The sequence below is a fragment of the Salminus brasiliensis genome, chromosome 2 (assembly GCF_030463535.1).
Source record: "Salminus brasiliensis chromosome 2, fSalBra1.hap2, whole genome shotgun sequence".
Lineage (NCBI taxonomy): Eukaryota > Metazoa > Chordata > Actinopteri > Characiformes > Bryconidae > Salminus > Salminus brasiliensis.
Window position 1 is genome coordinate 5,336,241 of NC_132879.1, and position 72,089 is coordinate 5,408,329.

General features: G+C 42.0%; 2 protein-coding genes across 5 annotated transcripts in view; one reads left to right on the forward strand and one right to left on the reverse strand.

The window, feature by feature from the left end:
- The window catches only part of iqsec3a (IQ motif and Sec7 domain ArfGEF 3a), a 191,129-nt gene extending 176,737 nt beyond the window's left edge, over positions 1–14,392 (forward strand). For 3 of the 4 annotated variants that reach the window (XM_072674190.1, XM_072674191.1, XM_072674193.1), the window contains 3 exons: positions 407–499; positions 2,483–2,529; positions 13,827–14,392. In XM_072674190.1, coding sequence (XP_072530291.1) covers positions 407–499; positions 2,483–2,529; positions 13,827–14,366 — 680 coding nt within the window. In that variant the 3' untranslated portion in view covers positions 14,367–14,392. The remainder of the gene's footprint in view (positions 1–406; positions 500–2,482; positions 2,530–13,826) is intronic. The other variant, XM_072674192.1, reaches the window with a different exon arrangement.
- Positions 14,393–24,410: 10,018 nt separating this feature from the next.
- Positions 24,411–51,155, reverse strand: slc6a1l (solute carrier family 6 member 1, like). Its single transcript, XM_072674196.1, has 14 exons — positions 50,918–51,155; positions 42,834–42,965; positions 41,218–41,318; positions 38,289–38,398; positions 36,128–36,260; positions 34,029–34,163; positions 32,303–32,406; positions 32,042–32,166; positions 30,354–30,466; positions 28,462–28,593; positions 27,693–27,795; positions 26,886–26,986; positions 25,348–25,515; positions 24,411–24,578 (listed from the first exon to the last, which is right to left on the reverse strand). Exons 1-14 carry the CDS (start codon positions 51,153–51,155, stop codon positions 24,480–24,482), a joined length of 1,794 nt encoding a protein of 597 aa, XP_072530297.1. The 3' UTR covers positions 24,411–24,479.
- Positions 51,156–72,089: the final 20,934 nt, after the last annotated feature.

Below are 72,089 nucleotides of genomic sequence, written 5' to 3' on the forward strand. Positions count from 1 at the left end.
GGAAAGCGTGTGGTTTGAGGGTCTCTCTATAAAAAGGGTCTTTACTGCTTTCTCCTGCAGTGTCATTCCTTCACCTTCATGATCAGAGTGGGAAGAAGTATCAGTGTGTTCTGCACAGACTGTTCCTAAAGAGAACTGCTCTCTGTGTGTGTGTGTGTGTGTGTGTGTGTGTGTGTGTGTGAGTGTGTAAAGCAGTGATTTGGGAGAGTAATGCTGAGAGGCTGCAGACTTATAGTTAAGAAGACATGAGACATAACGTTTTGTATGACTGTGTGTGTATGTGTGTGTGTGTGTGTGTGTCTGTGTTTGAGAGGGAGGGGGGTAATTTCTATGTGGCACATTCACATAAACTCTCTCTCTCTCTCTCTCTCTCTCTCTCTCTCTCTCTGTGTGTGTGTGTGTGTAGGGGAGCTGGAGAAGCAGCAGGGGGCGAAGACTCACTCTTCCAAAAACAACGGCACCCAGCTGGAGCTCAGAGGGAGACAGAGCTCTCCATCGGGTACCACTCACACACACACACACACACACACTTACACACAAATGCATAAACACATAAACGCATAGTTAGTGGGTGTCAGTAGGAGGTACCAGCAAAAGAAAATAAGATAAGGAATAAGTGTGAACGCCAGTGGAAATGTGTGTCCCAGTGAGGGGAGCCTGGAACCTCTGAGAGAGGCCATCAGAAAAATACCAGCCATTAGAAAGTCTCTGTGCACAGTGACTAACGTCCGTGCGCTCAGGTCCCCCTTTTTATCGAGAGTCCCTAATAACTGTGTGTGTAATAACAACCACGTAATAACTATGTAACTACTATGCAGGTGGATTACAGCAGTAAGGCTTGTGTAATTACACATATATACACATACTATATGAGCTGCTGCTGCTTTTTCATGAGATTGCAAGACTTTCATGACACTATAACAGTTATTTCACCTGAGTAGTGGAGTGTTAACCATGCTGAACACATCAAAAACCAAGATGAATGATCAGGGAGGTGAGTCAGATTGTACTGTAATATTTTAAACACATTAAAAATTGACATTTTAATAATGTAGGCTAATACATCAGTTCATAATATCACATTAAATAAATTCAATTAAACTTACCTCAGTATTAAAGCAGCACTATGAAAAATTGGCATTTCTTGCTCCTGGCCCCCCCCTACAGTCAAGAAGTGTAATTCTATTTCATTTTTATTTATTTATTTATTTATTTATCTATCTATTGATGTTACTTTGTATGAATCTACCATAATTATTTTATTCTTGGGGAAAAAAAGCTCAATTATAATGACCATGATTCTGTTTATTAAAGCAATAAAAGGGTGAATTATAATCAGTTTATGAAAGCAATAATAATAAGGGTATCCAAGGGGTGAATAATTTTTTATAGGCACTGTAATTTCCAAACTATTGTTAAAAGCACAAATTGAAACTTTTTGTCCTAATGTGGCAATGATAGGCCTGAAAGGCTGGAGTGCTAATAATAAGCACCGACATCATAAACAAGGGGATAAAATAAGTGTACTTTGGCATTTTTCTCAAGGTAGGGATTTTCTCAGCTGTTTGCGTTCACACTCATCAGAAAGAAAAATATCCGCTTTGTTTGTTTTCTGGTAAGAAGAAGAAGCCAAACCTGGGGAAGTGAGCATGTGCTAGGTTAAAAGCTAACCTGGCTGAAATTTCTTTACCTAGCTAACCACAGCTCAACAGCTCAGAGAGGACAGCAACACTATCCAGTAAGACATGCTAGGCTTGGCTAGGTGAGCCATCACAGGGCTGTCCAGTGCTGGTTTTCCCACAAGCCATCCATAAAAGCAGCGCCAGCAGGTTTTATTCTGAGGCAGGATAACAGGGTGGTAAATAGGCTAGTTAAACTGCATCTGAGCATTTTTCACCTTTTTTCAAAGGCACGTAGCCTGATCAGCCATAACATTAGTACCACTGATAGGTAAAGTGAAAAACATTGATTATCTTCATCTACTGTGGCCTCTGTAAAGGGGTGGCCATATGAGGTAGTAAGTGAACAGTCAGTTCTTGAAGGTGATGAAGGTGTTAAAAGCAGTAGAAATGGGAAAGCATGAAAACTCGGAACTAAACTCAGATGTCTAGACAACTGGATCAGAACATCTCCAAAAACATCAGGCCTTGTGAGATCTTTGTGGGTTTTTTTTGGGATGCTATAGTCAGTACCTAACAAAAACGTCCAAGAAAGGACAACCAGTAAACCGGCGACAGGGTCATGGTGATCCATGGAGGCCCCACCAACCTCACAACTCTGGACTTAATGTCTTGGTGCGAGATACCACAGGACACCTTCAAAGATCTTGTGGAGTCCATTCCTCGATTGGTCAGACCTGTTGTGCCGGCACAAGGGGGGCTCCTTAATATCAGGCAGGTGGTACTAAGGTTATGGCTGTTCACAGTGCATACTATTTAGACTACAACTAAAATAAATGCTTTCTATTCTTTTTGCTGGTCAGGCAAGAAGGACATTGACACAGTGCCGAGTGGACACAACGCGGTAGAGGTAAGTGGCCATTGTCTCCGCAGGTAAGTCCCTGCACTGCCTTTTATCTAGCAGAAGGGTCAGCTTGTAGCAGACAGAACACTTTGGATTTAGTAGTTCATTTAATGTAATGGGCCACAATAGCCATAATAGACTTGGGTTGGCATTAAACGCTTGGTGCAGCGCCCCATCCACTGAGCCTACATCGCCCCTGAAGCTGTTTCACACAGACTTGCCCTGGAGCCAAAACCAACAGCGGTCCACTGGAGGTCAAACTCGTGCATACTCAAACTCGTCCCTGCTGCTCAAGCCGGCCTGCTAAGTGCAGTGAGAAGGGGAAGACTCGGGTCTTTTAGCAGTTATCACTCAGTCGTCTGGGGAAATCCAGTCTGTGAACAGGGCCTTTTACCAGCTTAGTGCTTGTGTTTGCAGAGTTGCTTAGGCTGAACATGCAGAGCAGAAGCTGATACAGTATATGTATCTGTTGTCTGTTGTTGTAGATGAGAAAGTGCGTCCTGTAGGTCAGTGCCTTCTAAAGTTGGTTCTGGACTAACATTGTCCTGAAGGTTTTCATGGTTTCCCAACCTGATCCAACTAATCAGTTAATCGACTCATTACCAAGCAGTAGTACAGTAGAATGTAGCCTCTGCGTTTAACCCCTCCACTGCAGTAAGCTCACAGGCTAGTGACTAAGAGCAGTGAGCACACACACACCTGAAACAGAGGGCAGTCCTCAGCACCCAGGGAGCCATTAGAAGTTAGGTGCCTTGCTATTAATTATTTAGTATCAGAATTATTTAGTAACTGATAGCTATTCAGTGTCTACCTATTATCCAATAACTACTAGATATTCAGTATGTACTTATTATTCAATAACTTATAGCTATTCAGTATCTACTTATTATTCAATAACTACTAATTATTCAGCATCTACTAATTATTCAATAACTTATAGTTATTCAGTATCTACTTATTATTCAATAACTACTAATTATTCAGCATCTACTTATTATTCAATAACTACTAGTTTTTCAGTACCTAGTTATTATCCAATAACTACTAATTATTCAGCATTTACTAATTATTCAATTACTACTAGCTATTCAGTATCTACTTATTATTCAATAAATACTAGTTATTCAGTGTCTACTTATTATCCAATAACTACTAGTTTTTTAGAACCTATTTATTATTCAATAAATACTAGTTACTCAGTGTCTACTTATTATCCAATAACTACTAATTATTTAACATTTACTAATTACTAAAAACTACAAATTATTCAGCATCTACTAAGTATTCAGTACCTGCTAGTTAACCAGTGTCTATATAACATTCAATAACTTCTAATTATTCAGTATCTACTAATTAGTCAATAATAATTATTCAGTAGCTACAAACTACTAATAATTTAATAAGTGTTTTATTTTATTATTCAATAATTATTCAGTATCTAGCAATCATTTTGCATCTCCTAATTATCCAGAATCTGCATTTTATTAATCTTTTTCAAGTACTGATTATTAAGTTTGTACTAATTAATTAAAATCTTTTAAATAACTTTAGATGAAAATGTACAGTATCCACATACAGGCCTTGATGTTCAGGGTTGAATGGGTTAATTAGTCTAGTCATTAGTATTAAATGTTTTTCAGTGCTGGTTATAGGCACACTTTTAACATAAATGAAGCTCTAACCAAACAACTCCTGGAATCTGAGAGCTGTATCTGAGAGCTGTATCTGAGAGCTTACACAGCAGCAAAACAAGCACTGCGTTTTATTTCCTGCCTGGAACCTCAGCAGAGTTTGTGTGAGCACTCTGAGGTGGAAGGTAGGGATATCTGGAGTTCCCAGTTGTCAGGAACGCTGCACCTAATCAGGGAAAGCAGCAAGCTGTGCAGCACGGGGGTGCTCCAGGACCAGAGGACTGGAGACTGCTGCTTCAGGCGATAGAAAGGATGAAGATGATGCAGGCTGTGTGTTGTGGGTGCTCTGTATGCGAGCTCGCTGCTCGCTGCGGAGACGCTTTCAAGAAGACAAAACATGCAAATGGGTTTATTGTTTATGAATTGTAGATTTTTAGGGCAGGGTTTGAAATTAAAAGGGGGAAAAGAGTGTGTGAGAGAGAGAGAGAGAGAGAGAGGGCGTCAGTTTGCGTGTGTGTGTGTGTGTGTGTGTGTGTGTGTGTGCGCCACACTCCCATCCTGGCATCCAGATTAGCACGCACATTAACACTAACATTAATGCAAGCAGTCACAATCTCCTCTGCAGCGTCTCTGTGGGAATATTAAACATTCAAACTACATTACCCAGGCGGCCGTGCAGTTAGCATCCTGATGGTGTCGTGTGACCTTAGCTTTGCCTCTTTGAGCCTGGGACTGTGTGTGAGCCTGAGCCTGAGACTGTGACTATGTGTGTGTGCGTACACGGGGTCTTATGCACTAAAATGAGGCTTTCAAGGGAGCCAACAGGTCATTTAGCATGAAGTACGAGTTCTGGGACGGTGGGATGAGGTTAGAGTCTCGAGTCTTGAGTCTTGGGAGGATCTGATCCCCTGTTCGTCCTAACAGAACACCAGATGAATGCCTAAACATTAAAGCCTTTCTTTGCTTTGATTAATGGCTTGTCATAGCTCAGCCCATCCTATCCTAGAAGTCCATTACCATGCTTACATCATTAACCCCTTCAGGGCTTCAGGTAAAAAACCCAACCGAATAATTCATAACAGGCACTGCATGATAAGTCATAATAAGCTGAACTAGAAAAGCGGGCGTGGTTGTACAGACTAATTGGTTCCCACTTCCAGACAGTTGCTAGGCTGTTGCTAAGTGACCAGTAGGGTAAACCTGTTTAAGTTAGGTTCTTGCTGTGGCATTTCAGGTGTTTTTCCTTATGTTCCTATCCGGTTTCTATGGTGTTGCTAAGTGCTCGCTAGGTGGTTACTTTGGTATTGCAGGTGTTTGCTATAGTTGCTGCCTTGTATCCCAGGGGGTTGCTATAATGTTACAGGTGGTATAGACTTACCAGGTAGTCACAATGGTTGCTGTAGTATCCCAGGTGGTTTCTTTGACTTTGCTAAGTGGTTGCTAGGGTGTTGCTAAGTGCTTGTCAGATGAGTAAATAGTACTGCAAGGTGAATGCTGTGGTATTTCAAGTGGTTGCTATGGTGTTGCTAAGTGCTTGCTAGCTGGTTAGGTTGGTATCCCAGGTGGTATAGACTTACCAGGTAGTCACGATTGTTGCTATGGTATCCCAAGTGGTTTCTTTGACTTTGTTAAGTGGTTGCTAGGGTGTTGCTAAGTGCTTGCCAGATGAGTAAAATTGTGCTGCAAGGTGAATGATGTGGTATTATAAATGGTTGCTATGGTGGTGTTAGGGGTTGCTATGGTGTTGCTAAGTGCTTGCTAGCTGGTTAGGTTGGTATCCCAGGTGGTATAGAATTACCAGGTAGTCACAGTGGTTGTTATGGTATCCCAGGGGGTTCCTTTGACTTTGCTAAGTGCTTGCTAGGGTGTTGCTAAGTGCTTGCCAGATGAGTAAAATAGTGCTGCAAGGTGAATGCTGTGGTATTTCAAGTGGTTGCTATGGTGGTGTTAGTGGTTGTTATGGTGTTGCTAAGTGCTTGCTAGCTGGTTAGGTTGGTATCCCAGGTGGTATAGACTTACCAGGTAGTCACAATGGTTGCTATGGTATCCCAGGTGGTTTCTTTGACTTTGTTAAGTGGTTGCTAGGGTGTTGCTAAGTGCTTGCCAGATGAGTAAAATTGTGCTGCAAGGTGAATGATGTGGTATTTCAAGTGGTTGCTATGATGGGGTTAGTGGTTGCTATAGTGGTTGCTATGTGGTTACTTTGGTATCCCAGGTGTTTACTATAGATAGATTTCATAGTATTTACTGAATCTTCTATATTGTGCACTAGGGGCAGCTCAGTGCCACTTTTTAATGCCTGAGACAAATACTGCAACCTTGAGTATCGTTTTCCTTCTCTTAACCCTTCGACCACTGGGCCAGTTTTGTGATTTTTTTACTTTATTTGCCTAAAAATATCCATAAACGAGTGTATAAGAGACAGCCACGCGTGATTATCAGGAGCTTATATGCTACTTATATATCTGAATTTAAAATGTACATATTAACAGAATTTAGATATTTGTTTAGATCATTTTTTTTTTCACTCCTGCAACTGTAGTTGTTGGTTGTAAAGATTATAAAACCATGGTTAGACAGAGAAAGGTTTGCTGCTTGTTTGGTGTATCTGTCTTTGTCACTGAGTTACGAGGCCAAGGAAACCAACATGTAGGTTTGAACCGTGCATTTGAGTGATAGTTTAGCGTGATGGATCAGATTATACTTTTTGTCTTCTGATGTACAATCCAGTGCGTTTGACAAGTATCAGACAGAGTATCGGATCAGTGCACCCCTTGTATATACTGCACAATTTTCTGTAGGTACTGAATCATTTATATTTGACACTGAATCATTTATAATAAATACTGATTCATTTATAGTAGATACTAAATGATTTATGGTAGATTCTGATTCATTTAGTTTAGATACTGAATAATTTATTGTAGGTACTAAATGATTTATAGTAGATTCTGAATCATTTATTGTAGGTACTAAATGATTTATAGTAGATACTGAATCATTTATTGTAGATACTAAATGCTTTATAGTAGATTCTGAATCATTTATTGTAGGTACTAAATGATTTATAGTAGATTCTGATTCATTTATTGTAGATACTAAATGCTTTATAGTAGATTCTGAATCATTTATTGTAGATACTAAATGCTTTATAGTAGATTCTGAATCATTTATTGTAGGTACTAAATGATTTATAGTAGATACTGATTAATTTATTGTAAATACTAAATCATATACAATAATAGTAGATTCTGAATCATTAAGTGTAGATACTGAATCATTTATTGTAAATGCTAAATTATTTATAGTAGATTCTGAATCATTAAGTGTAGACTCTGAATCATTTATTGTAAATGCTAAATTATTTATAGTAGATTCTGAATCATTTATTGTAGGTACTAAATGATTTATAGTAGATTCTGATTCATTTATTGTAAATAATAAATTATTTACAATAATAGTAGATTCTGAATCATTAAGTGTAGATACTGAATCATTTATTGTAAATGCTAAATTATTTATAGTAGATTCTGAACCATTAAGTGTAGATACTGAATCATTTATTGTAAATGCTAAATTATTTATAGTAGATTCTGAATCATTAAGTGTAGATACTGAATCATTTATTGTAGGTACTAAATTGTTTTAGCAGATTCTGAATCATTTATTGTAGATACTAAATTATTTCTAGTAGATTCTGAATCATTTGGTTTAGATACTGAATAATTTATTGTAGATACTAAATGATTTATAGTAGATACTGAAAACGTTATTGTAAAATTATGGTTGTTCTGAATTGTTTATAGTAGATACTAAGTTATTTTTTAGACACTGAACAATTCGTAGTTGTTTAAGATTTAACGGTGTAACGATTCAGTGCAGTAAATATACAATGCCAAACATGTTTTGGCTGATTGGGAATGTAAAACTGGGAAAACTGTTGAAATTACATTTTTTTGCACAGTTATCATTATAAGGTTGCTGTCACTGAGTTGGAGAATCGAAGGGTGGAGCAGGTTGCAGTGGACCAGGCTGGGGTCTCTGCCCCTGCCGGGCGCAGTGTGTTAGCGGCCTGCCGTGGCTGTGTGCTGAGTTGATCAGAGTGACAGCGTGGGCTCAGTGAGTGCTGCAGAACCCCCACCTCCGCCAACCGTGAAGCTGCACGTAAATGTCAAGCCTCCCCAGAGGGCTACGGTGCTGTCGGAACACATTGCAGCCAGGACAGGGGGGGTCAGAGGAAAAGCCAGCCGTCTCCTAGAGACCAGCGAGAGTGTCCGTGTCTCTGTCTGGGGAAATTTAGATGCTCTCCACAAGGAAAAATGTTGTTTGTTTAGTATTGGGCAGATGTGTGTATGCATGTGTGTGTGTGTGTGTGTGTGTGTGTGTGTGTGTGTGTGTGCATTTGAGATTAAGGTTATAGCTGGGTTACATGGAGCTCAGAAGCAGTGAGACACACTAACAGGCTTGGGCCATCACAGAATAAACCATATGTCCAAATGTTTGTGGACACCCCTTCTAACGAATGCATTCAGCTACTTTAAGATGCACCCATTGCTGACACAGATGTGCAAATGCACACTTACACAGCTTAAATAGTGCCTCTAGAGAAATGCTGCCAATGGAATAGGACTCTGGAGCAGATAAACATGAACTTTTTGCCAGGCGTGGGCTAGAGGGGTATAAAGCCCCTCAGCACTGAGCTGTGGAGCAGTGGAAGAACTGTGTTCTCTGGAATGATGGTACTCCATCCTATACATAGGTGGTTGGAGAGAAAGCAGGATAGACTCTTTTTTATCTTGATTTTGGAGGAAACAGTGACTAAGTAGGTGTCCCAATACTTTTGTCCATATAGTGCAAATGTAATGTAATTGGGATACATCTGATACAGTAACTGATTACAGAGGGTTATTTGAGTTATCTCACCTTAGTTTGGTTAAGTTCTCCTAACATTTTTTACTTCTGCACCTCAGTCTGGTCAACAATCCATATTGAGCTGAGCCTCAAAAACATTAGTAAATGAGCTGCAGCTGAAACTGATTAAATATTGATGTGTAAGATGTTTAGTCTGTGGCTCCGCCCCCTCAGTCGGTTTACTGTTTATCCCCATGTGTAGGTCAATACTCCCCCTATCACTTTCTCCTGTTCTCAGACTGCTGATCATGGAGGGCTGTGCTGTTGATGGGATTCAAACCTATGATCTCCTGTCGTTTGACAGACAGAGAGTTGTGCTACTAATAAAAGCTGTTGCTCATGGACATTTCCTTGCTGTCCATAAACAAACAGAAAGGTCAATTTACTCAGAGCTGTGAATTGTTTTGTAGATGTAGTGTAGTTTCATAGCTCTACACCGGCCCTACAGTCTAACTGCTGCTCTTTAAGTGTGAGGTGGTCATGAGTTCCAATCCTAGCAAGGGCTTAGAGCGTTATTGCTAAATAACTTGAGGATGTCCCTAGACGTGGTGTAGAGACTGAGACCAAGACTGCTCATCTTGAGACAGAGAATGGAAGACGAAATAAAGACAGAGAGGGAGCTTTTAAAGGAACCCTCCCCGCCACGAAAACTAGAGTATGTGTGTATTCAGTCCCGTTTCTACATTACACACACTTTTTTACAATGTGTGTTAAACTGCTGTGCTATGAGTGGATCAGATACAGCAGTGCTGCTGGAGTGTTTAAACACTATGTCTGTCCACTCACTGTCCACTCTCTATTAGACACTCCTACCTAGTCGGTCCAGCTTGTAGATGAACAGCTTGTAGATCAGTGCTCACAGGCCGCTGCTGCCCACAGGAAGGACGCTGTTGGCTGGATGTTTCTGGTTAGTGGACTATTCTGAGTCCAGCCGTGACCCTGAAGTGCTTAAACCTCTGATCCACTCGTACCACAGCAGCACCCACTACTTACACACCACCAGCACATCAGTCAGTGTCACTGCAGTGCTGAAAACAGGCTGAAAGGAGGCTAATAACTAATGCACTACAGAACTACACAGTGCTCCTATATGGTAAACTCACAGATCTGTTTATATATATATATATATATATATATATATATATATATATATATATATATATATACAGAAAGCATCGCATAACACTAAGCAAAGCCAGAGCTGTAATTAACCAAATGAATCAGAGATAAGCAGAGCCTATCTACACTTATCAGGCCACTCTGACTTATTAGAGCTGTAACACTTTTAACACATCCGTAATAAAACTCTCGCCGGATTCTCCCAGTTGCAGACTAAACATTTGCAAAACAGCAAATTAAACATGGTTTGCAAAGTGGCTTTTAAACCATTTTCTCATCATTGTCATTTTAATACCATGTTCCTCCCTCGAGATCTTATCAGCGCTGCTTGTGGCACTTTCTTAATGTTATTTTAATTCTGGTGTTGCCATGTTAAGTGCGCTGCCACTGCCTTAATGACGATAATGTATTCTACCTCAGCACACGCCTGTAAGCCTATAAAGGCTGGAGAGTCACCCCAAGTGGAATAAACACTGCGGTTTACATAATGTGTGTGTGAATGTGTGAGAAAGTGTGTGTGTGTGTGTGTGTGTGTGTGTAAAGAAGTTTGATTAGGGTTATCCTGCTCGTTTTGGAGAAGCACTTTCTCCGTAATAAAGTCACGCTTATTCAGGACATGCAGCAATCTGTGGAACTTCTGCAAATGAACTCATCAGGGTTACGTTCCTCAAGCTTCCTGAAGTTTGCCATCAAATAATTGCAGTACAGTTTCCACATAGCAACGCATGAATGCATTTGTGCACCCTTCTCACAACACGAGGATACAAATACACTAGTAACACCCAACCAACCACATGGGGTACCGTATCAACCAACTGGCAACACCTGAGCAATCACATGAGACACCATAGCAACTACTAAGCAACTCCATATTGACCACCTTGCAACATAACATCCATCTAGCATCCATTTAGCAACATCATGGCAACCACCTGGGATACCAGTGCAACCACCTATCCACCACTCATCAACGGTACAACAACCACCTAGGGTCCTACTGCAGGCATATGTGCTACCACTAACTAGTAGCCACTAAACAACTTCATAGCAGCCACCTAACAACACCATAATAGCTAACTGCAATACCAGAGCAATCACCTAGCAACAACAGTTTCATTCTAGTGACCACATTGTAACACCCAAGAAACCACTAAGCAACATCATAGCTGCCACCTGGGATATTAAAACAACCACCTAACAACAGCATAGCAACCACCTAGCAACAGCAGTTGTATCTTAGTGACCACATTGTAACACCCTAGAAACCACTAAGCAACATCATAGCAGCCACCTGGGATATTATAGCAACCACCTAACAACAGCATAGCAACCACCTAGCAACAACAGTTTTATCTTAGTGACCACATTGTAACACCCAAGCAACATCATAGCAACCAACCTCTCAACACTTAAGCAACCACTTAGCAGCAACATGGTAATAACCTGGGATATCACAGCAACCACCTAACAACAGCATAGCAACCACCTAGCATTAACAGTTGCATCCTAGTGACACCCAAGCAACCACTAAGCAACATCATAGCAACCACCTCTCAACACTTGAGCACCCATCTAGCAACCACTTAGCAACACCATGGCAATAACCTGGGATATCATAGCAACCACCTAACAACAGCATAGCAACCACCTAGCAACACCATATCAACCAACTAGCAATCACTAAACATCTCTAAACATCAACCACCAAGCAACATCTGTGCTAACATAGCGACCACCTTTTTCACCCTAGTGACCACGTAGCTAAAGCCTAGCAACCTTCAGGAAACTGTCCCTAACCCTAGTCTAGGCAAACAGACCCTAAGCAATCCTCTGATCACTAAGACACACTAGCTGGCAAAAGCGCTCCCCTCATGAATATTTAATCGCGGCTGGAAATAATTGGAAACGGACGAGGGATGCTCTCTCGGAGAGCGCTAGTGAGAGTGTTTGCCTTTTTAGAGAGTCTGCAAAAGAGAGTGTTCACCCCGCGCAGCCTCTGTCCATCAGTCAGCCCGAGATGGAGAATTCAGGCCAGGTCCCTGAGGAGCTCTACCCTGGCAGCCCGGCACGCAGAGCACAGATAATCACCGGAACGCTCCGTACTTTCTTTTCTCGCGCCTCAAATTGCCTCATCCCCTCTTGCCCGCGGATAGGCCGACGCCCTGTCACTCAATCAGCCCGTGGGATGTCTCCACCAATCAAAGTGATGGATCCTCAGGACAGGGGTGCAGTGGGTCTTTAGGAGGTTGGAGTTAGCCTTTGAGAACCTACACCTGTGCTGTTATGAAGTCAGGGCGATCTGAAGTGGGTATTTAAAGGGGTCATATCACGGAAACCTACGTTTTGCTTGTGTTTGGAACTAATATAATTTGTACTACATAAATTATAGTTATAGTTATAGTTATAGTTAGTCCATTCGGTCCATGTTTTAATCCGTCATGGCTGTGATGTCATAACCATGAACACGTTTACATTATGAAACACTACTGTCAGACCATAGTAGTTCATTTGACGGTGGAGTGGTAGTTTGTAGAGTTATTGGAATTCTTGAGGATTTTAGTCTAACGTGAACTGTGTATTCCTCACTTCAGCCAGGGCAGCCAATCAGAATAGAGTTCAGCTTACATACATCAGTCCTAAAATAATGCTTCCAGTCAAAATCCACTTCCACTTTCCCCAGATGAAGTCGACCAGCCCAGCTTTGTTGGTGTCCGAATTCTGCTTCTCTAGGTTTGCGCTTGAGTTGGAGGCTAATTTCGCTAACAAACACTAGAAGTCAATAGTCACCCAGATTTATTTCTATGAATACACGACCACACATTTCTCAACCCGCTTAAAACCACAGTGCAACTCACTAAGGTGTTAGCCTCGTAGCTCCAGTGCTACGGTAGAGCACCAACAAAGCTTGGCTGGTCATCTTTATCTGGGAAAAGTTTCAGTACGTCCAGGTTAAGTAACCCCTCAAGCAAACCCTTGATATAAAGGCAGCATAAAAACAACAGCTTGCTTAAGCTCCGGCAGTTTAGCCAAGTCCCGTAGCCCAGAGGCGCCTGAGTGACCGAACTGACCGCTTGTGAGACATCGCCTCCTAATGAGCCGTCAGGTGTGGAAGAGCAGGCTTACTGAACTGAACTGTGAAATGAAGGCATGCTTCCGGACGTGTGTCTCCTGTGACGTCTGTAGATGTCCACCCCTTCCTCACCTGCCCCCATGTTTGACCTCCTATTCTAACCCCCCTATCCCCCCTACCCTCACCCCACCACTCTGTCCCTCACACCCTTCGTGCAGATGAATGTTCCACATGCCCTCTGACCCCGTGATGCTGGAGTGGTTTCCAAGGGAGACACAGGGGCCCTCAGTGTCCCCTTAACAACCACCACTGATTTCGTTTAGCCCCGTAGAACAAGCAGAGCTGCACAGACACTCCCACCACCCCCAACTACCTCTAAATGACCTCAATTCCAACTTTCCGTCCCACTCTGAGGAGACGTCCCACCACCCCCTGTACCAAACCCTTCCCCACCCTCACGCCAAGCCCCCACGCATGCCTGTTGTGATGTGTTTTCACCAGAGGGCTAATGGCCATAGAAGGAGGAGAGTCTTATAACATGTGATGCTGTCTCTGGCTGTTTTCTAAACTAGGTGTCAATTCACAACAGGCTTCAGACGTACCAGCTCAGCGCGGCAGCGGCAGCAGCGGCGGTGCAGCCGCGGAGCCCAGAGAGCGTGGCCCTTCTTAACCACCGAGGGGAGCTCTACCAGCAGCCCCAGCCGCCGCAGCCCCAGCATCAGCCGCCGCTGCAGTGCGTCAGCCCCACGCCCTCGCACTCCCACCAGCCCGTGGCCGCCCTGAGTGAGCTGCGGCCCGACACGCTCATCCAGTGCCAGCAGATCGTCAAGGTCATCGTCCTGGACAAGGGCGGCCACGGGCGCGTGGAGGCCTTCCTCAGCCACAGCCCCGCGCACCACCACCACCACCATCATCACCAGCAGATCGTCCAGTCCGTCGTCTCCACGCCCGTGCGCTCGCCGGACGGGGGCGGGCCCCAGCGGGAGAAGGACGGTTCCCAGCCCCCGCTGCCACCGCCCCCGCCACCCTACAACCATCCGCATCAGTACATCCCCCCAGACCCCCGCTTAGCCCTACAGAGGACCCCCAGCGGCTCTCGCAGTATAGTGTAGAGCTGAAAGAAAATACCTATAAAAAAAAAAAAAAAAAAAAAAAAAAAATATATATATATATATATATATATATATATATATATATATATATATATATATATAATAAAGAAATGACCTTCACACCTTATACGCTTACCTTTGACGTCACCTGCTGTGTATATATGTAAACAGACAGAGCTATAATGAGAAAAGATGGGGGAAACTACATATCTATAGGCATATATTTAAGCTAAACAAGTTGAAAAAAAAAATCTAAATATGTACTTTATCAAATTTTCAGATACGTGAAATAAGAACTACGTTCCTACGTGAAAAGATTTCCTTGATTCCTGTGTATTTTGAAAAAAATATATGAAAAAAAACAAGTAGTTTTAACAAATTTAACAAATTTCTTTAACAGAGCTCTGACAGGTTGCCCCGCTCACCACGACTCCCACTCGGAATTTCTCTGGTATTTTTAGAGCTAGGCAAGGAAATGAACTATACAGCCCAACAACATGACCTAATTCCAGCGGCAACCTGTCGACGAGTCCCTTCTGACTTCTGATATCTTAGTCTTTTATTACCTTACTGTAAAACCTGTTGTGTGTATGTACGTATGTATGTATGTATGTGCGAGCATTGGACTGACGGATGATGTACGTGCCAAAATGAGAACAACCCCCGCCCCATGATGAAACCGTTGCACTCTAAAGAAAGCTTAGGGCTAGATCAGACATTTGCTTACGTGCTTCTACTGTACCTTTTTTGGCTTCCCTCAAAGGACTGTGGTGAAGAAGAGCGAGAATACAAGTAAAGCCAGTCGAAAGCGTCAAACCTGCAATATTTCTTTGTCAGACCTGTCTGTTGAACCTTTTGCCTCCGTATGTGGTCGACCTTGTGTTCTTTTAAAGTGAGGACTTGCATCAAACCTTGTATCGGCTTGACATCAAAAAAAAAAAAGCACCCTGATCTCTCCTGATGTTCATTCTTCTAGCAGGTACACATACAGTTCGAGGACGACACGCGATGACCAGTCACGGCTCACTGCCAAACCAAGAGCCGATCGCAGCCAGTTTTCTGGAACCCTTCGCAGCGGCTGTTGTTCTCTTGCTCAGGAATCCTGGAACGTACGTGAAAGGCGACATTGGCAGCGTCGAATCGGTCTTCGTCAGAGAACTTTGTGGAGAACTTTTGTCAAAAACTATATGTAGCATCTTCAGAAAGCAGGAGGCACTCACAAAGAGGACTTTTTAATCCAGCTTCCCTTTTTTGGACACAGTTGTATATCTGTACGCTCCACCGAGCAACTCCACGATGTTCCCCTGACAGATATACAAACCTCCTCTTTCTTTCTTTCTCTCTCTCTCTCTCTATCTCTCTATCTCTCTCGTCAGTGTACCATATTCAGTACAATACTGGCTTTATTGAACAGTACCACCCAACAGACATCCAGTTGTCAGCTTCACCATCTGTTTCCTTTCCTGTAACTCTGATGACCTTATGTTTGGCCTTTTTGAACTTTAAGTGGCACTTGAAACATCACGAGATGCGAGTCGTTGTCGTCGTCGTCGGCACAAAAACACTTTAAACCTGAATGTCTGTCAGCTTCGCTCTCAGTTGAGCCGGATGGAATCGTTGAACAATGGCTTTGTTTGCGTTTGTTTGTTTTTTTGTTCGATTCCAAGTGTGTAAATATCATATTCAGAGCCCGATTGAGGATGGGGTCCATGTCGTTTTAGGTACCAGTAAATGTTACCAGTCCACGAGCCGTCCTTATCTGAGGTAGGTCATCGTCTGCCTGGTCTGGAAGCCTCCACGTATTAATCGTGAGCCCCATCGGCATGTGTTGAAAAGATGTTCCTCAGAGCTCCTCTGTTCTGTTATCAGGGCTGAGAGCTTTGTTCATAATTACATTGCTGCTGTTCGGAGCTCCGCTATCTGATCCTGACTCTCTTATTTCATTCCCCTTCATTTCATTTCCATATAGGGTAAAGGATGATGCGGTTGGAATCCATTGTTAGGAGAAGCAGAGAGGGCCAATCTCTTTAGAGCTGGCGAGCAGTCAGGGTTGATTTAGAAGGCCCGGACTTGTCGATTGGACAGCCGCAAATTGACTTTCCCCATCTATTCCCATCTCCCCTCCACATTGCTGCACCAGTCTGCCTCCCCGAAACAAACAAATTGAGACGCCGAACTGACCTCTGTCCCTCATCAAGGAGAACAGCATCCTTCCTTCTTCTGCCTAGTTTAAATCCGAGGACCGTGGAGATCAGGGGATGTAATATGGAAATGTACAGGTATCCTAATTACAGAAGCTTTAGTCCTGAGCTGAGGTCTGATCATCTGATGATTTGATTTTTCCGAGGATGTTTCAGATTTTTCTTCATTTCGAAATGATGTATATATCTTATCCCATAACAACCGCCTACTTTGACCATTTAGCTTTGGGCAGGCAACTTCAGCAAGTGCTTTGCCAAACTGGCAATGATCTCTAACGCAAAAGCCAGTCAATGATTAAATGAAACTCTTCGTATTTAGCTTAGGATCCAATGCCAAGAACTTTACAAACCTTTCCTCAGACTCACTTTGAAAGGCCTTCTCAGAGCAGGCAACTGTTTGCAATCATGTGTTTCCCATCAGACTGATTAAACCCTCTGAAATGTGGATAGCCAATAAGAGATGAACTGATAGAGCCCCGAAGGTGGGGTCAGTACCATGCTGGATTTCCAAGTAAAGCGAGGGGGCCATGGTTCCTTGCAATCAGAACCAGCCCAAGCAAGTTCTGCTGTCCAGCCTGAGCTCTTGACTAGCTCTGTTCTCTGAAGAAGCCACATTTTGTATGACAAAGTATACCGTGAAACATCTAAACAATCGGCCAGCAAACTTGCTTCACTTTTTATCGCTGATGCTTCCTCAGTCCTACACCCACAACTGTGAAATGAACTGGAGGAGAGTTGATTCACATCAGTCCAGTGAAACGGGAATGGAGCTTGTTATGCAATAGATGTTAGATGCTCAGATACTAGACGCTTTGGCTTCGTTCACACTGCTTGACCCAAATCTGATCTTTTTCGCCATATGTGACTCACACAGATGTGTTTTCTGTGTGTGAACAATGAAAAACACACTGAATCGGAAATTTTCAATTCCGATTTGGACCACTTTCATGGGTGGTGTTGATACCCGATACATATCCGATACATATCCCACATGCAGCAATGACTTAGACTCAGTCTGGAAAGCCAGATCAGAATTCATGCGACTTTTATGTCAATCCAACTCAGTGTTCCTAATAAATGAGCATGGAGGGATTTTCAGTGGTGGGATAGTGAGTAAAGTAGCTGCCATGACCCCATCAGGCCCACCAGGTCTCCACTGCACAGTGACAACATGACCTATGAAGGTTGGATATAGGTCACATTTAAAAGAGTTTGAACCCGGGCCATGGCGCTTTGCCATCAGTGGCCAGAGTAAAAAAGAGCACAATTGGCCATGCTCTCTTAAGGTGGGTAGGAGGCGCTGTCTCCCCTCATCAGTCTTAAAGTGATGTCGGCCAGCTGGTATGGTAGAGCTGGGGACCCGGCACTTTCCTTTGAGCATGGCGGCTCCCCGGCGATTGGCTTGGCTGGCTTGGCGTGTGGTTGGTGTGGCTGCCTATGAGCTATTACACCATGTGGGAGACCAGGGTTCGATTCCCAGTCTGGGTGACCGTATGCTGTGCCATACCAATAAGAGTCCCTGGGCAAGACTCCTAACACTACATTGGCCCAACTCTGTAATACGAGTTACCTTGTAAGTTGCTCTGGATAAGAGTGTCAGCTAAATGCTGTAAATGTAATGTGAATGCTAGGAAAAGCTACAAACAGGTGGGTTATGAATGAATGAAATGATGAAAAAAAGATGGTGTGAACAGTGTGATTTGGGCCACTTTAGCTGCAGCTTGACCGAACCCTTCGTCAAGACGGCCCTAAACAAGACAGTGTCTTTTAATAAATGGAAAAACAACGGTAAAGTGGGATGTACTGAAAGTTTGAGTAACCTCAGTAGACAAACTGTAAGCTCAAGGAGTCTTCTATTGCCGACCTGCACATCATGCTAACGCTACCTCCTCACTACTCAGAACCAGAGAGGCAGTATTTCATTTGGTACACATTAACACTGAAAAGTAATGCGAAATACATTCTCACTAGTAAAATTAGCATTTTGAAGTTTGAATGAATGCGACATCGTATTATTGCTGGTTAAGCCCTTGAACCCGAGGTTTCTGGTTCAGCTCTTAATTCTAATGCAGGAACTGTTATGAATGATTTGCTGTCTGTTTGGTTTTGCATATCTTGTGGAGTCCCGCAGGGTTCTATTTTGGGGCCTACGAAAATGATGTTAATTATGACTAATTGTGGGTTTACATGCAGGGTCTAAGGGGTTAATGCAAAGCAGCCCCCATCACTGAACTGTCATCACAGAAGCTCCATCTCAACGAAAATGAGAGCTTTCTATTTTCAGCAGAACAGCTGATGATGAGAATTTGGTGCATCGCTGGCTACTGGTTGTTAGAAGGTTTGGACCCTGTTTGGACAATATTGGTTAGTTAGGAAGTTAGCAAGCTTCTGTACTTCTACTGGATGTCAGTAAGCACAGGCTTGGAAAAGGCAGGCTTGGAAAACCTTCAGACATCTTCTGTAATAGCTGCTGTTTTAAATTCAGTCTGAATTTCAGTTGTTTTGGTGGGTCTGCAATTCAGCTCCTGAACCTTATTTAAAAAAGGGAGATGTTGCTCCAAAGCCATGAAGTCATCATCAAAGTGGGTTCCAGTGCTGAATCAGTTCCTTTAATAACACAGGAATGAAATATTGAGTGAATGCACTTCATTTTTCCCTTTTCTCTCTCATAGCTCTTCACACACTCCCTCAGGGGGTTAGCGTGAGGTCAGGAAGACCTCCCAATGAACTGTGTAGCACCCTTTGCTTTTGTGAAGTGCGTGTAGTGTCTGAAACTTCAGACGTAATCAAGAATATCTGTGCGATCAGAGTCGAGGCTTCACACATGCAGCCAAAGGCTACAGTGCTAACTCTGGATTAAAGTGCTATCGAAAGGGCTAGTGCACTGGTCCCTGAGTTACACTGGCACTGACTTCTAAATCAGGCTGACAGGGTGTGCTTGAGGGGCTCTGACATTGGCGTCAAATCTATTTGGTCACGTTCTCCCATTTGCTTTGACCCTTTCCGTTCTCTGTCTATGCGTTAACTACATGCTATTAAACTTATTTCTGTCTATACTCTTAACCCTGAGCTGTGCTGTGTGTTTTTATGAGTCGAACATTTTCATATTAGTGCAGACATAACCTTTTACACCACAGTCATTATGGATTTTTGCTCATCCATGGGTTATGTAATGGGTTTTACAGTGTAACGTGCATCTACTAGCATGTATAGTATTGCCAATAGAATATGGCTGTCTGAGGCGTGGGCTAGAGCCCCCCAGCATTGAGCTGTGGAGCAGTGGAGCTGTGTTCTCTCAAATGATGCATAGTGTCTCCGGTTGTCCTTTCTTGGACCACTTTTGGTAGAGACTAATCACTGCATACCAGGAACAACCCAAAGGACCTGCCTGATATTTTGGAGATGTTCTGACCCTGAGTCATTGGTCTAGCCATCACAGTTTGGTTCTTGTCAAAGTGACTCAGATTCTTAAGCTTGTAAATTTTTCCTGCTTTTAACACCTTCATCACCTTCAAGAACTGACCGTTCACCTGCTGCCTAATATGTAGTTCTCAAGTCTTGACAGATGTACAGATACTGGACAGACCCCTGTACAGACACTTCACCTAGTGAGTTTTCAGCTCCACTTCCCGTACAGGAGCACTGTGTGGTTCTACAACTCCAGACTGTGTCCATCTGTTTCTCTGTGTTCTGTTATTACCCTCTTTTCACCCTCCTGTTCTTCAATGCTCAGGAACATCAGAAAAGACGCTGATGGCTAGATGTTTCTGGTTTGTGGACTGTTCTCAGTCCAGCAGTGATCACCTCGTACCACAGCAGCACACACTACTAACACACCACCACCATGTCAGTCAGTGTCACTGCAGTGCTGAGAATGACCCACCACCCAAAAAAACACCTACCTGCTCTGTGGTGGTCAGTCCTGTGGGGTCCTGAGGATTGAAAAACAGAGTGAAAGGAGGCTGATAACAGAGTATGCAGAAACTGAAACTGGTGGATACAGTCTGGAGTTATAGATATAAATATATAATATTTAATAAATATAATATATATATATTGTGTTTTTTTTAGAACATATTTTCTAAGTGAGCTTTAAATGATGAGCAGAATAACGACTCCTCCAGACTCTTGAGATTAAATATTTTTAATGCTTTATTGTGAATATGCTCACAACTCACAGCTCACAACTATGCAGTGTGTCTTCAGGGTTAAACAGTCTTTCCATTAACAGTCTTTAGAATATGTACATAATTCTGATCAGCAGATGTATTTACAGATCAATATTCTGCAGAATTTCTTGCAGACGGATGTAGGTCAGAAAGCTTTTTAACTACAAGCAAAGGTGGTGTTTATTAGGCAGACATAAACCAAACCAAGACTTGATTTAACTAGGCCCCTCCCACAAAAGCATTCCTCCATAGCAACTGTTGCTAGGTTGGACAAACACTATAGAAATCCACATTATAGCGTTAAGCTGGGCACAAGTGCGCTACTTAGCTGGACTAGGATTGTATCAATGGAGTGAACCTCCTGCTGAAAAAACAGCCTGGCCAGCTAAAAGGAGTCAAGCTGGTTGACCAGTTTAGCTCTTGACCAGCATTGGGTCTGTTATTTTTTGAGCTTGATAGATTAGCTGGGCCTTTAGATCATGTAAAAACCCACAGTTTGTTTGGAAAAACCACAGCTCATCTTATACTAAATGGACAAAAGTATTGGGACACCTGCCTATTCATTGTTTCTTCCAAAATCAAGTAAATTAAAAAGAGCTCCTCCTGCTTTTGTTGGAATAACTGTCTCTACTGTCCAGGGAAGAAGGCTTCCTACTAGAGTTTGGAGGAGCGTTGCTGTGAGGATTTGATTGATTGCATCTAGCGACAAAAGCGTTAGTGAGGTCAGAATGTTGGATGATCACCACCCCACCTCATCATCCACATTGTCCAACTCATCCCAAAAGTATTGGATGGAGCACCAACCATCAGTCCAGTGTGTGTGTGCATTTACACAGCTGTTTTAGCAATGGGTGCAACATAAGACAGCTGAATGCATTCATTTGAAGGGGTGTCCACAAACTTTTGGACACACATAGTGTGACAGCCAACTTGCTAAACCATCAAGGGATGACCAGCTTTTTAACCACCCTGACCTTCAAAGATCAGCCTGGCTTAAACCATCAGAAGCCAGCTACTGTATCCTTCAGTTCAATACAACAGGCACTGAACAATACATCCAGAAGACTAGAGCAAATAAAGCACTTATTTTAATGCTGATTATACAACATGAGGTGTAATTAAATAAAGTAATTATACAAACAAGCCCAAAATGAGGGCAGTCCGTTTCTCACCATGAAATTAAGGGCATTGCGTGCATTAGCTCATAACCAGCACATTAAAGGAAAATTCAACCAATTTCCAAAACGCTCTGCATAATTCAGCCGTTCAGACATACAGTAAGCAGTCAGTCATTCAGAGCAGGTTGATGTAAAATAGTGTGTTTTAGAGAAATCCACTCTAGAGACTGTGGTGAGTACAGCCTAACATATAGCCATTTCATTTACTATAGAAAACCACCAGTAAATCAACGCTAGTTCTTATATGAAATAAATTGGCATGTCCCGATCCCGGTCATGTCCTAGGCGCCATTAACAGACACACTTTCAGCTGCTGTTTACAGGAACTCCAAAAAAGATCTTGACCAGGACATCCTTAATGATAAACAGTGGTTGGTGTGGTGCAACAGGTAACACCACTGCCTGCCAGTGAGCTACCACACCATGTGGGAGACTGGGGTTCGATTCCCCGGTCTGGGTGACTATGCCGCACTGCACCAATAAGAGTCCTTGGGCAAGACTCCTAACACTACATTGGCCTGTCTCTGTAAAACGAGTAACCTTGTAAGTTGCTCTGGATAAGAGCCTCAGGTTAATGTAAATGTAAACCTTAATCTCCAATCTGAAACAGTGATCGTTTGTGAGGGAGCTTTTAGACGTATTGAAAACTCGTCAGACGTCTGGTTTGGTTCACCAATGCTGTGAATTCTGAATTCTGACTGGTATGTTTGTTAAGAATGGTGCGTTTTACACCAAACCCACTCTAAATCTTAACCGGGTACTTATGCCGAAATGTGGAATCAGTGAAATTTGCCTTTAGCTTGTTAATGTTACCATGTTCATTGTTGTTTGTTGTATTGAAAATGTACCATATAAATACATCACTGGATTGTATTCAATAAAATCAGGAATTTGTTAGTAGTTACACATGATTTATGACTATATACTGTATATATATATATAACGATTGGCCATAACATTAATCCCGCCTCCTTGTTTCTACACTCACTGTCCGTTCAACCAGCTCCACTTCCCACATAGGAGTACTGTGTAGTTCTACAACTTCAGACTGTATCCATCTGCTTCTCTACAGACTCTGTTATTAGCCTCCTTCACCCTCCTGTTCTTCAATGCTCAGGACCCCACAGGACTGACCACCACAGAGCAGGTAGGTGTTATTTTGGGTGGTGGGTCATCCTCAGCACTGCAGTGACACTGACTGACGTGGTGGTGTGTTTGTAGTGGGTGCTGCTGTGGTATCAGTGGATCAGAGGTTTAACCACCTCAGGGTCACGGCTGGACTGAGAATAGTCCGCCACCCAGAAACATCCAGCCAACAGCGTCCTTCCTGTGGGCAGCAGCAGCGGCCTGTGAGCTCTGATGAAGGATTAGAGGATGACCAGCAGAAACTGTGCAGCAGCAGATCAGAGAGCTTCTGTCTCTGACTTTACCTTCATCTACAAGCTGGAGCGACTAGGTAGGAGTGTCTAATAGGGAGTGGACAGTGAGTGGACACAGTGTTGTTTCATCCACTTGCACCAGTGGCACCATGTCAGTGCTGAACGACATATAGGTAAAGGTAAAGGTAAAGGTGCACGTATTCGTCACTGTACAGTGTGGACTGTACAGCGAAATGTGTCCTCCGCATTTAACCCATCTGGTAGTGAACACACACTCACACACACGTGTTAGGGGCAGTGAGTACACACACACACCCAGAGCGGTGGGCAGCTCCGGTGGGTGTGTGTGTGTACTCACTGCCCCTAACACGTGTGTGTGTGTGAGTGTTTGTTCACTACCAGATGGGTTAAATGCGGAGGACACATTTCGCTGTACAGTCCACACTGTACAGTGACGAATACGTGCACCTTTATCCTTTTTATCCTTTAGCCAACTCCAGCGCCCGGGGAGCAGAGAGGGTAAAGGGCCTTGCTCAAGGGCCCAACAGTGGCAGTTTGCAGAGCCCGGGAATCGAACCCACAACCCTGTTATCGATATCCCGGCGCTCTAACCGCTGAGCCACCACTGCCCCCACCACTGCCCCTGCACTACCAAGTGCTCCTATATGGGAAGTGGAGCTGATAGCATGGACAGTGAGTGTTTAAACATGGAGGTGGTGGTAATGTTATGGCTGTTATGGCCAGCTTGTCCAGCCTTTCAACAAGCAGAGCATGAATCGGTGAGCCGCATATTCTACATGATTGTGTATGTTCCAAGGTGTGTGTAATGCCTTTTTCTTTGAAGAGTCTTTGAAGATGCTACCCAGAAAGACGATTGCTCCATCCACAGCACGCTCATGGAGAAGGTGAAAGCTTGAAGAACTCCACTCCAGCACGGCTACAGCTCACAATTGCATGTTGTTGCACGTTGGTTTTTACGTTCAGATTGAAGACAGGAGTCCTCCCAGTGTGAGTCGCGTTGAGTCACGCAAATGCTTTGTACTGGAAGAGACTGGAAAATTGAGAGGAGTGTGACTTCAGCTCTCTCCAGCTGACTGTGGAGGAGGTGCAGTGTTGGTGCTGTGCTTTTCACTTTGGGGCTTCACTTTGCCGAACGTCCTCTCTGCTCTCAGGGCAGGGTGTGACGTCAGACGGAAGCTTCACCAATATTTGTATGATGTCCCATGAAGTCCTTGTCCCCCGAAGTGTTGACCTCCTCGGTAGGTGTGGTCATTATGTGCCAGCGCTGTGGAGAACAGAAAGAAATACCGCATGCTTAGTGTTGCCGCTGTTAAAACACATAGAAGACGTCCCGATCCGATCCAGTGAGTCGGGATAGAGGGCAGATACAGGCATTTTTAATGGATCGGGTATCAGCTTTTAAGGTTCCGATCCTTCCGATCCGCCATTAACATTCATGATCCTCGGCTGCTGCAGATGAACCTCTCAAATTTGTGAAAACTACTTAAGACAGAGTTCATCTGTGACATTACTTCAGTGAGCAAAACGTAGCAACTGCCTAGCAAACGCATAGCAACCACCTGGGGCACTACAGCATCTGCTTAGCAACAGCATAGCAACCACCTAAGACACCATAACACCTGCCTAACAACAGCACAGCTACCACGCGGAACAGCCAAGCAACCACCTAGAAACAGCCTGGCAACTACCTGGTTATACTTAAGTCATTCTTTCCCTGCTCATGCTGGCACTACTGCTGTCACTATCCAGTGCCGGGAACATGCTTTATCAGTGCCAGGAAGGTCTGTACATGGTGATTTCATGCTAATGACAGGTGTGGGTTACCTGAAAACACAAATGTGAAGCACCAAGGCAAAACAAATGAGATCTGAGCAGAGAGGGGTAATGGGTTTATAGCCAAAACAAAGAGAGAGAGAGAGAGAGAGTGAGAGAGAGAGAGAGAGGGCATAAGGATAAGGAGTGACTGTCAGGGTGTTCTGCAGGTGTGTTTGTGTGTCTGCAGATCGACAGACCAGACACTAAGACAGTCTTGCCTGGCGTATGCTGCCCTTGGTGCTGAGGAACATGTAGACGACGTATCCTGGGATGAGCACCATGGAGGAGAGGGCCATGAGCCAGCCGATGCCCTGCCCCCAGGCTGGGTACACGTACTTCCCCAGCGTCAGAGGGGTCATCTCTATCGCACTGAAGGTGAAAACCCCCTGAACACAGAAAACGCAGGAGACAGTTTTGCTGAGTCTTCAGCCGGATCAATAAACGGATCAATACAATGATGGATGGATGGATGGATGGATGGATAGACAGATGGATGGATGGTTGGTTGGATGGTCAGTTAATAGACGAGTGGGTGAGTGAATAAATAAGTGGACCGATTTTTGCTTCCTTTATGTATGAATTTCAGTGTGTATATACAACAGATGTGCTGCGTGTAATGCACCTACTTCATACATTTTCATGATAAAGCATGTTAATATATATATATATATATATATATATATATATATATATATATATATATATATATATATAGAAAATAAATAAATAAATAAATATACATATTTATACATTTTATATTTACCACCAGAAGCTAAAAAAAACTTAATTATTTTTATTGGTCCACTCATCATGATGCATATTTGACCCAGTTTAAAGGACTGTTCTATCTTAAAATGAAGACATGAAAATGAAGATTGTAGGTGAGGATAAACTGTATAAACTGTATGTATCCCCTTTGTAGTGCCTAATTAAGACTTATAGTTAATAACCAATAGCTTCTAAATAACTGGATGTACATTACTACATTATTTAAGCAATAATACACTCGATGCTTGTGCTATAATGTGAGATTTTGGCACTGGTGTAAGAATAGATATACAGCCAATAGATATTATTCCAGATATTTCATCAAACAAAGCTGAAAAAGCTTTCAAAACAGCAATGTGAAAGACTAGTGGAGAGCCTGCCGAGACATGAGAGCTGTGATTGGCAGTCAAGGTTATTTCATCATTGTGATTTCTGAATGGTCTCAGATATTCAGAAGTTCAGATATTAGTACTGTGTTGTTTAAATATGAATAATAACTTCTTATTATTTTATTTTTTCCTTTGAATTATTTGGACAGTTGTTTTTGAGCAGTTGTCATTTCTGCAAATAAATAAATGCTCTAAACAGTAATATTTTTATTTAGGGTAATTAGGGTTTTATTTAGGGTAAATGTTGTCCATGGTTTATTAAAAATACAAAGCAAATGTTCATTTCCCTTAAACACACTGTCTATAAATAGTAAAACCAGACAAACTGTCGCTGTTGACTTGCTCACTGGGGGTCTTATATTTTTCATTATTTTTATGTTGTTGATTTTGTGTCTTTTACTAATTACTGATTGTGTAAAGCTGCTTTGTGAAAAGACCAGTTGTAAAAAGCTATACAAATAAATGTGATTTCAGACATGTAATTTGGACACAATGTAAAAAAAACTGTCGATTCACATTATGTCAAAGTGAAAAACAGTAAAAATGGAGATACACACAATGATAAACTGCATCACACAGATAACATCCATATTCCATACCAAACATATGAGGGGGGTGAAGTAGAGCCAGCAGAGTTTCCACCAGCTGCACGGCTGGTAGCCGATCATGTCCTCAATGTTACCATAGAACTTATCTGCTCCTGCAATGCAGAGAGAGCGAGAGAGAGAGAGAGAGAGAGAGAGAGAGAGAGAGAGAGTTAGTGCATTTCCACCTGCTCTTACACAGAGAGTCATGCTGCTCTGTCTGAGGTCCACAGACAGTCTGCTCACAGGTTCTTTGATCAGCTGCTTAGTATTTCAGGAGTATTTCAGCCACCTATTTCTGGTTAAGTGGTTTAATCAGATATGGAGGTCACATACACTCCCATACACTCACACACACTCACACACACTCACATATACTCTTAAAATGAAAGGCTGGGTTCTTTGCATGATGCCACACACTCTAAACAAGCTGACTCTTAAAGACCATCTATAAGAGGTCGTCCATTTAAGCTCTCGAACAGTTCTTTGAGTTGAATCCCTGAAGAAGCCTCTTTTTCAAGGTAGCAGAAGAACCACTTTTTATTCCCGAGACCTTTTGAATGTGTGGTTCTCTCGAGGAACCGTTACATAGTGTGAAGAGGATCCCTTACAATTGTATAGGGCTTTTAGACGATGTGAAGTTTTCTTGTAGGGAACCCAAAGTGGAGGTTCTATGGTGCCTGTAGTTCTTTTTTTCACTCCAAATAAAGAACTGCACTGAACATATGGGATGTGACATTTTCAGTTAGCGACTGGTCTGGTGTAATTTAATTCATATGCGTTCATATTCATGAGTGTGGAAGAACAGTGAGAGTTGTTTACCATAAAACCAGGCTATAGAGATGGTCTCGAAGAAGACCAGGTAGAGGAGGCACATCCCACTGGCTGAGTAATAGTCAAACAGCTTAAACACGTACAGACCACCCTAGAAAATGAAACACCACGGAAGAGCGTCTATCATACACACATACAAAGAACGTCGGAAATACACTATATGTCCAAAAGTTTGTGGACACCCTTTCTAATGAATATGCATTCAGATATTTTGACATACAGCTTGTCTAGTCCCTGAAGAGAAGTGCTGCCGCTACAATAGGACTAGATAGGAGCAGATGAAGATGAACCTATTGACATCCATGCTGCCTAATGCCAAGCATGGGTTAGAGGGGTATAAAGCCCCCCAGCATTGAGCTGTGAAGCAGTGGAAGTACTGTGTTCTCTGAAATGATGGTTGGTTCTCCATCCAGTACTTTTGGGATGAGTTGAGGAGTTGGAGAGGAAGAGGGGTGGTGATCATCAAACATCCCGACCTCACTAATGCTATTGTGGCTGAATGCAATCAAATCCGCACAGCAATGCTCTTCCAAAATCTAGTAGAAAGCCTTCATCTCTGGACAGTAGAGACAGTTACTCAAACAAATGCAGGATAAACTCTTTTTTAATAACTTTGATTCAGAAGAAAGAGCAGGTGTCCCAATACTTTTGTCCATATAATGTGTGAATGCGCTTATTAGCAGATGACAGAAATGCAGCAACGCCACTGTAAACTCAGATACTCTGTGAGTTTAATGTCTGTAGGTCCGTGTCTCACCTGGGTGATGTTGGACAAGCCAATGAGGAAGGATATAATGCAGACGATGAGGATGAACACTTTCTTCCTCTTTCGCAGGATGGTGGGGTATTCGTCCATCAGAGCTGTGATAAACCCTTCCACAGTACAGAACTGTGGAGATCAATCGTTTACATGTATGGATACTGAGACACAGATGTCAGTGAATTCATCATGGCTAAGCAGGGACACAGTACCAACATAATGGTATGGCAGCTATGAGATTCAGAACCCTGACGCTGGCCTACAAAGCCGAGACTGGACCAGTCCCTCCGTACTTCATAGTGATGGTCAAAAGCCCACTGCACCAAGAGCCCTTCCAGCTTCAAGTACGGCTCGGCTCGACCCACCATCCCTTAAGATCCAGGGAAGACAAGCGTCCAGGCCTTTTTCTGTCCTGGCAGAGTCTCTTGCAGTCCTCACACGTAGACTGAAGACCCTCCTCTTCAGAGAGGATTTAGGCAGTGTAGTGTATGCTGAGTATGGTGGTCTCCATACTGACTTCTGTATTTAGTAGCATCTAAGCTCAGAGATCTCTAAGCTCTTTCGGAATCTGGTCGTGACAAACTAGCTAAGGATATTTTCGGAGTAAAAAGTGAATCACTCTGGATAAGAGCGTCTGCTAAATGCCTTAAATGGACCTGGAAATGTAATGATCTAGTGACAATAGGCTATGTTGCTACCCGATTAGCGTCCCCTGCCCAATTTGAGCAGAGCATGCACACACATCCGCATTGCAAATTGCCCCAGAAACGTGGATCCGGTAGCGACAGTGCCAAGTGAGTGCCGCAGTGGTGTTGTTGCCGCAGGCTAATTTGGCATGTTTAGCCAACGTAGATATGGCCACAATTGTGTGACTTGTGTGGGTAGCCAGCCTTGACTGTTTGGTTATCTGCCCCAAGACGAAAGCCAGCAGCACTGCCCAGCGTTAAGACATTCTGAGCCTTTTGGCTTAACTTACAACATATATATATAATATATACAGCTTAACCAGCCAGTGGAGCAGGTGTCTGGCTGGCTAGCTAACATAAGCTAATTCACTCCTGCCTAACAGGCCATGACTGTCACATTCACATGCCCAACTCAGTGTTTCTCAGCTCTGGTCCTGGAAGCACAATGTCCTGCACATTGTAGTGCTTTCCCTGATTCAATGGATCAGCTCTTCAGCATGTCCTTTCAGAGCTGCAGGGGTTAGTGTTAAAGCAGGGAGGATGCAGGATGCCTCCAGGACCAGGTTTGTGATCATCTATGGACAGCACAGATTGCAGCTACTGGCTGCACTTAGCAGGGGCCGCATGCTCGGCCCAAATTGGTCAGGGGATGCGTATCAAATAGCCAGTAGCACACAAACGCTCCTAAAGACAGGGCGTACAGTTTGTAATAGGAAAAATTATTCATTTGCCAATTAAAAAGTCAGTTTTAATGAATTTAAAATTTAAAATAAATAATATTTGAATAAATTATAATACTGTGACCAACCCATACTGTACTGTCAAAATCTTTAGAAATACCATAATTTTGGTCACAGTTTTGATCATACCGCCCAGCCCTAATACATCCTTTTATTAATGACATAATAACAATAACAATAAACATTTCTTCTGCCAATCAGTGTCTTTTGTTGACAGTAATATATGGCTGCGAAGCAACACAATTGTCCAAAGTGTTTACATTAACAGCTCAGTAGTCTGAATTTAAAGCATACCACCTCCTTATCTGTAAAACATGGGGGTGGGAGTGTTAGGGTGTGGGCCTGTATGGCTGCCTCAGGTACTGAAGGTACTGACTTGCTCATCTTAGCTGAGAAAAAAAGTGACATTTCTGCCACACTACTGGGGATTTATTTATGGCAGGTGTGCTGGTGCACTCCTTACCTGGCTGTCCAGCCCCAGCATCAAAAGCATGGAGAAAAACAGGATGGCCCAGAGGGAGGACATGGGCAGCTGAGTGACTGCTTGAGGATAGGCTAGGAATGCCAAACCTGGACCTGTAACATGAAGAATCACACAGCAAACTCAGCCAAGCAGACCAGAGACCAAATGGACAGAGTGCTGTTAAAATAATGTAGAATTTGATTTACTTTCAAAGCAAATAGTTGAACTAGCACAGTAATAATGTGGTGCTTTTTCATTTGATCCGCTCCCGACATCCTTTCATAGCGTCTTTTTAAAAAAGCTTCTGACGGTTTCTTCATGGCTGCCCTTAATACATGCCCTCTGAATCCAAATTCAAAGCCCCTAACACTGATCTCTATTGGTCTAATATATGCCTGCCACCCACACTCTCTCACCTCAGCCACCGGCTCTGTATACTACAACTTCTTCTATAAATTGAATCTGTTTGCTCTCCAAATAAAACACCATATCTGGCCTCAGCGTAGTTAACGCATTGCAACGTGGAGCCTGTAGTTAAGTGTGTACATCTGCCAACAGCTTCAAATCATGCACGTCAGCCCAGTACTCAAGTAATTGACCACTGACTTATTTACTGACTTATTTAACTAGTAGAAAAGACTTTGTTACTCTAGAGCCTAGAACAGAAGGGGGCTAAAAACGGACCCTTGTGGAACACCATAAGGAATTTCATATTTTTTAACTCCTAGACCAGAAGTCTTCAAATATGCACCCTGAATCCAGTTCCCAGTCTTGGGATTCGTTCTCGCTGGAAGTTCAGGGAACAGTTAATATAACTGATTGGCCAATAGTGTCAGACATACCAAGGATTACCAAGTCCAAGACTGGGAACTGGATTCAAGGTGCATGTTTGAAGACTTCTGGTCTAGGGGTTAAATAATATGAAATTCATTATGGTGTTCCACAAGGGTCAATTTTTAGCCCCCTTCTTTTCTCACTTTGGTTGATGCCAGTGTCGCTTTCCATAGCTACGTACGTAAACCGGAAGGTACATATTTGAAGACTTCTAGCCTAGGAGTTAAAAAATATCAAATTCCTTATGGTGTTCCACAAGGGTCTATTTTTAGCCCCCTTCTGTTCTTGCTATGTTTGACGCCAGTGTCGCTTTCCACAGCTATGCACACAACACCCAGCTTTACATATATGATGAGCCAGTCTACAGAGCGGTAGTGCTCTAAATTGTTTGACCAACTGCGTAGCTGATATAGTTAACAGGGTGAACAGACGTTTCACCAGTTTAATGATGAAATAGGAGAGAAAATCATCTGGTCAGAGAAAATGGCCCTAGGGGGAAAATTATGTCAAAATGAGGAATTCTGGGAATTCTTCTTCCTCTAGTGAGTTAATGTCAGTGCATTTACTTATTTATTTATTATTTAATAAATATTAGGATTTAGTGAGCTTTAAAGCACACATCAACAGTGTATCAATTTATTAATCTGCATGATTGCTAAAAACGTTTTCTAATGACTTCAGTACTGGGTTTTCACTGTTTGACAAAAATTACCAATCCAGAATACTGAAGCCAGGGTAAGAAGGGTAAATAATTCTGGCATCATTACACAGGCTTCATATAACTTCCATAACCCACAATTTTCCTACAATCTGCTGTGAGCATGCAGTTGGCAAGTGTGTGAAGGTCATCCTACCTGAAGCAGCAAGCTCCTGGATGGGTTTTTTGGTGATGTAGGACATGAATCCTACGATGGAGAAGATGACGATGCCAGCAAACATGCTGGTGAAGGAGTTTATGCAGCACACAATGACAGCATCTCTACAACACAGAGGAGTCGTCTCAAGGTTAATGTACAGGTTATTATTTAATGGGAAACCCAACATCTGACACTACTTGACCATCCATCTGTATGGATGTATAGGGTGTTTCTGAAACTCGGGAGGAAGAGCGGTACCTGTAGACGTTGTTATTGAAAGGATTGTAGCTGCCTAGAGCGATCAAAGATCCCAAACCCAGACCATAAGAGAAGAAGATCTGAGTGGCGGCATCCAGCCACACCTAAAGAACACAAGGAGGAAAGATGAACTGTGTTACACTAAATGTGTCCTTAGTGGTTTCCCCTTTTATTGCTTTTATAAATAAAACCATGGACAATATATACATATACATTTTTTTTTATACTTTATATACTTTTTCAAGGGAAAAAACTCCTTAACTTTCAATGGAAGTCAATGTAAAAATATTGAATTTTATTGGAGCATTTCTATTGATCTATTTACCAAATTCATATTTGGACACAATGCAAAGGACAAGAACAACAACTGTCATTAAAATGACTTTTAGACATGAAAAAAAGAAAAAAACAGCAATAAATATATTATATATTTATTTATATGTGTATCTTATATATATATATATATATATATATATATATATATATATATATATATATATATATATATATATATATATATATTACTTTTTTCCCCTCCCTAATTTGGATTGGCAATTGCTCAACCCATACATAATCACATGCAATGCTCCTGATAATGGGAGATTAAAGACTGATACACGCCTCCTCAGACACCTGCATCCAACACGCTCAGGGGTACCTGGTTCTGGTCTCCGGTATCGGCCAGCATTGCACTAGAGTGATGTTGGGGGGAAGTGCCATCTCTCCACCCTGGAGAGAGCAAGGCCTGTTGTGCTCGCTGGCTGCCGATGGCTAGGAGGGGGGGGTTATCTTTTATTTTGGGCCCAGAGTTTTACTGCAGTTTTTTATGCTACTCTCAACTTTTTATGGGTTTAAGCTACTCATACAAACTCCAAGAAAAGCCAGTTTATGGGTTTCTCCTAGAACTTCTCCTTCTTATCCGCTGGCCCATATTTATCAAACCTCTGAGAGTAAAAACGCTTATCTGGGATCAGTTAAGGTTCACTGAATTCAATCAGGCTGCTGATGAGAGGTGATCTTAGGCCAGCGCTATTACTATTACTATGACTATGACTAAAGATGCTTGATAAATGAGGTCCTTTGTGTAGCCGTTCATAGCAGTACAAACTTTTAATAGCTGTGTATAGACAGTGTTTCTGCTGCTCCCCTGCGCCAGTCTAGGAGATGAATGTGAAAAAAGTATTAAAAAGGTACTAAAATGAGGAAATGTGACATAAGAGATGAAATACAGTGAGACTAGGCTGCAAAACAAGCTTATAAACTACTTGTTTAGATCCACTTATACATACAGCATCTTTCCTCCACTGTGAACTGGCCGTTTTCCAGCTGTACTGGGCTAGGATACCAGCATTAGCCTTTCCCAAAAGACTGGCTGCCTTCCTCTGTATGTTTTAAGTCACATGTGCAATCTACTGTGGCTTTCTATGGTCTCTATATGGCCTGTCAAAATGCTGCGTGGCACGTTGTAGCAGGCTGAGGGATTGAAAAGTGTCATGAAAAGCCACTTCAGTGCAGTGGTGGGCCGCCGCTGCAAAATATGTATAGCAGAAGCAGTGACAGATGCTCTGTTTGCTCTGAAATCCGCTCCGCCGGTAGGTCTAGTGCTCTGTATTGTCAGCATAGGCTGTATTGAAGTGTTTACTCCCTTGTTAGTCATTCCACACCACTCACTGTCGGCACACACATTGTTTGAGCCTGAGAATAGCCCACATGAGTAAAACTCTACCTCCGATTTGAGCAGTTTTTTGAAGTCGGGGGTGATGTAGAAGAGAACGCCGTCTTTAGCCCCGGGAAGAGTGACCCCTCGGAAAAACAGGATGAAGAGCATGAAGTAAGGGTAAGTGGCTGAGAAATACACCACCTGGGAGGGGTAATAAAGAGAGGGAGATGGAGAAGGAAATGGAGTGAAAGCTATTTGGCAGACAGTATAATTCAGACGTTCGGACAGCGATGGTTTCCGTGGTGATTTGTTTCAGATAGCTTAAGAATATGATTTGTCCATATCGCAGGTTAATGATCGTGTTTAATTGGTAATGTCCATCAAGCCTGTGGGCCATTGGAGAGTTCATTTAATCCACATGTGCAGTTCACATTAAGATCCAATTATCCTCTGACAACAGGGAGATAGGGCTATTTTCTCCCCCATTTGAATGCAATACTCTTTTGCATTTGCCAGGATTGGTGGGCTGCAGTGTCTCTAGGTTAACCGTATTGTTTACACTGGAAAAAGGTCATTTCCACATGAAACAATATATGACCAACACAATTATAGCATGAAGGGAACAGCAGCAGCATTGATAGAGTGTATTTTATTTATGTAGACCCGTTTGATTCCGGGATCTCCAACGCAGGGTTTTTCCAGTGGATGAGCAGAACTAGAACTTGCAGATCACACTCATGAATAAATACAATGGGATCAATTAAAGAGAAGAATTGAGAAACCTCTAAAACTTGATGAATTGGGTGAAATCAAAGGATTTGAGAAAACTGATTGGCTTAAACGATGTTTAACACAGTTGTTTACCACGGTAACATTTTACTTGGATGGTCCATTGTTGATGTCTCATAGATGCTCACCTGACATTCAACTAACATCAACTGAATGTCTATTGAATGCAACTGAACTCTAATTTGTAAATGTAAATGAGTGTCTATTGAACGTTACTGTTACCTAATCCTAACCCTAATCCTAACCCTAACCTTAACCCTAACCTTAACCCTAACCTTAACCATACCCTTAACTTTACCCTTGAATCAACCCTGAAGCCTAACCTTAATCTTAAATCTAACCTTAACCTTAATCTTACCCTTTTAGGGTTAGGGTTTGATTTGAGGTTTAGGGTTAGGGTCAGGGGTAGGATTTAGTTTTGATTTAAAGGGTAAGATTTAGGTTAAGGTTAGGGTTAGGATTTAGGGTTGATTCAAGAGTAAGGTTAGGGTTAAGGTTAGGGTTAAGGTTAGGGTTAGGATTTAAAGTTGATTTAGGGTTAAGGTTAGGGTTAAGGTTAGGGTTAGGATTTAAAGCTGATTTAGGGGTAAGGTTAGGGTTAAGGTTAGGGTTAAGGTTAGGGTTAGGATTTAAAGTTGATTTAGGGGTAAGGTTAGGGTTAAGATTAGGGTTAAGGTTAGGGTTAGGATTTAAAGTTGATTTAGGGGTAAGGTTAGGGTTAAGGTTAGGGTTAGGATTTAAAGTTGATTCAGGGGTAAGGTTAGGGTAAGGTTAGGTTTAGATTAAGGTTAATGCTAGGATTAGGGTTAGAGTTGCTTCAAAGTATAAGGTTAAGGTTAGGGTTAGAGTTAGGGTTTAGGGTTGAGTCAAAGAGAAGGGTAGGGTTATGGTTAGGTGCAGGGTTGCCAGGTTATCTCAGGGTTAGATTTAAGGTTAAGGTTAGGGTTAGGGTCAGGTTGTAGGGTTGATTCAAGGATAAAGGTAAGATTAAGGTTGAGTTTTTGATGTTGATTTAAGGGTGGGATTAAGGTTAGAGTTAACTCTACCCCCTAACCCAATACTTAGCAGTAGAGAGATTGGCAGCTTGCTGTTATAAACATTGCATGTGAACGCCTAGGGGGAAAGACACAGCCTACCATATTTCACTGAAACACCTCAGTTCACTCAGCCAATATAACTCAACTAAATTAATCCACATTAAAAAAAGGTGATCACAAATGAACCGACTTGAGTTAGTTTGGCTCAATCAGCTTAATGGTCCCAGATTTCTGTAGTATTTAAGTTAGGTTCACTTAATTATGGCAGTTTGCAGGTTTTAGCGTGCATGTAGGTATTAACAAGGCCATATGTAGTGTAGACAGCTCTGGCAGTATCACCTTTCCGGTCCACTCAACTCCTTTCCAGATGGAGAAGTAGACCAAGACCCAGGCCAGGGCCAGAGTTCCAGCCAGTGGCCAGCGTAATTCCCCTGGCTCCTCCAGTCCGTTGGTCAGCTGGTGCATGTTTCTCCTGGGAGGGAAGATGCAAAAAGCACATGGTTTACCTTACTGTAGTTACTGTAGGTACATCAAACGTAGGCCCTGAACTTGCAGGACCCAGAGAGAGTAACAAAGCCTGTGAGGTCCATGAGGTCCATACAGTAGCTTCATAGCTGTAGTGCAAAAGAAGAGCACAAGCTTTAAACACCAAACATGACATGGTAGACTTGATTTTCAGGACAGTAGTAGAAGGACAATAGTACAGTCCCAGAGAGATGGAGAAGGTTGGGAATTCCACAGTTCAGGAGCAACAGCATTGAAGGTTCTGCCACACAAAGGAGAGTGTATTGTATGGGACATGAGAGGGCAGTAAGGGTGGAGGAGCTCTCCAAGAATACAGTTGCACTTAAAATTATTCAAGCCCCACTGCAAATTAGGTTTATTAGCAATATTTATACACATCCAGCTGTTTGCAATAAACCAATTAAATAAGAGCAATTTAAATATCTTAACAGTTTAAATTCCTCAACTAATAGAACAAGTGCTTTCTCCACATTTCTCAACTAGTATCATGTTTTAATGACGACTGCTGTCTCAGAATTATTCAACACCTTCATGACAGGCATCTTAAGCTCTTAGTAGAGAACCCTTCTGCTGTTATGACCCACTGCAAATGTCAGCATGTGCAGTGTTCTCCAGTTCACTGATATTCTTGGATTTGCTGCTGCAGCCACCTTCTTCAACTCCCAAGTCAGGCGACTGTGACGGCCACTCCAGAATCTTCCAGGACTTCTTCTGAAACCAAGCCTTGGTGGACATTGTGGATTTGGTTGGGATCATTGTCCTGTTGCAAGGCCCAATGACGCCCAAGGTTCAGCTTCCTCACAAGACGGCATGGCATTTTTTCTTGATACTTGACTGAATCCATCTTCTGAATCCAAAATCCAAGCCCTTCCACACACTGCAGAGCATGACATGCTTGCTCTTGTTTGATTGGTTTACTGCAAACAGATTTGCAACTTTGCACATTTTGCTAATACACCTAATTTGAACCTAATAAACCTAACTAAAATAAACCTAATTAAGCAGGGGTCAAACCATGAAGGACTTTTTTTATTTTAGAAAGTTGTCATACATCTAAAGTTAGTTCATAGATGCATGCTATATCAGTCTGGAGGGCACTGTCAGATTTGGTGCTGACATATTTGAATGATGTCTGCTAACAATGGGAACAGCAGATAAGGAAAGCAGATAAGGGAAGCATGGATATGGTAAAAATGAGGGACCCCTCTGAGCAACAGGTGCTGTGGACAATCATGTTTTTCAATAGCAACTGTCTGGCAGTGAGGTAAGAGTGGTAGGTTGGGGGTTCAATCATTTTGAGTACAACTGTAAGCAGGGGTCAGACCATGAAGGACTTTGAAGGAAGTGAACGGTAATTTGTGCTTAATATGAGACTGTCAGATTTAGTTGGCTAATAATGGAAACAGTGATTATGGCAGCAGATAAGGGAAGCATGGATCCTTGAGGGACCCCTTGAGTAACAGGTGCTGTGGACAATCTATGTTTTCCAATAGCAACAAACTGCTGTCTGTTGGAGAGGTAGGGATGTAATTTAATCTAAATGAAAGATTAGGATATTATTAGTGGATAATTAGCTGAATAAGGTGTTAAAACACTGAGAGTTTCAGTTTGACCGACACCTTGCGAGGAGCTGTTTTTTATCTAATAATATCAATTCATTGTGTTAAATTCAGCATAACATCTAAGTGAAAACCTTGTTATTTTATATAATTGTCCCTGCAGGGTCATGTTAAGCATCATAATATAATATTTTTAAACACACTATGTCATGTATTTATTTTCTGGAATCTTCCATGAAAATATAATGCTTTTTATAATGTTTCCTACCTCACCAAGATGAAACACTTGGCCAGCTCAAAACTCAAACTCTTCCTGATATTCAGAATTCAGTTTCATCCAGAATTACGCCAGGCTAATGAAAGATGCCGCAGTGTGATTCTCGAATCCCTTTTGAGGATGATCAGACTTCACTTACTCCCAGAACTCTGTGACTGCACTGGTCAGGTTGGTGGTGTCTGTCAGACTGTAGTTAGAAAAGCAGCTCTCTGTGTTCCAGGGGTTATCGCAACTCTGCCACGGCAGCTCCTGCACAGACATAGACAGAGGGAGGTTGAAGGTTCATAATCTTCATTAATCTTGTATTTTATGTTCCTGTAAGTTTATGTACCAAAAACGCCCATATGTAATTTTCACACGAGCCTGTTCCAGCCTGTCTTTTTCCCTTAGATTTAAACAGGCTGTTTTTGTTACCTGCACAGAAAATGATTACATCAAGTGGTTACACAAACATTGTTGTCTGATGCCTGATGAGTTTTGAGACAGTTTTGGTGTAAAACGTATTCTTGATTGCTCTTGTGGTAGAATGCAACTATTTTTCAGATTTAATATTATTTTATCATTATCAACTTGTAGACTTGATGATGTATTGTGAAAGAAATTGCAATTTTTGTGGGTGGATAGGTAGATTGGGTGGGTGGATAGATGAAAAAATGGATGGATGGATGGAAAATTGGATTGGTTGGATGGACAATTGTTTGAATAGATGGTCGGTTGGTTGGTTGGTTGGATAGATGGATGGTTTGTTGGTTGGTTGGTTGGTTGGATGGATGAATGTTGGCTGGGTAGGTGGATGGATCGATGGTTGGATGGATGGATGGATGGATGGTTGAATGTATGATTGGGTGGTTGGGTAGTTGGATAGATGGATGGGTCAGTCAGTGGATGGATGGGTCAGTTGGTGGATGTATGGATAGATGGATGGATCAGATGGATGGGTGGTTGGATGGTGAGATGGATGGATTGGTCAGTAGATGGATGGAGGGATGGATGGTTGTATGTATGGGTGGATAGATGGGTTAGTGGGTGGATGCATAGGCGGATAGTTAGATGTATGGATGGACAGATGGATGGAGGGATGAATGGGTGGATGGATGGATTAGTGGGTGGATGGATAGACGGATAGTTGGATGTATGGATTGACAGATGGATGGATGGGTCAGTCGTGGATGGATGGATGGATGGATGGTGGAATGGATGGTTGGTTGGTTGGGTAGTTGGATGGATGGCTAGTTGGATGATAGGTTGGACTGATGATTGGTAGGATGGACAGATGGGTAGATGGATCAGTCAGTGGATGGATGGATGGATGGATGGTGGGATGGATGGACGGGTCAGTGGATGGATGGATGGATGGATAGATGGATAGTTGGATGTATAGTTGAAAGGATGACACTACAAATAAACCCAAATGTAGCTAAAGGATCTAATGTGGTTCTCATTTTCAGTTCTGGTGTGTTAAAGTTACAAAAAGGATGGTTATCCAGTGAATGGATGGATTGAAGGATGGATTGAAGAAAGCATGACCAAACCAAAATAAACCATAAACCAAAATCTAGCTAATGACTCTAATGAATCAGTGGTTCTCATTCCCAGTCCTGGTGTGTTTTATCAACTATACTAGACCTTACTCTGCTCAGAAATGACCTGAAGAGTTGATATTAGTTGTGTTAGAGTGACAAAACCACAAAATTACCCCTGAACCGAGTCCCCAGGACTGAGTCTCAGAAGCACTAAGCTGCAGAATAGATAAAACCCCAGTGAAAGTGGAAGGATGAGTGTCGAGAGAACGCTGTCAAAAAATAGTAGAGCTTCTGCTGTACATAAGCTGTAGACAAAAAATAAAAAAATAAAAAATGAAGAAGTCAAGAAAGCGACTTAAGTCCAAAGAGCGTTATTTGAAGCTTGTATAAAAGTCTGCAGCCTGTGTTCTGCAGCGAAGAGTGAAAGTTTTTATTCCCATGACGCAGAGATCCCTCGCGGAGTGCTCCACTCTGCACAAAAACACCCAGACGCTTATTATTTCTCCAGCGGCTTTTAAAGTGCACTCTGAAGCTGAGACAACCACAAAGAGCTGGGTCAAGGGGGAGGAGGGAAGCAGAGCGAGAAGCAGGGAGGGAGGGAACTGCAGGAGAGCAACAATGGCTGCCAGAGCTGGAGAAATAACCCCCTCTCTGAATTACAGGAGCGGGACATTGTGAACCTGAGGAAAAGGGTGGAACACTTATAAATATCCAAATCATTCGTCCACATCAGCCCATTCATATTAATGAACGAATAAAGAGACAAACAAGTCCTTACTGCTCACTGTACAGTTTAAACATTTCAGCCATGTCTCTCCACTGCTGCGTTCTCTCTTCACTGGCTTCCTGTAGCTGCTTCCCCCCATCATATTCAAAACCCTGACGCTGGCCTACAAAGCCAAGAACGGACCAGCCCCTCCGTACTTGATGGCAATGGTCAAAGGCCGATCCTCACCCAGAAGCCTTCGAGCTTCAAGGATGGCTCGGCTCGACCCGGCTCGACCCGGCTCGACCCCCCCCCTGACCCCCCCGCTGAAGTGGTCAATGATGGAAGCAAGGGAGGAGACGGGGTGAAGGTGGGCAAGCAGGGTTAAGCAGGGTTATATAAGGAGCTTGAGGGCCAGGAGGAGGAGTCTGTGGTCCATCTCTCAAAATTCAGTAATGTCATAACTCCACTTAGCATCCTTGCGTCGGATATGGCCTTATCTAACATGGCTAAGGTAAGGTCCAGCTGACAACTACCCCAACATCACTCCCGTGGCAATTGCATGGGCTGCCTGCCAGCTCATCCAGTATTGGTACCGTTAGCACAGCCTGGCTCACTTGGTACCATAAAAGTGAACTGCAGGGTTTCTGTATTAAAAGCTGATTTTCTCCACAGACACACGGCAGCTGCTAGTGGACAGAATTTCTCACATTTTTAAAGTATTGATTATTATTGATTATTGATATTATTGATTGACAGGAATGGATGTTTGACTCAATGAATAGATGAAACGAATAATGGATAAACAGTCAGCGATCTGAGAAAGAGGCGGAGTTTACCGATCTGAAAGAGCTGAACAGGTAGTAGAGCGCCCAGGCGATGATGATTATGTAGTAAATGTTAAGCCAGAAGGACAAAACTGCGGCAGCCAGACCCACACCTGAGCGAGAGACAGAAAGAGAGAGAGAGAGAGAGAGAGAGAGAGAGAGAGAGAGAGAGAGAGAGAGGCACACAAACAGACAAAAAACAAGAGATAAAAAGATGGCAAATATAGAATTACTGTTGTTGCAAAAGGACAGGAGTTCCTAATCTCCTCACGCCTTTTTGTTGGTCCATCCATCATAAAATGTTCACAGAATGCAAAAAAATCAACTGCTGGTGTTAAAATATACAGTAAAAACTGCAGGTCTGATATGATATTGTTTGTAAACTGAGATGGTATTAACCCCTTAACACTTAACAAGGCTTATCACACACTAAGGTGTATTACACAGTAACTACAGGGACTTCTGTACAAACTGGTGGAGCTATTCTCTAGTAATAGAAGCTTGTGATAACACTTTTGTTGGTTTAAGGGGTTAAACATGTGCTATTACTACTGTATGTCCTGATGCAGTGCCTCTTGTCTTGTCACAGGTTTGGCTATATTGTATGTAAAGCTGCTGTGCCAATAATGTTCAAATAATATGGTCTGTTTTCATGTTCCTCTGTAAAATAGCTCCACACTGCTCCACTCTTTATTTACCTTCTGAGAACGTCCGCACTGCTGCTATAAAAGTTCTATAATGTCCGGTAATGGCGCCTTGAGGACACCAGGTGACTGGTGAGTAAACACTATGGTAAATCAAAGGCTCTGAACTGGATCCTGATTAAAATAGCTAATACCCAATCCTTTAAAATAGGCCTGGAGCAGGGCCGACTCCAATCCGCTGCATTGGATCAAGACACCCACAGATTAAAGCAGCATTATGCAAGATTATGCAAGGAATTCTCTGCTCCTGGGCTCCCTCTACTGTTGGGGAGTGCAATTCACTTTTACTCCATTGCAGTTAATACAAAACGCACTTTGTATTTGCCCTAATGGACAGCTGTAAATTTGTGCAATTGTTGACAAGCTGAGAGATACAGAACCGTCGCTGAAAGGTAAAGAGGCATGTGGGCTGAGGCTTTTACATTAATAGGACTGATATGGGTTATGCAGTGTTACACAGCTCTGGAGAGAGGTCTCGCACAGCTCCACAGTGCAGCAGCAGTGTTCCAGCCTGGACTGGGAATGTCAGAGAGGCCATTCTCTCTATTACAGTCAGTAAAGCATCTACATGGTTACTACATACTGTTGCTTTAAAGAACTGTAAAAATGTAGCACCTTTATTTTTTAAGAGTGTACAAGCCAAAGGACCCTCCAAAGAAGCAGAAGCCAAAGAAGTCCTGCCATTACGAGTGTAGAAGAATCATTAGGGGCTCTTTAAAGAACTGTTGTTGTAAATTAGAAGATTTTTAAGTAAAAAAAGAAAGATATGAAGATCTGGTCCCTTGCACTCACACTATCCTTATTTGTGCTTAAGAAACTTCTTTTATGGCATTGCTCTGCTGCTCGTTATTTTCCATACAACTTTTAGTCACTAAATTGTAATCAAAAGTGTGTGTGTGTGTGTGTGTGTGTGTGGGTGTTCACCTTTCATCATGGGTATAAGTTTCCACACCCCTAGTCCACCCACTGAGGTGTATTGTCCCAGAGACGTCTCCAGCAGGAACAGAGGGATTCCAGCAAAAATCAGCGTAGTGAAGTAGGGAATCAGAAACGCTCCTGAAATAACAACAGGCTGCTCTCAGTGGCCTCCAAAAGAGCCCTCCACCCAACATCCATCCCTTACCTCCAGTTATCCCTCATTATCACTGAGCTATATTATTCATAACATTCCTAATTACATAGTTGCACACTGAATTACATGTACATTCATAGTTACACCTCTGAGCCTGCACCCCTGACCTGATTAAGTCATCAAGCAGACGTTCAGCTCTACTGTACAGTTCTGTTGACATGAATTTTACTGTACCATGGCTCATGGCTTCCCCCCAGTTCCCACGAGTGCCTGTTTATTGAACTGGTGGGTCACAGATTTGCAGCTCGGAGGAAATCAATCAGTCAGTGTGATATATTTAGAGGACACTGGCCTGTCCAGCAGGAACTTGGCAGAGAGCCCAATGAAGAAGGACATGTGTAGGACAATGAGAGACGCCTGACATTAGATCAGGAATTAATTATCAGTTCCCTGACCTGAATGACCCTGGATTGAGCAGTGGAACTCACTCTGGGTGGTTGACAGCTTTGCTGCTGACCAGGAATGATCTTTAGTCGTGTATTTAGATTTTAGGTTTTTGGATAAATATTATAAATAATTCGGCATAACAAACAGTATAAATATTATTATAAATAATATTACGTAATTTTACTGTGCAGTGAATTTTACTAATTTTGCAGTGAGAGTGTCTACCTGTAATTAACTCTATATAGCATTAGAATAAACCCTAATAAACATAAAGTCAGTGGTCAGTGAGAGTGTCTACCTATAATTAACTCTATATAACATTAGAATAAACCCTAATAAACATAAAGTAAGTGGTCAGTGAGAGTGTCTACCTGTAAAACTCTATATAACATTAGAATAAACCTAAATAAACATGAAGTCAGTGGTCAGTGAGAGTGTCTACCTGTAAAACTCTATATAATATTAGAATAAACCCAAATAAACATAAAGTCAGTGGTCAGTGAGAGTGTCTACCTGTAAAACTCTATATAATATTAGAATAAACCCAAATAAACATAAAGTCAGTGGTCAGTGAGAATGTCTACCTGTAATTAACTCTATATAACATTAGAATAAACCCAAATAAACATAAAGCCAGTGGTCAGTGAGAGTGTCTACCTGTAATTACCTCTATATAGCATTAGAATAAACCCTAATAAACATAGTCAGTGGTCAGTGAGAGTGTCTACCTGTAATTAACTCTATATAGCATTAGAATAAACCCTAATAAACATAGTCAGTGGTCAGTGAGAGTGTCTACCTGTAAAACTCTATATAATATTAGAATAAACCCAAATAAACATAAAGTCAGTGGTCAGTGAGAGTGTCTACCTGTAAAACTCTATATAATATTAGAATAAACCCAAATAAACATAAAGTCAGTGGTCAGTGAGAATGTCTACCTGTAATTAACTCTATATAACATTAGAATAAACCCAAATAAACATAAAGCCAGTGGTCAGTGAGAGTGTCTACCTGTAATTACCTCTATATAGCATTAGAATAAACCCTAATAAACATAGTCAGTGGTCAGTGAGAGTGTCTACCTGTAATTAACTCTATATAGCATTAGAATAAACCCTAATAAACATAGTCAGTGGTCAGTGAGAGTGTCTACCTGTAATTAACTCTATATAGCATTAGAATAAACCTAAATAAACATGAAGTCAGTGGTCAGTGAGAGCGTCTACCTGTAAAACTCTATATAACATTAGAATAAACCCAGATAAACATAAAGTCAGTGGTCAGTGAGAGTGTCTACCTGTCATTAACTCTATATAACATTAGAATAAACCCAAATAAACATAAAGTAAGTGGTCAGTGAGAGTGTCTACCTGTAAAACTCTATATAACATTAGAATAAACCCAAATAAACATAAAGTCAGTGGTCAGTGAGAGTGTCTACCTATAATTAACTCTATATAACATTAGAATAAACCCAAATAAACATAAAGTAAGTGGTCAGTGAGAGTGTCTACCTGTAAAACTCTATATAACATTAGAATAAACCCTAATAAACATAAAGTCAGTGGTCAGTGAGAGTGTCTACCTATAATTAACTCTATATAACATTAGAATAAACCCTAATAAACATAAAGTAAGTGGTCAGTGAGAGTGTCTACCTGTAAAACTCTATATAACATTAGAATAAACCTAAATAAACATGAAGTCAGTGGTCAGTGAGAGTGTCTACCTGTAAAACTCTATATAATATTAGAATAAACCCAAATAAACATAAAGTCAGTGGTCAGTGAGAGTGTCTACCTGTAAAATTCTATATAATATTAGAATAAACCCAAATAAACATAAAGTCAGTGGTCAGTGAGAATGTCTACCTGTAATTAACTCTATATAACATTAGAATAAACCCAAATAAACATAAAGCCAGTGGTCAGTAAGAGTGTCTACCTGTAATTACCTCTATATAGCATTAGAATAAACCCTAATAAACATAGTCAGTGGTCAGTGAGAGTGTCTACCTGTAATTAACTCTATATAGCATTAGAATAAACCCAAATAAACATAAAGTCAGTGGTCAGTGAGAGTGTCTACCTGTAATTAACTCTATATAGCATTAGAATAAACCCTAATAAACATAGTCAGTGGTCAGTGAGAGTGTCTACCTGTAATTAACTCTATATAGCATTATAATAAACCTAAATAAACATAAAGTCAGTGGTCAGTGAGAGTGTCTACCTGTAATTAACTCTATATAGCATTAGAATAAACCTAAATAAACATGAAGTCAGTGGTCAGTGAGAGCGTCTACCTGTAAAACTCTATATAACATTAGAATAAACCCAGATAAACATAAAGTCAGTGGTCAGTGAGAGTGTCTACCTGTCATTAACTCTATATAACATTAGAATAAACCCAAATAAACATAAAGTAAGTGGTCAGTGAGAGTGTCTACCTGTAAAACTCTATATAACATTAGAATAAACCCAAATAAACATAAAGTCAGTGGTCAGTGAGAGTGTCTACCTATAATTAACTCTATATAACATTAGAATAAACCCAAATAAACATAAAGTAAGTGGTCAGTGAGAGTGTCTACCTGTAAAACTCTATATAACATTAGAATAAACCCTAATAAACATAAAGTCAGTGGTCAGTGAGAGTGTCTACCTATAATTAACTCTATATAACATTAGAATAAACCCTAATAAACATAAAGTAAGTGGTCAGTGAGAGTGTCTACCTGTAAAACTCTATATAACATTAGAATAAACCTAAATAAACATGAAGTCAGTGGTCAGTGAGAGTGTCTACCTGTAAAACTCTATATAATATTAGAATAAACCCAAATAAACATAAAGTCAGTGGTCAGTGAGAGTGTCTACCTGTAAAATTCTATATAATATTAGAATAAACCCAAATAAACATAAAGTCAGTGGTCAGTGAGAATGTCTACCTGTAATTAACTCTATATAACATTAGAATAAACCCAAATAAACATAAAGCCAGTGGTCAGTAAGAGTGTCTACCTGTAATTACCTCTATATAGCATTAGAATAAACCCTAATAAACATAGTCAGTGGTCAGTGAGAGTGTCTACCTGTAATTAACTCTATATAGCATTAGAATAAACCCAAATAAACATAAAGTCAGTGGTCAGTGAGAGTGTCTACCTGTAATTAACTCTATATAGCATTAGAATAAACCCTAATAAACATAGTCAGTGGTCAGTGAGAGTGTCTACCTGTAATTAACTCTATATAGCATTATAATAAACCTAAATAAACATAAAGTCAGTGGTCAGTGAGAGTGTCTACCTGTAATTAACTCTATATAGCATTAGAATAAACCTAAATAAACATGAAGTCAGTGGTCAGTGAGAGCGTCTACCTGTAAAACTCTATATAACATTAGAATAAACCCAGATAAACATAAAGTCAGTGGTCAGTGAGAGTGTCTACCTGTCATTAACTCTATATAACATTAGAATAAACCCAAATAAACATAAAGTAAGTGGTCAGTGAGAGTGTCTACCTGTAAAACTCTATATAACATTAGAATAAACCCAAATAAACATAAAGTCAGTGGTCAGTGAGAGTGTCTACCTATAATTAACTCTATATAACATTAGAATAAACCCAAATAAACATAAAGTAAGTGGTCAGTGAGAGTGTCTACCTGTAAAACTCTATATAACATTAGAATAAACCCAAATAAACATAAAGTAAGTGGTCAGTGAGAGTGTCTACCTGTAAAACTCTATATAACATTAGAATAAACCCAAATAAACATAAAGTAAGTGGTCAGTGAGAGTGTCTACCTGTAAAACTCTATATAGCATTAGAATAAACCTAAATAAACATAAAAACAGTGGTCAGTGAGAGTGTCTACCTGTAAAACTCTATATAACATTAGAATAAACCCAAATAAACATAAAGTAAGTGGTCAGTGAGAGTGTCTACCTGTAAAACTCTATATAACATTAGAATAAACCCTAATAAACATAAAGCCAGTGGTCAGTGAGAGTGTCTACCTGTAATTACCTCTATATAGCATTAGAATAAACCCTAATAAACATAGTCAGTGGTCAGTGAGAGTGTCTACCTGTAAAATTCTATATAATATTAGAATAAACCCAAATAAACATAAAGTCAGTGGTCAGTGAGAATGTCTACCTGTAATTAACTCTATATAACATTAGAATAAACCCAAATAAACATAAAGCCAGTGGTCAGTGAGAGTGTCTACCTGTAATTACCTCTATATAGCATTAGAATAAACCCTAATAAACATAGTCAGTGGTCAGTGAGAGTGTCTACCTGTAATTAACTTTATATAGCTTTAGAATAAACCTAAATAAACATGAAGTCAGTGGTCAGTGAGAGCGTCTACCTGTAATTAACTCTATATAGCATTAGAATAAACCTAAATAAACATGAAGTCAGTGGTCAGTGAGAGCATCTACCTGTCATTAACTCTATATAACATTAGAATAAACCCAAATAAACATAATGTCAGTGGTCAATGAGAATGTCTACCTCTAAAACTCTATATAACATTATAATAAACCCAAATAAACATAAAGTCAGTGGCCAGTGAGAGTGTCTACCTGTAATTAACTCTATATAACATTAGAATAAACCCAAATAAACATAAAGTCAGTGGTCAGTCAGACTGTCTACCTGTAATTAAATTTCTTAATTAAAGTAACAATGTTTTTACTTCAGGATGGGTTCAGACAGGTGGCGCCACCATTATCAAGCCTATTGCTCATCTTCACCCAACCCATCCTCACCCTGTTCTTTAGAGGGACTGTGGAGAACATCCTGAGCAGCTGCATCACTGTCTGGTTTGGACATTGCAACGTCTCTGACCCGCAAGACCCTACAGCGAATAGTGAGGACAGCTGAGAAGATCATCGGGGTCTCTCTCCCCTCCATACACTACACTCCATACACTACACTCAGCCCACCCGACCCCACCCACCCCTCACACAGACTCTTCTCATTGCTGCCGTCTGGCAGAATGTACCAACAGCCTCTACCCTTCTCAATACACAAGGACTGAGCTGAGACCCCCTTTCACCTCACGCACACACACATTTCCATTGATGCCTCCACCATGTGCCTACTTGCACACCTATAAGGCTACTGCTGCTAAATACTGTGTATATAAGCACGGGTCTCGTCTACCTCAGTTACTGCTGTGTTCACATATGCTATAAGCTAACTGTGTATAGCTATATGTCATAGCATGTTACACACCCCTGCACCTTTTCCCCACCACATGCATTCATTTACTGAGGTGTTCTGATGGGTCGCATGTTTGCACATTTATGTATCTGTACTGTGTTGCACCACAGTCCTGGAGGAACGTACTTTCGCTCCACTGCATTCTTGTACTTGTGGAATGACAATAAAAGCCTCTTGACTTGACTTGACATGACTATTAGACCTAGGTTCACAAACTGATAGCATTGGCCCACCCAAAACAACTTCTCAGATTTACTTTCAATGTAAAATGTAAGAAATAAGCAAATTAATGAGCAAAAACAAAGAAAATGCATTGGCTAGATGTCCCTATATCACATTTTCTGGTCGACTGGCAGTGAATTACCAACTTATACCCTGGCCAAGGGACTAAAATACAAAATCCAGCTCACCCCAACTTGAATTAGTCATAATAGCAGCCCTGGTGCTGCTAGTGGTTCGGGTAGCCTATCAAAATTATTGAATTTTCACCAGTGGTTACTTTGCAGCAAACGTATGAGCACCAAAAAACTCCTTGCACAGCCTTTGGGATAGCCTTTTAATATAGCGATCTGTAAAGTGCTGGACATCTGAGCTGTGCAGATAGCAAGGCATCCAATCAGGGCCCTTCCCACTTGAATATTTGCCCAACATTAACATGTTAACATACATGATTAATCTGAAAACTTTTTAATCTAAACCTTAATTAACTAGAATTGATCATCCTTCCAAGTTTGACCCCAACTTCCTCCCATAGGTCTCTCTCTCTTTACAGAGCCTAGTGAGGTATTAGTGCACAGCGTCACTACTGTTGAGCTCAGAGGGTAAATTTATACACTTTATTTATGCTGAAATATGGATAAAATCTCATAACTAGCTCTCATTCTCTTACACACACATACACACACACCTCTCTCTTAGCCTACCAGCCCAATGACTGATCAGCCATTTATCTCTTTAAATGTTGGTGAAGCAGTTTCTCTATTAAATCCTCTGTGTTTGAGCTTCGTCGTGTTCCAGGCTGAAGTTCTCTAAACTACACTGAGATATCATAACAAAAATAAACAGATTCCTCTAGACAGTTTATTAGGCATACCTAAGGACAGCAATACTGTACATATATAATACTGTACTATACATAAGCACGGGTCTCGTCCACCTCACTTACTGCTGTGTTCACATATGCTATAAGCTAACTGTGTATAGCTATATGTCATAGCATGTTACACACCTCTGCACCTTTTCCCCACCACATGCATTCATTTACTGAGGTGTTCTGATGGGTCGCATGTTTGCACATTTATGTATCTGTATACTGTATAATAACCTAATGTCTATACCTATAATACCCTAATGCCTAAAAATAATTCAAATCAGAATGAATCACAGAATATTGTTGTGACTAACATCATTAAAACGTCTTAATAGATTGACACCGCTAGTTTTTAAACAAACATTACTAGCAGTGCTCAGTAGTCACTCAGTACTTGAGTCTTTTGAATATTTGAATTATACTCTGGGGGCCCATAGGAAAATAAGAGCACAGCTCCTAACATTTGGCTAAAGGCTTTGGCAGAAAGTTGGGGAGGTTTAAAGATTGTCTTACTTTAAACCAAAAACTTTAAATTAAACTTAACTTTAAATAAAAAAAGCCATAACTTATTGATTTTAAGACACTTAAATTTGTTCATTTAACACTTAACATGAAATGTAATATGACATGTATGTAGGTTAGATACAGCTACAAACTTAGAGCCAGTTTCCCAAATCCAGAAAAGCTTCATCCTAGACCAGAAACTCTGTCTGGATTCCAATACAGTTTTGTAATTCTGTAATTTTCCCACACACCTGCTTTAACTCACACACTAATTACCAGGCTATTATGTGTGTTAGAGCAGGGGAATCTGCAACCTGAGCTGGACTATGTGCTGGCCGGCTGTGTCTAGGGTCTTTATCACTTTCCTTGACTAAAAAAAAGTCAAGTTTAAATGGGAAATCACCACTGATGTTACAAGTTAGGCCGAAACTGGGCTTAATCCATGCCCACAAAACCTTAATGGCCTTAATGTTTACAGTGCTTGAATGGGGACCGCTGACCTAATTCACTTCATTATAGCCTTATGGCATAATGACATTAAAGGGCCGAGTGAGTTAAATCCAGCGTGTTAGAGCAAACATATCTGGGATAGAATAATCTATCCATTCGATTCTAGGAGAAAGATGCTTCTTCTGCCCCTTCTTACCCCCGCCATTCTTGCCACACAGGTAAGGGAACCTCCAGACATTCCCGAGGCCGATGGCGTAGCCAATGCAGGACAGCAGGAAGTCAAACTTGCCCTTCCAGGTACCCCGGTCAGGAAGCTCGGGCTTCTTCTCTTCTGCAGGAGGAGTCATGCTGTGGTTCAGCTCCTCAAACGGCACGGCCTGCTTGACCTCCGAGGGTGAGTTAAGGTCCACCGTGCTCTGCCCCGTCTTCCCCATGGCAGGACCGAGGATGCACCACAGCCAGGATACTGTCCTCTAGGTTCTACTCTGCTGCAACACCACACGTTCCTGTACCGTGCAAGGGCAATGGTATGAACGTGCACTCTGGTGAACCTCCGCTCTCAGATCATTCAGCTGGAGGAAGAAGAAATATGGAAAGCATTTGTTCAGGGTCTGAAGTCAAATGTTAGGGAATTGCTTTTAACATTTTAATTGCCTTCCCGTATTTTATGCATGTGACCCCAATGAGCCCAGGCTTTTTAATCTCCACGCCCAGCCTCAGCTCAAGGAACCGACGCTCTTCTACAGCAGCTGTTTGAACAGCAAATGTTTTCAATGTGTTTAGCGTTCTCAGTAATGCAATTCAGCCCTGTGAGAACATCCTCTAACTCCGAGATGTCTCAAGCAATGGCCCGAGCTTTCTCTTTCCCGCTCTACAGCTTTTTTAAACAAAGAGAAATTAGAGTAAAATATCTTATATATTTGCTTGATGGCTCCCCTCGACGAGTCCTCTCTCCCATCCCACAGATGTGCAGCCTCACAATGACATTTTTTTTCTCACCAGTCATTCACTTTCCAGACAAACATGCCAATTATGGGCAAATTATGGCTGCGGAGATACATTTTTTTTGTTTACTCCCACCGACTGCTGACAGACACATTCATTTCTCTTACCAAAATATGGTGGCGAGAGTAATCTCTGTTTAATGCACAGCTGTTTCTCGGAATAAAAATACTCCCCAATCACCCTCAGTCAACTCTTGTGCAATTACATTGTCCTTTTTGGCCTCAGACAGCATCGCTCATTACAGACACAGAACAAAGTGTCTAATAAAACCTCAAACTCCAAAAGGCAAAGCTGTTCAAAGGGCCAGACGTACAGAAGAATGGATTACGTTAGTGGGACCTGTGGCTGAGGATCTGACCCAGGCAACTACACTAAGCGTCCAAATATTTATGGACACCTTTTCTAATGTATGCATTCAGCAACTTTAAGTTGCACTCATGGCTGACACGGATGTGCAAATGCACACACACACACAGCTTGTCTGGTCCCTGTAGTGAAGTATTGTCAATAGAAGAGAAAGTATTGCCAAGAGTGGGCTAGAGGGGTATTAAGCCCCCCAGCATTGAGCTGTGGAGCAGTGGAAGAGCTGTGTTCTCTGGAATGATGGATGATGGTGCTCAATCCAGTACTTTTGGGATGAGTTGGGGTGAGTTGGAGATGAGGTGAGGTGTTGATCATCCAACATCCTGGCCTTACTAAAGCTCTTGTGGCTGAATGCAATCAAATCCTCACCGCAATGCTACTCCAAAATCTATTAGAAAGCCTTCTTCCCTGGACAGTAGAGACAGTTACTCCAACAAAAGCAGGATAAACTATTTTTTTAAACCTGTGATTTCAGAGGAAACGAATTGGAAATTAATGAGCAGGTGGAAATGAATGAGCAGGTGTCCCAATACTTTTGTCCATACAGTGTATATAGTATACAGTTTCCTCAAATGGGGCATCAATGGTGCTATACAGCAAAGATGAGGCACCAGTTGAATACTACTACATGGAATGTGGTACATATTGGTGCCTAAACCTCCAGACTGCTGTTACTGGTAACTCACAGGTAATGTTAAACCTACCAAGCTGCTCCCCATCTGATGGCCCGAGGTTCGGATAAGCACTCCACTGACTTTTAAAAATGGTGCAGTTCTCGACCTAGTAAGTCTCACTAAAGAACCCTCCATTGGAAAAACCAAAAGTAGTTCTTCTATGGCATCAAGAGCGTACACCAATAATAGCCCTTGGACAAGACTTCTAATGCTACATCTACCAAGAAACTCTAGATATACTACATGGACAAAAGTATTGGGACACCTGCTCATTCATTGTTTCTTCTGTAATCAAGGCTTGTTAGAGTAAGCGCTTCTACTGTCCAGGGAAGACAGATTCCTGCTGTGAGGATTTGATTGTAAAGATCAGCAAGAGCATTAGTGAGGCCACAATGTTGGACGATCACTGGATGGAGCCTCATATCAGCATCAATCCAGAGAACGCAGCTCCACAGCTCAATACTGGGGGGCTTAATATCCCACTAGTCCACACCTGGCATTAGGCATGGCACCAATAGGTTGATGTTTATCTGCTCCAGGGAGTCCTATTCTATTGGCAGTTGTGTGTGTCTGTGTGCATTTGCACATCTGTGTCAGCAATGGGTGCAACTAAAAGTAGCTAAATGCAAGGGGTGTCCACAAATATTTGGACATATAGTGTAAGAGTATCTTTGGCCTCATTGCCTTTTACAGTATGAAGACCACTGAGCCGCTGTGAAGCTTCAGAACCAGGTGTCCAAGCGAAGAAGCAATTACGAGCATGCTTCTCGGACAATGCAGGACAAGAGAGGAAGTGCTACTGTACCTGAGAGACGTGATGGTGTCTCGCCTTCGCTCAGGTAGATGGAAAAGCAGAGCCGGTCAGAAGTGGAGAAGTCCAAAACATGGAAAACAGTTGACCAGTCCTTCCATCTGCATATTACAGAGCCAAAAGAAACTGTCCCAGTATTCCAGCTCCTCTCTCTCTCTCTCTCTCTCTCTCTCTCTCTCTCTCATTCAGTTGCTGGGGCCCCCGTCCCCTGGAAAGCCCATGGCTGGTATTGAGCCACAGAGATAATAAGCTTCGACCTGTTGTCTGATATGATTATTCCTTCACCGAAAGAGCCCAGGGCCAACAGGGCGGAGTCAAACTACCAATTCTAGTAGAGGGTGTGTGTGTGTGTGTGTGTGCACATGTGTGTGATGGCGTTTTACATTTGAGTGTATGTCAGCATGTCCTTGTGCTTGTGTGTGTGTGTGTGTGTGTGTTTGTGTGTTTGCCAGCTTCTGCCAGTTCGGTTGCCATGGGATATCCCCTCAGAAGAAAACTCCATGCGAGGAGTGAAAGAGCTTGTTGAGTTTTGAAAAGTCAAGCGGGCACCAGGCCTGAACCGCCGACAACATGAGGTCGGCCCCGAGAAAACATCCCTCAAACACATGACTTCATCGATTAGGACTTCAAGCATGTGTGGATCTGTGAGATGGTGAATGGATGGAGATGTGAACATACGGTCATTACATGCAACACCACACAAACTGATGACCAGGCCAGATTCCCAAGCGCTTTTACAGCTTCCCTCCTTTATGACATCAGGGTTTCTAATAAAATGGCCAGTGAGTGAAAGCATGACATCAGTGTTTCTAATAAAGTGGCCAGTGAGTGGAAGCATGACATCAGTGTTTCTAATAAAGTGGCCAGTGAGTTGAAGCATGACATCAGTGTTTCTAATAAAGTGGCCAGTGAGTGAAAGCATGACATCAGTGTTTCTAATAAAGTGGCCAGTGAGTGAAAGCATGACATCAGTGTTTCTAATAAAGTGGCCAGTGAGTGGAAGCATGACATCAGTGTTTCTAATAAAGTGGCCAGTGAGTAGAAGCATGACATCAGTGTTTCTAATAAAGTGGCCAGTGAGTTGAAGCATGACATCAGTGTTTCTAATAAAGTGGCCAGTGAGTGGAAGCATGACATCAGTGTTTCTAATGAAGTGGCCAGTGAGTGGATGCATGATATCAGTGTTTCTAATAAAGTGGCCAGTGAGTTGAAGCATGACATCAGTGTTTCTAATAAAGTGGCCAGTGAGTGGAAGCATGACATCAGTGTTTCTAATGAAGTGGCCAGTGAGTGAAAGCATGACATCAGTGTTTCTAATGAAGTGGCCAGTGAGTTGAAGCATGACATCAGTGTTTCTAATAAAGTGGCCAGTGAGTGAAAGCATGACATCAGTGTTTCTAATAAAGTGGCCAGTGAGTAGAAGCATGACATCAGTGTTTCTAATAAAGTGGCCAGTGAGTGGAAGCATGACATCAGTGTTTCTAATAAAGTGGCCAGTGAGTAGAAGCATGACATCAGTGTTTCTAATAAAGTGGCCAGTGAGTGGAAGCATGACATCAGTGTTTCTAATGAAATGACCAGTGAGTGGAAGTATATGCAGGTGTATGACTGAGTGGGTGTTTGTGGAGCCCTGAGAGAGACCCCAATACACCCAATGATTCCATGGCAGGTTCTGGAGCTTGTCTAGTCTAGTCCCTGTAGAGAAGAAGTACTGCCAATAGAATAGGACTCTCTGGAGCAATATGTGGGATGAGCTGGGGAATGTTTCTAGAAACTTTGCAAACTATTGCAGAATGATATTATGCAATATATATTTCGCAGCTGTCGCGCAAAAACCACATATCTCAAAAACAGCAACTTCACAGAAGAAGGAAAATTCAGCGTTAAAAACAATGTGACAGATTCCCATTATGTCAAAAATTGTAAAATGTCAAATATGGAGATACAAGGTTTTTGAGTGACAGTAAAGATATACACTCTACCACTGTGGAATGCAGAGTAGCGTAGCTGGCCTGCTTGCTGCTATAATGACAGCCTACTATGAATTCGGTGTTGTAATGAACAAGCTGTTAGTGGATAAATAGACAGCAGTGGTGGAGATCGCAGTGTATGGAACAGACTGTGTGCCGCCGGAGGTGGAGGCTCTGAGAAAGCTGGGGAAAGAAGAACAGTAGCATATGTCAGTCATCTCTCGCTGTAGGGAGAGCCCAGTCTCCGGGCTATGAGCTCCCTCCTTCTGCTTGTTCTTGCCTGCCTGGCTGCCAAATGAGCCGTGTCACCCAGCTCTGGAGGCTCAATATGTGTGTAGAGATATGTGTGTGTGTGTGTGTGTGTGTGTGTGTCAGTGATGTGATGTAGAATAGATCAAAAAGAGAGACAGAGAATCCTCCATTCACTCACTCTTCAGATACACACTAGACATACAAGAACACATTAGGCTATTAGCATTAGCATTAGCATTAGTCACTCACTGCTCATTTAGCAGCTCCACCTCACTGATATGCAGTAAGAGACTGTAGCCCATCCACTGAAGCTCAGTTATCTTCCAGCCCCTCATAAATGGCCAGCGTCTGACCTCAGAGATGCTCCTTTTGGTAGGGTTTGGGTGGTGGACCCACTCTTGACCCAGCAGGGACAGTGATGTGTAATAACAAGTGAAAAAAGGATGCAGGTGTTTCTAATAAAGTGGCCAACCATAAGAAGCGCATGGGAGATGTTTCTAATGAAATGGCCACTGAGTGGAAGTTCACCCAGGGGTTCCTAATAAAATGGCCACTGAGTGGAAGTTCACCTAGGGGTTCCTAATAAAATGGCCACTGAGTGGAAGTTCACCCAGGGGTTCCTAATAAAGTTGCCTGCAAGAAGAATTTCAGGGTATGTGTTTCCAATACAGTGGCCAGTCAGTGGAAGTATGACACAGGTGTTTCTAACAAGTGTTTAGTGAACAGAAGTACAAGGTAGGTGTTTCTAATAAAGTGGCCACCCAGCAGAAGCGCATGGGAGATGTTTCTAATAAAATGGCCAGTGAGTGGAAGTATGACAAAGGTGTTTCTAATAAAGTGGCCAGTGAGTGGAAGTATGATGCAGGTGTTTCTAATAAAGTGGCCAGTGAGTGGAAGTATGACAAAGGTGTTTCTAATAAAGTGGCCAGTGAGTGGAAGTATGACAAAGGCGTTTCTAATAAAGTGACCAGTGAGTGGACGTATAACATGGGTGTTTCTAATAAAGTGGCCAGTGAGTGGATGTATAACATGGGTGTTTCTGATAAAGTGTCCAGTGAATGGAAGTATTACTCAGGTGTTTCTAATAAAGTGGCCAGTGAGTGGAAGTATTACTCAGGTGTTTCTAATAAAGTGGCCAGTGAGTGGAAGTATGATGCAGGTGTTTCTAATAAAGTGGCCAGTGAGTGGAAGTATGACACAGGTGTTTCTAATAAAGTGGTCAGTGAGTGGAAGTATGACACAGGCGTTTCTAGTAAAGTGGCCAGTAAGTGGGAGCATGACACAGGCGTTTCTAATAAAGTGGCCAGTGAGTGGAAATATGATGCAGGCATTTCTAATAAAGTGACCAGTGAGTGGACGTATAACATGGGTGTTTCTAATAAAGTGGCCAGTGAGTGGATGTATAACATGGGTGTTTCTAATAAAGTGGCCAGTGAGTGGAAGTATTACTCAGGTGTTTCTAATAAAGTGGCCAGTGAGTGGAAGTATGATGCAGGTGTTTCTAATAAAGTGGCCAGTGAGTGGAAGTATGACACAGGTGTTTCTAATAAAGTGGTCAGTGAGTGGAAGTATGACACAGGCGTTTCTAATAAAGTGGCCAGTGAGTGGAAGTATGACACAGGCGTTTCTAATAAAGTGACCAGTGAGTGGAAGTATAATGAAGGTGTTTCTAATAAAGTGGCCAGTGAGTGGAAGTATGATGAAGGTGTTTCTAATAAAGTGGCCAGTGAGTGGAAGTATGATGAAGGCGTTTCTAATAAAATGGCCAGTGAGTGGAAGTATGACACAGGCGTTTCTAATAAAGTGGCCAGTGAGTGGAAGTATGACACAGGCGTTTCTAATAAAGTGGCCAGTGAGTTGAAGTATGATGCAGGTGTTTCTAATAAAGTGACCAGTGAGTGGAAGTATGACACAGGCGTTTCTAATAAAGTGGCCAGTAAGTGGAAGTATGATGAAGGCGTTTCTAATAAAGTGACCAGTGAGTGGAAGTATGATGTAGATGTTTCTAATAAAGTGGCCAGTGAGTGGAAGTATGATGAAGGTGTTTCTAATAAAGTGGCCAGTGAGTGGAGGCACAGGGTAGGTGTTTATAATTAAGTGGCCCATTAGGGCAAGTGTTAAACATGTGTTTCTAATAAAGTGGCCGGTGATTGGAAGTTCAGGGTAGGTGTTTCTAAAAAGCCGACCAGGGAATAAAAGTACAAAGCAGGCGTTTCTAATAAAGTGGCCAGTCAGTGGCAGTACACGGTAGGTACTTGAGACTTTTTGCATTTGCAGCTATAATCACAGTCTCAGAGGGGTTCCTTTCATCCTGACTTTCTCCTTTTACAGCATAATGTAGTCCCTGATATCACAAGTCACACAGGATGACCCCTGGTCCTTGGTTTGGCCCTTCAGGTTTCATCTTCCTCCAGGACCCTGCCGTGAGAGAGACGCTGGCAGGGCGACTGTGACGGTGCCACTGCCAGCCTTCAGTTCCTCCTTTGATCAGAGCTTTAGCAACCTTGGACACTGGGCATCCTAATGATAGAATTGGACAGCTCTCATAATAGCAATCAGCAGCCTCGGCTATGAGTAATGCTGGGACACTGACCAAGGACACCGGCCTGTTTCTGCGGCCAGACTGCTCTGGTGTTTGCATTTTTATAGCGTAGAGTGCAGGAGCAGTAACCCCTGGCTCGTGGCCCTGATGCTACTGCAAAGGCAAATAATCAGGATTATTGACTGAAAAATCGAGATGGTGGGGGGGTGGTCTCTCTTGTGGTATGTATGTACACACACATACACACACACAGAGAGAGACACACACACACAAAGAAATTCGAATGACGGTAGAAGTCTGCCTACGCCCACAGCACATTTCCCCATCAATAGCAAATCAGAGGTGATTCGTATTAGGTTTGTCACTCACCACAATCATTATGCGACGGGCGCAGAATTGCAGTTGTCAGAGCAGGTTTTCGTCACTCTGTATGGTGCCCTCTAATCAATAGAGGCTAATTATGCCTTCATATGCCCGCGCTCTTCACTCGAAGAAGAAACGAAGAAATTAAAGCACTGCTTAACACCAGCAACCCTCTGAACAACTGGGAAACAGTGATGTGGGCTATGGTCTGTTGAACAGGGTCTCTTTTCAGACTCTCTGTGTCTTAGTTCCTGTGCGCCGACACACACTGGCCACTTTACTGGAAACCCCTGTCAGGTCAAATCAGATTTATTTGTGTAGCACTTTTTACACCCTGATGTGACCCAGAAATGAATTAGACACATAGACAAATTAGACAAACCAAGACTCAGACGGGGGGAACCCATCCTCCTCTTGTCAAAACCATCAACAAGTAATTGATGACTAGTAATTGATAAAAAAATTCATAAAGGTGTTTGACATCAGTAGCCGGAGTGCGGACTCTCTCCGGGTGGGTAGATGGCGCTCTCTCCCCCAGTGAGTGGAAGTATGATGTAGATGTTTCTAATAAAGTGGCCAGTGAATGGAAATATGACGAAGGTGTTTCTAATAAAGTGGCCAGTGAGTGGAAGTATAATACAGGCATTTCTAATAAAGTGGCCAGTGAGTGGAAGTATGACACAGGCGTTTCTAATAAAGTGGCCACTGAGTGGACGTATAACATGGGTGTTTCTAATAAAGTGACCAGTAAATGGAAGTATGATGCAGGTGTTTCTAATAAAGTGTCCAGTGACACTTCATAAAGGTGTAAAATTCATAAAGGTGCTTGACATCAGTAGCCGGAGTCCAGACTCTCTCCGGGTGGGTAGATGGCGCTCTCTCCCCCCTTATCACTCTAAATATTGGCCGGCACAGGTGTGCATTAGCTTAGTGTGGTGGAGCTGGGGACCACAGGCTTTCGTCCAGTGATGGATGGATGATGGATCCCATCGTCCTCATGAACTGAACAAATCCCAAATAAGAAACCGCTGGTCAATGTCAGAATCTTTGTGACTAAACTTTTTTTATTTTGAAGCATTGCTGTGTGGATTTGATTGTATTCAGCAACAAGAGCAGTGGGGAGGCCAGAATGTTGGATAATCACAACCCAAACTCATCCCTGACGGATCTAAAAGTACTGGATGGAGCTCCACCATCCATCATTCCAGAGAACACCGTTCTTCCACTGCTCCACAGCTCAATGCTGGGGGGCTTTATACCCCTGTAGCCCACACCTGGCATTAGGCAGCAGCATGGTGCCAGTAGGTTCATGCTTATCTGTTTCAGAGAGTCCTATTCTATAAAATTAAGGTGCTTGCCATCAGTGCTTTGCCATTGCACTCTCTCCGGGTGGGTAGATGGCGCTCTCTAGCTTAGTGTGGTGGAGCTGGGGACCCGCGGTCCGACCCTGGGGTTTGTGAGTTTGAATCCCGAGCCATGCCGCTTTGGCATCAGCAGCCGGAGTCTGCTAAATGCGATGTTGGCCAGCATAGGCGTCTGACAGCTGGTGTGGTGGAGCTGGGGACCCAAGGCTTTCCTCTGAGTGTGTTGGCTGCCCGGAGATGAGGCAGTGGCTGGCCTCACGTGTATCGGATGGTGCTTACCCTCCTAGTTTCGGGAGCATTGCTAGTGCAAGGGGAAGAACCAAATTGGAAGAAAAAGGCCCAGAGTCCAGCCCAGAGTCCAGACCTCAACATCATTGAATGTGTGGGAATGTCTGGTGCGATGGCGGCTACCAGAAAATGCTCTGGCTGCTAAGACTGACTGTAGAAGTCTCAGAAGCAGTGATACAGGCAAAGGTTGGTGCTCTAAACATCTAGTTGAGGCTGGACTTGACTGGACTTTGGGAAGGGTGGTCTCTGACTTTAGCCTGGTAGTGTATATCTGCATTTGATCAGACATTTCTGCTGCCATTCCCGCACTGTGATACCGTATATATAACAAATGAAAGAACGTCGTCATGAAAGATTTATGCCCTTTTAAGTGTGGTGCAGAATTTCTAATGCTGCTGTATGACAAGACGAGTGTTGGAGCGCTCTACAGTACAGAGGCGTTCCTCCATTCATCCTCCACACAGTCGCGTTCCTTGAACTTCCCTTCATTTTTATTCATGCGGCGTACTCTTATCTGTCACTCCATCGCTTCTTCATTGGTCTTAAGCTTCAATCTACTTTTTATTAGTCACTCAGTCTGCTCTAATAATCCTGGCAGTGGAGATGTTGCTAGACCTCTGGAAGCTAAATCGACAAAAGTATTGGGACACCTGTGTATTCATTTCTTCATCTTTTGAAATCAAGAGTATTAAAAAATGTTATAATGTTATCCTGTATCCTTGTTGGAGTATCTGTCTCTCCTGTCCAGGGAAGAAGACTTTCTACTCAATTTTGAAGGGGCATTGCTGTGAGGATTTGATTGCATTCAACGACAAGAGCAGTCTGGAGGCTGGATGCTGGATGATGATCACCAACCCACCTTACCTTCCCCAACTCATCCCAAAAGTACTGGATGGAGCACCAACCATCATTCCAGATAACATAGCTCTTCCATTGCTCCACAGCTCAATGCTGGGGGGCTTTATATCTCTAGCCCATGTCTGGTTTTAGGCTTGGTGCCAATAAGTGCATGTCTTTCTGTCCTATTCTAGGAGCTCCGTGTGTGTGTGTGTGTCAGCAATGGGTACAACCTAAAGTATGAATGTATTCATTAGAAGGGGTGTCCACAAACATTTGGACAGTAGTGTTTGAACTCTCACTCTCACTCTTCATAGGAGAGTCTGCTGCTGAGTGCCCTCACTTTCTTTCCACGAGAATCTCTTTATTCAGGTGTAATTAAATGCAAGTCATTGGTCATTGGTCATCCAATGGATTTTCACGCCGTGAACTAAAATGATTAGCCATTGCGTCATGCATCTAAAAATGGGCCACTGAGTCCTGTAAGTATGTCAGTGACAGATTACATCACACTTTATTGGTTTTCCAATAAGTGGCAGACATTTACCACACACTCACACACACACACACACACACACATACACACATGCCATCCTGCACTTAGGCTTGGTCTAATTTTCCAGCCCTACAGTTTAGATCAGACGAGCTGCTAATTAAATCCCTTCAATTTTAGTCTCAGTTTCTATAATCAGACTTTCTGGACTGTCTGATTTAGTTTAGTTGAGACTTTTCTGAAAATTATGTTTTATAGTGTTTAATATCTTATAATCCAGTCTGACTCTCCTCCCTGACCAATCAGCTCCCAGCTCCTTTACATACTGCAGTCTAATCACTTGGACTTGGACACTCAGGACTGATATCTGTTGTTGTTGGTCTACTGGTGTGTAGTAACTGGTTTATAGTGGGTGAATGTGCTGTGTGTGTGATGTGGGTTTCTATAGCGCAAGTGTGTGTATTAGCATTAGCGTTAGCCTCCACTCGGTTCTAAATGGGTTTTTCTGTGCTGGTTTAAAAACAGAGAAAGGCGAGGGGTTCTGCGGTTCTCCCGCTGGTAAAACAGGCCGTTTCAGTGAGAGTTTTATAAAGGGTCAGATATTATGGTGTGTTTTCATGTTCTGCTGTAAAATAGCTCCACACTACAGAACCTCAACTCCTTTATTAACCTTCTGAGAACGTCTGCACTGCTGCAGCCGTGCGGCCAGATCAGATCGCACTGCAGTTTACACAAAGACTCTATACTGGACCAGGATTAAAATATCTGATACCAGATCCATTAAAATGTACCTGGCTCGGTCCTGAACCTGATCCACTGGATCAAATCGGGACATGCCTATTATTTACCACCCTGTTATTGTGCTTCAGAATGAAAGCACAATATTTATAGAGTACTTCTTTTATTGGCTAGTTTATGGCACACTGTAGCCATATAGCCTAGCTGGGCCTGGGCCCTCTAGCTACCTGAAAAGACTGTAGCCAGTTAGCCTCACATTCGCTTTTAGCCGCTCCAAAGGCTTTCAGTGCACCGGATGGCAGCATTGGTCCTTGATCAGCTCTTTGGGGTGAGTTCTCCCTGTGTGCTTGTGTGTTTTCCCCAGGTGCTCCAGTTCCCTCTCACCCCCCAAAAACACACATGTGTAAATTGGCTATGCTAAATTGCCCCTATCTGTGTGTAAGATTGAGCGGGAGTCTGGCATCCTGTCCATTCCATGTCTTGTGCCCAATGATTCAGGGTCTGGAGCTTGACTAGTCTAGTCACTGTAGAGAAGTATTGCCGATAGAATAGGAGTCTCTGGAGCAGATGGACCATGCTGCCTAATGCCAGGTGTGGGCTAGAGGGGTATAAAGCCCCCCAGCACTGAGCTGTGGAGCAGTGGAACTACTGTGTTCTCTGGAATGATGGTTGGTTCTCCATCCAATATTTGAGGTGGAGTGGTGATCATCCAACATCCTGACCTCACTAACACTCCTGTTGCTAACTGTAATGAAACTGTCATAGCAATGCTTCAAAATCTAGTAGGAAACCCGTCCATGGACAGATGTCCTTATACTTGAGGCCATGTAGTGTATTTGTGAATATATATCTCATATCATATTGAGATTCATGTGAGATACAGTATTCACTCCATTCACCCTGGCGCCTGCTATTCCTGGCTCTTCTTTGCTTCTGAGAGCTAATTTAGGTCATGGTTAGTGGCTAATTTAATCAATGCCTGGGTAATTGCAATGCACTGGTCCCCACAGTTCACTGGCGTGCATACTATAGATCACAGTCTAATATTCCCTTTAAAATTGTATTTATTAATGCTTGGGTAAGGGGTGTAAATCTGGTCCAGTAATGAAGCCATCTGCAGTGAGAGAGTGAGCGAGGGAAAGAGCAAGGTCAGAGGGAGGGTGGTCATGGGACGACAGTGTGATGTACGACCCACCTGATATACGATTCACCCTTCAGAAAATCCGCTACTTCAGCAAATGTCTCTCCTGGGGGACTCATTGTGGAGAATTCCAATCTCTCTGCGTTAGTTAAGCCTCGTGTAGGAAACCATGCAGCTGTTAGTGACCTGGCAGCGCGGCCTACAGTATGCACCCTGGTGTCTACTAGCAAGACGAATCTTTGAGATGGTCTTACATCTGAGCCGTCCTTGTCCGTCCACAAATGTGCTCTTTTGCATGGGTTTTGTGATGTCTGGACAAGATTTGCAGAGCAATAGTGAAAATCCCATTCAATTTAGAGCCATTTATTCATGTAATGTGATATTTATTGACTGCCTAGCGGGCCGGCCTAGAAGAGGCCACTTCACTCACTGGCTGGCTGAGCGACTGACTGACTGACACTGACGTTTTCTGGTACTGAATGTCTGAGGAATACATTTTACCAGCAAACTGAGCAGTATCTGCTGCTGAGAGGTGATGTAATCCTAGGTAAGCTGAGGTTGGGTCTCCTAGCTAAAAAATATTATTATATAGGGAAGTAGTGCGAACATGCTGTGGCATTAATGTGTGGCAAAGTCCGTAGCAATAGTATGATGACATCAATAGTATGAATGACATCAATGAGTATCAATAGTATGATTAACATCGCTACTGCAGTATTAACATCGCTACTGCAGTATTACCATCGCTACTGCAGTATTAACATCGCTACTGCAGTATTACCATCGCTACTGCAGTATTAACACCGCTACCAAAATCGCTACCAAAGCATTAACATCGCTACTGCAGTATTAACATCACTACTGCAGTATTAACATCACTACTGCAGTATTAACATCGCTACTGCAGTATTAACACCGCTACCAAAATCGCTACCACAGTATTAACATCGCTACTGCAGTATTAACATCACTACCACAGCATTAACATCACTACCGCAGGATTAACATCACTACCACAGCATTAACATCACTACCACAGTATTAACATCACTACTGCAGTATTAACATCGCTACTGCAGTATTAACATCACTACCACAGTATTAACATCACTACCGCAGCATTAACATCACTACCGCAGTATTAACATTGCTACTGCAGCATTAACATCACTACCGCAGTATTAACATCGCTACCGCAGCATTAACATCACTACTGCAGCATTAACATCACTACCACAGCATTAACATCGCTACCGCAGCATTAACATCACTACCGCAGTATTAACATCGCTACCGCAGTATTAACATCACTACTGCAGTATTAACATCACTACCGCAGCATTAACATCGCTACTGCAGTATTAACATCACTACCGCAGTATTAACATCGCTACCGCAGTATTAACATCACTACCGCAGCATTAACATCACTACCGCAGTATTAACATCGCTACCGCAGTATTAACATCACTACTGCAGTATTAACATCACTACCGCAGCATTAACATCGCTACTGCAGTATTAACACCGCTACCAAAATCGCTACCACAGCATTAACATCGCTACCGCAGTATTAACATCGCTACTGCAGTATTAACATCACTACTGCAGTATTAACATCACTACCGCAGCATTAACATCGCTACTGCAGTATTAACACCGCTACCAAAATCGCTACCACAGCATTAACATCGCTACCGCAGTATTAACATCGCTACTGCAGTATTAACATCACTACCGCAGTATTAACATCGCTACTGCAGTATTAACATCACTACCGCAGTATTAACATCACTACCGCAGTATTAACATTGCTACTGCAGTATTAACATCGCTACTGCAGTATTAACATCACTACCGCAGTATTAACATCACTACTGCAGTATTAACATCACTACCACAGTATTAACATCACTACTGCAGCATTAACATCACTACCACAGTATTAACATCGCTACCGCAGTATTAACATCACTACCACAGTATTAACATCACTACTGCAGCATTAACATCACTACCGCAGTATTAACATCACTACCGCAGTATTAACATCACTACTGCAGTATTAACATCACTACCACAGTATTAACATCACTACTGCAGCATTAACATCACTACCACAGTATTAACATCGCTACCGCAGCATTAACATCACTACCGCAGTATTAACATCGCTACCGCAGCATTAACATCACTACCGCAGCATTAACATCACTACCGCAGTATTAACATTGCTACTGCAGCATTAACATCACTACCGCAGTATTAACATCGCTACTGCAGTATTAACATCGCTACCGCAGCATTAAAATCACTACTGCAGCATTAACATCACTACCGCAGTATTAACATCGCTACCGCAGTATTAACATTACTACCGCAGCATTAACATCACTACCGCAGTATTAACATCGCTACCGCAGTATTAACATTACTACTGCAGTATTAACATCACTACCGCAGTATTAACATCGCTACCGCAGTATTAACATCACTACCGCAGCATTAACATCACTACCGCAGTATTAACATTGCTACTGCAGCATTAACATCGCTACCGCAGTATTAACATCGCTACCGCAGCATTAACATCACTACCGCAGCATTAACATCGCTACCGCAGCATTAACATCGCTACCGCAGCATTAACATTGCTACCGCAGCATTAACATTGCTACCGCAGTATTAACATCGCTACCGCAGCATTAACATCGCTACCACAGCATTAACATCGCTACTGCAGTATTAACATCACTATTGCAGTATTAACATTGCTACTGCAGTATTAACATTACTACCGCAGCATTACCATCGCTACTGCAGTATTAAAATCGCTACCACAGCATTACCATCGCTACTGCAGTATTAACATCGCTACTGCAGTATTAACATCACTACTGCAGTATTAACATTGCTACTGCAGTATTAACATCACTACTGCAGTATTAACATCGTTACCAAAATCGTTACCACAGCATTAACATCGCTACTGCAGTATTAACATCGCTATCGCAGTATTAACATTGCTACTGCAGTATTAACATCGCTACCGCAGCATTAACATCACTACTGCAGCATTAACATCGCTACTGCAGTATTAACATCGCTACCGCAGTATTAACATCGCTACCGCAGCATTAACATCACTACTGCAGCATTAACATCGCTACCGCAGCATTAACATTACTACTGCAGTATTAACATCGCTACCGCAGTATTAACATCGCTACCGCAGTATTAACATCACTACTGCAGCATTAACATCACTACTGCAGCATTAACATCGCTACTGCAGTATTAACATCACTACTGCAGTATTAACATCACTACTGCAGTATTAACATCGCTACCGCAGTATTAACATCACTACTGCAGTATTAACATCACTACCGCAGCATTAACATCACTACCGCAGTATTAACATCGCCACTGCAGTATTAACATCACTACCGCAGTATTAACATCGCTACCGCAGCATTAACATCACTACCGCAGTATTAACATCGCTACTGCAATATTAACATCGCTACCGCAGTATTAACATCGCTACTGCAGTATTAACATCGCTACCGCAGTAATAACATCGCTACCGCAGTATTAACATCGCTACCGCAGTATTAACATTGCTACCGCAGTAATAACATCGCTACCACAGTATTAACATCGCTACTGCAGCATTAACATCGCTACTGCAGTATTAACATCGCTACCGCAGCATTAACATCGCTACTGCAGAATTAACACCGCTACTGCAGTATTAACACCGCTACCAACATCGCTACCACAGCATTAACATCGGTACCTCAGCATTAACATCGCTACCACAGCATTAACATCGGTACCTCAGCATTAACATCGCTACCGCAGTATTAACATCGCTACCGCAGCATTAACATCGCTACTGCAGAATTAACACCGCTACTGCAGTATTAACACCGCTACCAACATCGCTACCACAGCATTAACATCGGTACCTCAGCATTAACATCGCTACCACAGCATTAACATCGGTACCTCAGCATTAACATCGCTACCGCAGTATTAACATTGCTACCGCAGCATTAATATCGCTACTGCAGCATTAACATCGGTACCTCAGCATTAACATCGCTACTGCAGTATTAACACTGCTACTGCAGCATTAACATCGCTACCGCAGTATTAACATCGGTACCTCAGCATTAACATCGCTACTGCAGCATTAACATCGCTACTGCAGTATTAACATCGCTACCAACATCGTTACCACAGTATTAACATCGCTACCGCAGCATTAACATCGCTACTACAGTATTAACACTGCTACTGCAGCATTAACATCGCTACCGCAGTATTAACATCGGTACCTCAGCATTAACATCGATACTGCAGCATTAACATCGCTACTGCAGTATTAACATCGCTACCGCAGTATTAACATCGGTACCTCAGAATTAACACCGCTACTGCAGTATTAGCACCGCTACTGCAGCATTAACATCGCTACCGCAGCATTAACACCGCTACTGCAGTATTAACATCACTACCGCAGCATTAACATCGCTACTGCAGTATTAACATCGCTACTGCAGTATTAACATCGCTACCACAGCATTACCATCGCTACTGCAGTATTAACATCGCTACCGCAGTATTAACATCGCTACTGCAGTATTAACATCGCTACCACAGTATTAACATCGCTACTGCAGTATTAACATCGCTACCACAGTATTAACATCACTACCACAGTATTAACATCACTACTGCAGTATTAACATCACTACCGCAGTATTAACATCACTACCGCAGTATTAACATCGCTACCGCAGCATTAACATCGCTACTGCAGTATTAACATCACTACTGCAGTATTAACATCACTACCGCAGCATTAACATCACTACCGCAGTATTAACATCGCTACCACAGTATTAACATCACTACCGCAGTATTAACATCACTACTGCAGTATTAACATTGCTACTGCAGCATTAACATCGCTACCGCAGCATTAACATCACTACCGCAGTATTAACATCGCTACCACAGTATTAACATCACTACCGCAGTATTAACATCACTACTGCAGTATTAACATCACTACCGCAGCATTAACATCACTACCGCAGTATTAACATCGCTACCGCAGTATTAACATCACTACCGCAGTATTAACATCACTACTGCAGTATTAACATTGCTACTGCAGCATTAACATCGCTACTGCAGCATTAACATCACTACCGCAGTATTAACATCGCTACCGCAGTATTAACATCACTACCACAGCATTAACATCACTACCACAGCATTAACATCACTACCGCAGCATTAACATCACTACTGCAGTATTAACATCGCTACCACAGTATTAACATCACTACTGCAGTATTAACATCACTACCACAGTATTAACATCACTACTGCAGTATTAACATCACTACCGCAGTATTAACATCACTACCGCAGCATTAACATCACTACCGCAGTATTAACATCGCTACCACAGTATTAACATCACTACCGCAGTATTAACATCACTACTGCAGTATTAACATTGCTACTGCAGCATTAACATCGCTACCGCAGTATTAACATCACTACCACAGCATTAACATCACTACCGCAGCATTAACATCACTACTGCAGTATTAACATCGCTACCACAGTATTAACATCACTACTGCAGTATTAACATCACTACCACAGCATTAACATCACTACCGCAGTATTAACATTACTACTGCAGTATTAACATCACTACTGCAGTATTAACATCACTACCGCAGTATTAACATCACTACTGCAGTATTAACATCACTACTGCAGTATTAACATCACTACAGCAGTATTAACATCACTACAGCAGTATTAACATCACTACCGCAGTATTAACATCGCTACTGCAGTATTAACATCACTACCACAGTATTAACATCACTACCACAGTATTAACATTGCTACTGCAGTATTAACATCGGTACTGCAGCAAAAGGCCTTCACTCAGTGCTGCTCATGAATGAGGAGAATGTCCTGTAGACTGTAGGGAATTTCTGCCACTGCTGGTAGACCCGTATGACCGCACGCTTCCCTACACCTGCAGATTCAGCTACTTCCTACACTCTGTGGTCTTTGGCTACGCCCCCATTTGCTGAAAATCCCTCCTTCTAGCCAATCAAAACCGGTATCAACCCATTTTCCACACACCCCAGCACTGTACCCCCTCTTCTCAATCTGTGAACCCCATCACACGCCCCACAGGTGTTTATAGCTCGATCATCCTCGTGCAGCGCCATCTGCAGGAGCCTGAAGATACTACCACCTTAAACACACAAGGTGACTCTTTTTTTTTTTGGTCTGGGGAGCTTAGTTCAGCTCCTTTCTGCTATAATGGAGATCCTCATGTCTTGAGGGACTGAGACGTGTTCAATTTCTTTGCAATTGCTCCCCTTTCATGTGTGCAGACCATTCCAAAGCGTGGCCATAATGAAGACGTATAAGCCGGCAGCATGCGCTTAATGAGAACTATGGAGTGGTCTATATCCACTGGTAACCACTCTCAAACAGCATTACAGCCTGAATCACGGTGCCTGTGGGCGAAGGCTGAGCAGAAACCAATGTATGCATTCTAAAGTCCTCGGCCTTTGAATCACAGATTCCAATCCACATTTCTCATTTAATGGAGAATCAGGCGATTGTAATGAGACAGAACGAGCGAGAGAGATCAAGGCTGCTGCATTCGCATTTCAGCACTGCAGAGACAGCTAGAGAGGCCTAGTGGGGGAAAAAACAGCTGATCAAAATATTTTTCTGTGAGACGTGAAGACATCCTGCTTTAACTTATGGAGACCCGGAAAACACTTCCCCCTTTGCTGTGGTCTGTGGCTGTGAATGTTAATCTCACATCTTTTCACACCTGGGCCCTAGGATTAACACACATCAGATTAGAGCACGCAGAGGCTAAACAGCTCACAGATATGGACACTACATGGACAAAAGTAATACAACTACAGGAGCTTTTAGGACGCCCCTTTCTAATGCATTGGCATTCATATGGGATTGATCCCCTGTGCAGCTGTATGTAGCTAACAAGCAAAGGAAGCTTATTTCCCACCCATAAGCATCATCCAAACTGCATAAATTAAAAACACACAATTGATTTAAATAGGATATCTCTGGTATAATTGTTTATGAGCTTTCTGGTAAACACCATTGCTTTGATTTAATGCTGTTACACATTTTAAAATATTTTATAAATTAGTATCAACCACTACATTATTATTATTATTATTATTATTATTATTATTATTAACATCAATTATTATCAACCACTTTTTAAACATTTTTCCTAAATCAATATGAACCCCTAAACTCATATAAAGAACTAATAATAACAATCATAGAGATAGTAATAAAATAATAAATAAATAATAATAATTAATAAAAAATAATTATAAATCTAAATCCAATAGCTTTGGTTTAATGTAATTACATTGTTTTTTTTATATTTTCTAAATTGTATCAACCACTAAAGTATTATCATTTCAAGTAGTTGCACATTTTTCCTGAATTAATATCCACCACTTGAGTCATAAAATAAACTGAACTAAATTATTTTTGTCAGAAATAGTAATACTTTATTATAAACCTAAATTCAACCACTTGGTTTCATGTAATTATGTATGTTTTTATATGTAAATTATTATCTACTACTAGATTCACTTTATAAATTAAACATGGCCTTGATTCTTTTGTTAAACAAATATTTTTATTAATAAATAATACTTTTGTAATACTAATATATAATTTGTAAATTATTATCAACCTAAATTATTGATTTCATGTAAATAAACTGAACTCAGTTAATTGTTTGAAATAGTAATGATTATTAAATCATTATCAACCTAACTCTGGTTTCATTTAATTTATTTATGTAATTTATGTAATTACACATTTGTATTTCTTTTTTTTTTTATTGCGTTATTATTACATTATCATCTACCACTTTGATTTCATGTAGAACACATTTGTGAAATATTTCCTAAATCACAAAATGTGAAATCACAAATTATAACACCACGGATTCCACTACAGAAACTGGACTGGTTTAGTTTAGACTGGACCAGTATGTTGTAAGTGGTTCAATCTATGCCCTTCATTCAGGATAGCCTCTAATAACCTGCACTGACCCAGTTTATCAACCCTCCCTATGCCTAATTAAACACTCACTAACTGGTCCACTGCTGTCCCAGCAAGCCACACCCATCTGCGGTGTTAATCTCTTATTGGTCCACAGAAGAAACCCCTCAATAAAGCCAGCCCCCTTCTAAAGCGACTGACAGCTGAGGCTGTGAGGCCGGCAGGTGAAATGGTCTGTTAATTGAGTGCCTGTTCGGATTACATGGATGAGTGACGCAGATGGACTGCTGTGATTAAAGGGGAGCTGGATGGAAAGAGTGAAAAACAAACACGGGAGGACAAAAAGATCATGTCCTCTGTTCATCACTGAGGCGGTTCTGTGGTGCTTTAGACTCAGAAACACACG

Excerpts from the sequence above, each read along its gene's own strand:
- slc6a1l (XM_072674196.1), bottom strand. The coding sequence starts at position 51,155 with ATGGGGAAGACGGGGCAGAGCACGGTGGACCTTAACTCACCCTCGGAG. Across the intron at positions 42,966-50,917 it reads GTGTGGCAAGAATGGCGGGG|GAGCGTTTCTGATTCCCTAC; the intron begins GTAAGAAGGGGC and ends TTGTTATTTCAG. Across the intron at positions 32,407-34,028 it reads AAAAACTGCTCAAATCGGAG|GTGTGGCTGGATGCCGCCAC; the intron begins GTAGAGTTTTAC and ends TGTGTTCTTTAG.